The sequence below is a fragment of the Phodopus roborovskii genome, unplaced genomic scaffold (genome assembly GCF_943737965.1).
Source record: "Phodopus roborovskii unplaced genomic scaffold, PHOROB, whole genome shotgun sequence".
NCBI lineage: Eukaryota > Metazoa > Chordata > Mammalia > Rodentia > Cricetidae > Phodopus > Phodopus roborovskii.
Genome location: NW_026126424.1, coordinates 18,974,953 through 19,047,041, shown reverse-complemented (window position 1 = coordinate 19,047,041; position 72,089 = coordinate 18,974,953). Strand labels below are relative to the sequence as shown.

At 35.2% G+C, this 72,089-nt stretch overlaps 1 pseudogene; it reads right to left on the bottom strand.

Moving 5' to 3' along the window:
* Positions 1-16,526: 16,526 nt before the first annotated feature.
* On the bottom strand, positions 16,527-39,924 carry LOC127223008 (protein SET-like; annotated as a pseudogene).
* Between the last annotated feature and the right edge of the window lie 32,165 nt (positions 39,925-72,089).

Genomic DNA, 72,089 nt, shown 5'->3' with positions numbered 1-72,089 from the left:
ATTAAATCAACCTGTATATTTTAAATATATCTTAATTTCAAAATGGATAACAAACTATATGTTATTTTGGGAAAAGATGTTGTTTTTATTTCCACATGTAATGGGAGACTGTGGATCAGGTTTGATCTTGGAAGGCATCCTGAAAATCCTGACCACAAACAAAGAAACAAACCTTGAAAAACTAAAAAAAAAAAAAAAAAAAAATAGCATATATTTTCACTGCTCAAATATAAAATAAAAATCATCTTTAGATAATATGTGTACAATACACAGTCTATACTTATTATCATACAGACATGTGTGCTACATTTAAAAGTTTATGTATTTTCATAACAAAGGGACTAGATCCCATTATATTCCATCTGTACATTTTATGGGTTAAATTTTGATATGCAGAAATACACCTTTTGGTTTCTTTAGCTGTAACAAATGTGATAAAGTAATTTCAGGTAATAAGAACACAATATATCTTCATATTATTAAATAGACATTTTAATATATCATTGAAAATGAAGACATGGATAAGGGTTCCTTCTCATAAGAAAAATTTATGAATTTCAGAATTGAGCCAGAATCTCAAGAGATCACAATGAATAAATAATAGAATTTTTGTTATTTGTTTTCCTTTTAATATTGTATTAGTTTCTTTTGGTTTTGTGTGTATGTTTGCCATATATATGTTATTATTCTGACAGTACAATGAAACATTTAGTCATTTTTATAAATGTGTGTGTATTACCAAGAGTCTGTGACTTACCCATAATCTGACATGCTATTCCTTCATCAGTTACATGCCATCTCTCTGATATATTTTACATGACTTTCTAATTGAAGATATACCAAATCTTTTTGTTAGTGATTTAGGAATATTTAATCTACAAATGAAAAACTATTTACCATGTTCATTTGGACAATACATACACTGTTCTCAGTATTGACACTGTTTATCATCTTTTGAATAAACTTCTTAAAAAACTATCACCATTTGATTAACAGATTGATTTTTTATTTAAATAAAATCAATCTTATTTTATATACCAATCCCATGTCCTACTCCCTCCAGTCCTCCCAATCCCCACACCATCCATCATCCTATTCCACCCACCCCACCATACACTCCTCAGAGAGAGTGAGGCCTCTTATGGGAAATTATCAGTTTGCCACATCCTTTGGGGCAGGATTGAGACTCTCCCCCAGTATGTCGGCTGACCAAGGCATCCTTCATAATGAATGGACTCCAAAATGTCAGTTCATGTACTATGAATAAATATTGGTTCCACTGCCAGGGGCCCCATAGACTGCTCAGTTTCCCCAACTGACACCGACTTTCAAAGGGTTTGGCTTGGTCATATGCAGATTCCCAACTGTCAGGCTAGTGTCCCTGACCTCCCACTTGTTCAAGTCAGCTCTTTCTGTTGGTTTCCCCATCATGGTCTTGACTCCTTTGCTCATCACTCCTCCTGAGTTCATCTCAGTACTTAGCTGTGAATTGCAGCTTCTGTTTCCATTAGCTACTGGTTGAATCACTTTTAAATCAATGTGAACACATTTCCTCAAAGAATGAAAGACTGAACAATAAAAAAATCTTATGAGGATTTAAGATATTTTATATAACAAGTAGCATTCTTTATACACCCATCTCTAGCAAGGAAAAGACCAAAAGTATAAGCTATGACTTCTTCCATACCATCAGTAGATGTAGATTCACAAGGACACTCTATAATCCTAAATTTCATACACGAAGAGCATCTTAAACTCTTTCTGATAACTTTTTTTTTTTTTTTAGATCATGAATATCATCTCACTCTCGTTTTCTTCTAGGTGTTTTTCTGGGCTATTGTATAGTCAAACCTTACTTCTATCACCCAGGTACTCAAAAATATTTGATCAACATTCTCTCCCTGGGATAACTAAGTGAACATAAGGGCCACTCTCAGAAAATTTCAAGTTACTAAATTTTCTTTTATAGGCTACAAACTGAGAATGAACTGTGACATTTTCCCTTTCTTTCTTTTTCTTCCTTCCTTCCTTCCTTCCTTTCTTCCACCTTTATCCCTGTCCCCTTCCTTTCATTTATTACTTTTTATTTGCAATGTCATTGCCAACTTGTTAAGCTGAAAGAGTACCAGGGCATATGCTTGGCCTTGGATGCAGCCTTCCCTTGTGTGGTTTCTATCTGATGTGTAATGGCAACCTGGAGGATTGGCAATGAATGTCTATGATCCTTGGAAATATGAGGAAAATTACATATACTCTGCAACTAATTAAAAATCTGTAGCAGAGACATCTGCTTAATATGTGTAGCAATTCCAGCAGTTGAGAGCAGACCACCTCTAAACAGCAAGGGCTGAAGCAGCCTCTTTAAATAAAGTAATTATAAAGGGTATTGGCACAGACAAATTTGGAGAGCATCCAAATAGAGTCATAAAATGTGCTAATTGGTATTGAGGATTACAACACACTAAAATCAAATGTACAGCACTGGTGTTTTTACAGTTAAACTAACATTTTCTACTCTAGAGACTTAAAATGCAGCAGAATAAGAAAGAAATAAAAACTCCAATTTCCACTGTACTTCACTTTAAAATATGGTAGATATTGGATGACTTGAGTAGAGTTGTAATTGGCTTATATTTCATGGGTTTAGTTGACAAATGAAAACTACGTCATTTGTACAAGTAAATAAAAATAGGAAGAGCTTTACCAAAAATGTAAAATAGTGAATCTGTTATCATATCCAGATTATATGACAGCTTGAGCAATAAACTAAAACATTTGCATTTGAAATATACATAAGAACACATATCATACTTCCTCTAATAAAAATAACATCTTTTATAATTTAATAATAAGTGTATATAATGCTTGTCTTATTAATTCATTTGACTCTCCTAAAGACAAAACAAAAAAAAAATAACCACCTGATCTGAATATTGATGGAAAGCAAACCAGAGAAAAACAAGGATCTACTTACTTGTTTAAAGCTATCTAAAAAGCAGTATGCACACATTTAAGAAAGAACAGCAGGGTTCATGTTTAACTACATACAACAATGAAAATTAAATAAAAAAGAGCACACAATATTCTTTGAGGATTTTCTCACACATTTCACCAAAGACTGAGGAGATTAACACAACTGTAGCTAAGTATAATTTAATCTCATGTTATATCATGAACAAAATTTAAGATTAGACAATTTGTGCTTTTCAGAATTTAAAATAAATAAGATAAATTAAATATACTTACCACAAAAATAACGGTATGATTAATTTGTGAACCATGAATGTAACATTGTAATTTATATTTTTCAGTGTTTTCATATATTTTGTATAAAATTTCACAGTGTATAAAATATGTTTATTAATTCATCATTGATAGAATATATTTTCCCAATTATTAACCACACATCATTTTCTCATAGTATATAAAATATAATGCCAATATTGCACCCAATTCCTTCCAACTTCCTTTCCCATCAAGAACCATTATTTTTCTGGTACTCCATACAAAAGAATAGGTTTCTAGGAGATAATAACAAAACATAACACAATAAAATATAATGAAATTAAAAAAACATGTATGTGTCTCAGAGGGTCCTCTTTGTTACCTAGGTCCTGTGGGGTTGTGGCCTGTAGGTTGGTTGTCATTTGCTTTATGAGTAATGTCTATTATGAATAAATTTATGTCATACTTGTTTTTCTTAGTCTATGGTACCTCACTCTGCATTGCACTCTGTCCATTTGCCTGCAAATTTCAAGATGTTATATTTTTTACTGCAGAGTAGTACTCTATTGTGTAAATGTACCACATTTTCCTTATCAATTATTTGGTTGAGGGACATTTAGTTGTTTCCAGGTTCTGGCTAGTACAAAAAATGCTGGTATGAACAAAGCTAAGCAAATATCCTTGTCATGTGAGTGTATATCTCCTTTGGGTATAAGACCAAAAATGGTATTACTTGGTCTTGAGGTTGATATCTAGAAGAATACTATTAGGTTCATATCTATCACTAAGCACAAATTTCAAATCCAAAACAATCAAAGACCTTAACATAAAACCAAGCATACTGAACTTCATAGAATAAAATGTCAAGGCAGCCTTGGACACATTAGCATAGGAGATCACCTGCTGAGTATAACATAAATATTGAGAGCAATAATTAATAAATGGTACCTGCTGAAACTGAGAAGAGTCTGTAAAGCAAAGGACATTGCCAGCAAGACAAAAAGACAGCCTACTGAATTTGATAGTTCTTTCCCAACCCCACATGTGACCTCCAAAATATACAAAGCACCCAAGGAACTAGACATTAAAAGTCCAAACAATTCAATATAAAGGGAGTATAGATCTAACCAGAGAACTCTCAGAAGAACAATCTCAAATGACAGAAAGACACTTAATAAAATCTCAAATCCTTAGTCATCAGAGAAACACAAATCAAAACAACTCTGAGATACCATGTTATACCTGTCAGAAAGGCCAAGATCAAAAACTCTAATGACAGCTTATACTGGAGTGGATGTGGAGTAAGAAAATTACCATTGCTGGTGGTATGTTAGTTGTAAAATTGCTTTGGTAATGCTTTGCTGCTTTTAATATTCCTTCTTTGTTCCATATGATTAGTGTTTAGTTCTTATATGCTAAGGAGACTTTCTTTTCTGGTCTCTGTTGAGTGTTTTAATACTTGGTTTTTGCATACTCTTTGAAATTTATGTGAGTGTGTTGACTGGTAAGAAATGTTGGTTGGACCTGTTTGCCTGTCCTGCTGTTCTTAGGGTATAACTGTTTGTGTTGGAGGTTGGGATAATGAGATGAATAGGAAAGAAAGTTGGAGGAGGAGATCTTTGTGATCTGATTAAATAGGGTCAAAGAAGAAATGAAGCCCTGTCAGGTTTTCTGCTACAGAGCTGGTGATGAAACTGAGGAGGGCAGGTTGGATTTGGTGTTGAAGAAAGAGAGTTGTACATTTGACATCAGCTATCTTGTTGCCCTGGCAGGAGTGACCCTTGGGTTAGCAGGGGTATCAGACTGTGTTGGTGGCTAAGACAAAACAATGAGTGAGTGGAGAGGATGTTATAATTGAAGATCCATGTGATTGCCCATTGCATGTGGGCCCAAGAGAGAGGGAGATCACTACAGGTGTTCTGTTGCCCAGATACAGGTGAAACTTGGAAATTAGGTTTTCAGAGGAGGGTGTGGTGAAGTTCTTCAGTTTATTGTCCTGTTTCACTGGTTTAATTAGCTGCTGTGTTTCCACTGAATGCTTTCTGGTGTTAAAGTATGGTAATGAGATGAGATGGGAGAAGGAAGATTAAGGTCGAAGGATGAGGTCAGAAATGAAAGGGAGGCCAAAGCAGGTTTTCTGCTTCAGACCTGGAACTGATCCTTGGAGAATTGCAGCTTCAGGATTGGGGATCAGCCTACATGTTGAATTTAGGTGAGTGGGCTTTGGATAGATTTTTCTTATGTAGGTATTATATACACATATTACATATATATATATATATACATATATATACATACATACATAGTAAAAAACATATATTTATTAATCGTAAATAGAATTTCTTAGTGTCCATATTTTGGAAAGAGTAAAGAGAGAAAGGATAATGAAAATACTAAAAGAGGTATCTCAAAAAATGGCTCAGCGGTTATGAGCACAGGATTTTCTTGCAGTGAACCCAGATGCAATTTCCCAGCAGTCACAATGCATTTCACAACCAACCCATTTCCCAGGGGAGCTGATGACATGGTGTGCATACACTATGCATATTTTTAAAAAAAAGAAATATTTTTAGAAAGTGAAAGAAAGAGAAGACATCAAATCTTATTGAAACATCCAATTGAGTTAAAGCTGATTCTTGAGTGTAAAAGTTTAACGCCAGAAGGGTTTTTGCCAATGCACTGCAAAATTGGAAAGAACACAAATAAAAACCCAGAATACTACCCCCGGAAATACAATAACAAACCACAGGAAAAGAACACTTTTCCATTATAAAACCAGGTTGAAGGAATTTATTATAACCAGAGTACCCATTCAAAGAATATTGGAAGGAATACTTTGAATTGAATAAAGGGGCAAGGATTTCCAAAACACAAAAATATTTTTAAAAGATATAATAACTTAGAAAATCAATGCCAATTTCAAATCATTGCCTTTTTTTTTTTCTACTTTGCATTTCTCATAGGGTGTTACTGGGGAAGGACTAAATTTTAAACAAGTTAGTTGATTTGTAATCTCTTTTTTACTGAACTAACTTTGTTGAGTGGGCATTTGAATAACTATTTGCAATTACCAACTTCACAAGTGTTAAAATGGCTAAATGATGCTTGATATTCAGATTTCAGGCTAGTCTTTGTAGATGTATGAATGGGGATGAGAAGTGGTCCTAGGTCCCTGAAGAGTAGATACAGCTAATTCAAACAAGAAAGCCTTTCTCCTGGCAGTTTCTTACTGTACACCTTCAGAAACCTATGAGAAGCAAGCTTCATGCTGAGCTTGGCGTTCAACTGTCATTGGTTGGAGTGCTAACTGTAGGAGGTATAACTGGCTCTTTGTGACATTCCTGTGATGGGGCTCAGCTCATGCCAAGTGTGGGGGTTAGTAATGTTGTATTATTTTCATTTCTCATTTTAGCAATTTGTCAAATTTTGGTCATTCTTCTTTAATGTCCATTTATAAATATGTCAGTGTGTTTTGTTTATATTTAGTGTGTGGTTGTGGGCACACATGTGAAAATCTGATGATTATTTAGAAGGAAAAAATCATTCTTTGGTTGTTTTTCTATCTTCAATATATTTTTTAGTTTTCTAATTTGGATTATTTCAAACACAGTTTCATTGAGTATGCATTCTTCATAGTGTTTCAAACCTTTTAATGCATTGAATTGGTTCTGAGCCAATAACATGGTACATCATTAAGAAAGCCTATCGTTGTCCCAGTTTAATCTGTGTTAGAATGAAATGGATGGACATAAGCGTGCGTACGCACACACACACACACATATGTATGTATATATATATACACATATATATATATATATATTTATGTATATATATATATATACATAAATGTGTATATATATATATATATTTATGGAACTATTAATTTTCTAACTTCATCTGATATCTTTAAGTTGGTGTGATTGCATTCATGTATTTTGTAATAGTTTTATATTTATTATAGTATAAAATGGATTTATTTTCACTGGCAATTTTAATACATTAAAGGTGAATTAACACTTTTTATGATGGGATTCTCCTTTGATTTTCAATATTGGTTTTTCACTTGAAAATTATTTCTATAGAAATTAAGGTGATGCTAGTAAAAATACAATAATTTTTGATTATTTTCCTTAATTTTAAAATTGATACCATATATAAAACATGATAGTTTCTTTTTTTTTTTGTTTTTTTGCTTGTCCAACTGCTTTATATTTTGAAAGGAATTTTTACTCTACTCCTCCTATACTTATAGGCCTGTTTAACTACTTTTTGTTTTTTTGTAACTTTCTCAAAAACCTCATTTTCTTTATAATTTTCTGTCACTCTGTTTTTCTCTCCTTCCTCCCATCCTTCATTTCTTCCCTCCCTCTCTCTCCCCCCCTCCATCCCTAAATTTTTTCTTTCATCTTTTTTTTTTCCTTCTTATTGTTGTTTTCTGTTTTTTATTTTTTTGAGATATGTCACTTACTAACTTCCGTGTAAATGGCTAAACGAGCTCCTTGGTGGTTCAGCAAGTTCCAGGTATCTGCATGCCTTTGAATCAGCTCTGCTGAGATGAAAAGGACTTGTTTCCATGGTGCAATTTTTCTTTTTTAAACTTGGATTCTGAGAATCAAATTCCTTCTTGATACCCAAATACTTTAATGACTGTTACTTTCCCCTCTCCTAGAAAAAGCTTAGCCCTTTGTCACTCCATTCTGTTTCCAACCAATTATTTTCCCATTAATGTATGTATCTATATACATATTAATATATTAATATTATTAATAATTATTTAATTATTTAATATATTAATATATGTTCAGAAAAATCCTCCTTTATTACTTAAACAGTTGTATATCTATTATAAAACTCAAAAATGAAAGAAGGGCAAACATATATTGAGTTAAACTTAACTAGTTTTGTTTTGTTTGTTCTTTACAGACAGTGTCTTCTGCAATCCATATCTGTTATTTATCCAATAAATATCTGTTACGCAGTTAATTTGAAAAGAGATTCTAAAAGGGGTCATGACCCACAGATTGAGAACCAGTGAATCTAGTTGGTAGATTCCTTACCTTTTTCTTTACCTCGTGTTGTTTTTGTGTTTTAAGTCATCTTTGAAGATAAGCTTCCAGGATGAAGTATTCCTATTAAGCACATTTCCTAGTGATGATGTTTTCTCAGAGATCATTAGAATAAGAAGATATTTACATAGGCTACTAAAGTTGCTAGGCACTGTCTGGTATGGCAACTAGGAAAATCAGTTTGGATTTTCACATAGACTAGAACTTGTTATGACTCAGCTAAACCACTACTGGTTATATAATCAAAATAATCTATATTGAATTACTCAGGTAATTATACTTTTTCCTCAATAACTAGAAAAGATGGGGTCATTTGAAAGCCAAGAACTGTGAATAAATGGGACAGAAAAGACTAGAGGAGAAGACTAACTACGAAAAAGGATGCGTGCAAAAGCCTTAATAAAATTGAGTATTTTATAACCTACCTTTTAAAAAGCAATATTTTCAACAGAAATAGAAGATAGAGATCTTGCGTGACAAAATAAGGCTGCTTGCAGAAATATGTGTATTATTTATCCTTATGTTTTTTGTGTTTTGAAATAAAATGGTTGATATAGGTTCATGGAGTTGTAACATTATTAGAAGGTATGAGGCATAATAAATGAGCATATTATCAAACTGTTTTCTACATATTTGCTGTTGAAAATAGATTAATGTTATATATACTCTTGGTCACCCAATTGCAGAATCAGAAAATATAATTTTTGTGTGGTTGAAAAAAATGCACTAGCTTTATGAAGTGAAACTGAGCTGTAAAATATTGGCTTTTAGACATGATTGGGTGTTTTACCTGTAAACTCACAGAAGCAGGTAGTACCTGCAGACATGTAGAAGACTGAGTCTATTAGGTTCTGTCATTTGTGGTGGAGTTTCTCAAACAGGCATCTGCTCCCTGGGGACCCTTGAGTAGCTAACAGCTCTGGATTGGTACTCAGTCATATTCTCCAGTGCTGTAGCCACTGATATATTATTCATTTAAAGAAGAAAACAACACAATACACTTAGACAATCCTAAAGACACATATTGGGCACAATATTTTTATAAAGACATGGCGGTACAGTATGAAGTTAGGAAGAAGACAGGATTCAATGGAAGTGGGAGGAATAAGAGACAAAAATGGGGATGCTATAGCAAACGCATGAAAAAAATAATGCACTGTATTTGTTTACACTTCTGAGCCAAAGAAACTACAAAGCAATAAGGGCACATTTTCTTTTGTGGCCCTTTTGTTGTGCTGATGATCAGATATGAAGTTCAATACAGTAAAGGCTTGCCAAGCATCAGCTTGCCAAGGGTCATACCATGAAAAAAATCTGAAACTCCCTTTCTAGAAGCTATCAAATTCTAATACCTACTTACTACTGGTGGACTGCATGTCCTCTTTTCTCCCTGTAGGTTGAGACTCTATTCAGTGGGATCTTTCATAAGTCTTGTGCATGCTCTCTCTCTCTCTCTCTCACACACACACACACACACACACACACATATATATATATATATATATATATATATATATATATATATGTATAATCTAAACAGCTATATTGTGTCTGGAACATACAGTTCCTTGAAGTTAGACACCACCTTTGGCTCTTACAATATTTCTATACTGCTTTTGCAGCCTTGGATTGAGATGTCACTGTCTTGTTATTTATTTTCTCTTTTACACTTTTATTTTTATGTGTATTAATGTTTTATCTACATCTATCTATCATCTATATCTATCTGTACACAACATTAACGCAGGTCCTATAGGATTCCAGAACCCCTCTTACATGCAGTTACAGATTATTGTTGCCTGTAAATGGACATTCTTAAGGTAAATATCCAGGTTCAAGAAGCTATGGCTGATAGACTTTGCTCATACTGATCAATAATCCATAAACAATTAGACTCAGAAAACAAAGAAACAATTTTGCATATCTCTTGATCCTGGGCCATATGGTTAATGGCTTTGCCTGTGGATCAGTTGATCTCTCTGTCCTCATGAGGTTGTGACCATATCAAAATACCCATTCACTCATGACTTTAGTCACTAAAAGCTTCTTCCACTCCCTGCAAACCACTGTAAGAAAACAGAGCAGATGATGTTTCCTAAGGTTCAGCTTGCTTAATTCATATTTTTCATATCTATGATATTCTGACAAGGGAACAGTCACACCCACACTCAAGGCGGGTCTATATGTGACTATATGCCCATCTCCCAAATGTTAGATTCTTTCAAGTTGATAATAGACAATAATTGTTTCCTTTTAAAAATGAAGACAATGTTCTCATTCACATCATTCATGTGTGGGCACTTATGACACTTTTGTAATTTCTGAAAAATAATAATCTATATGTATTTTATCGCTTTAATGTAACCTTGTATCATTTATTTTGTGTTCAGTCCAGTAAATATATACTGTTTTAGTAAAAACTTTATTAGCTTCACTAGTTATATAATAATAGCTACAAATGTAAGAAATAAAGACAGGAAAATATGTATCTAAAATATAAGAACAATACTGAGAACTAAAAAAAGAAAATGTCTAAGTTATTTTAATATAATATCCCTGTTATAAATACATAGAATACTAAGAAGAGAAAAGTCTAAGTTATTTTAATATAATATCCCTGTTGTAAATACATAGTTTAGTCATATATATTACTGAATATGATTCTCAGTTACTCAGATTCTGAAATGGTTCCTGGAAATTTTAGATTAATAACATGTAAGGATGTAAGAAATTGAGTTATGCTAAAATCAAAGCCCAAATGTCTCTGGATAGCAGGTTTATACCCATACAAAATAAGACTTTTTTTTTCAATATTATTCCTGGTACTGGTGGAGAAATTGTTAGTTATTCTCTTTATAATAAATAATGTCATCTCAAGTTAAATTTCCTGGAGGATTTAAATGGAATAAAATTTGAAAAAGGTATATTTTAAACTTTTTATTAAATTTGTTTTATGAGAATGACATATTTGAAGGAAGAAACCCAAAATGTATTTTCTGCTTGGCTGTGATGTGGCACATGTTGTTTAATAGTGAAATTAGAATGAGCCATCCACTGTGTTTCTATTAAAATGGTGAATGTGAAGCTGGCAGAATGTGAAGTGTCTCTCATATTTTAATTTGTTTCACTTACTTCAATCTAAAGAAAGAGAGAGCCTTTCCTGGCCCCCTCAGACCTCCTTCCACAGGTCACTTCCGCCCATGGCTCCACCCCACAATGGGCGTGGTCAGTGCTACAGAAGGACTATCTCACTACAATTCCCCTTTTAGTCTAAAGAAAAGATTTAGGCTTAATACAAAACTATATACAAAACAGTGAATAACAAGTGTGCTCTAAGAAAAGGAAAATCGAGAACAAAATGACCTACATATCTAGTCCTAGGGTGAGGGCATAATGGAGTTTACAATAGAGTTGTCCTAAGCTGGAAAATGTAAGTCTAGTACCTAATATATCTAACTAGGAAGAGAGAATAATAGTTGTGATAGTTTAATCTTCAACCTCATCAAGACCTAAGAAGGAAATTAACAATACTAGAGTAGACAGGAAATGTGGATGGACAACTTTCAAAAGGTGCAGCAACAGCAAGCCACCTGAACAGTCACCCTAGGTCTCACAGCGACGTTGGTACACCCATATTGGGCTAAGGCCAAGAGAACTTGACAGACCACAACAACAGCAGGGAAATAGAATGGCTGTCTTACCCTGACTTGGCAAGGTCAAGCAGTCTTCTATATTTGTCTCCTGCAAGCACATAGGACTGCATGTCCAAATCAGTGGTCAAGGTGGAGGCAATTCTATGCCCAACAGGCCATTAGCTGAGGCGAGATTGAACTCCAGCAGGAGCAACAACAGTGTCCAACATATTTTCGGGAAAGTGCACGGTGCTGTCAGGAGCAACAGTGTCTCATGTCAATGGAGTACTAATATTAAAACATTTAAATGCCATGTTCTGCATGTCTATGAAGTGATTGAAGATTAAGCATCTATATCTGACTAATCTCATAGGTACAGGATATGTGAGTGAAGATAATCTGTAATACTCGGGAACTTAGCTAAAAAGACTGATTAAAACTTTCCTGAGTAAAGCAGGGAACAAATACTTAAACAATATAACTATTTACATATACCTACATGTAAATCCCTAAAATAGAGGTAGAGTATAAGTGTCAAGACAAGAGGTAGAACTATAAAGGGCAGCAAGATAAATATCCCAAATTGTATCAATATACAAAATATCTTGAACACAAGAAAAGTATACATACATAGAATATGGTAAAAAATAATGTGCATAGAACATTGTAAGTGGAAATATTTAACACAATATAACAAAATATAAACTTAATTTTACATAGCTTACCACATAAGAATACACAACAATGTAAGCTGTAAAATACTATCTCATTCTTACTCAAATTCTCAAGAAAATAGGCTAATCTACCTATATCCCATCTAAACCATACCTTTACCAACCATTCCTTATTCCTGCCTAAAAGATAAACCCGAGTGTAAGCATCACCCAATCCCAAATAACTAAAACCAACCCAAAGACGATGACTATTATCCCAAAATTCCAAGGGTAGGGAAAGGGGCGTAGTCATATTAAGATTACTTCCTGCTGAAATGGGACGATGATTGCTCCAATGGATCCTGTAGGAAGAAAATTTTTAGCAAACAAATTTCTCAACAGAACTGGCTGTGACATATGTAGTTAGTCACTGTGTGGCAGAAAATTCTTGACTGTAGTTCTATTTGAAACTCTGGCCAGGGTTTAATAAAAAGGTGCACCATTACAGCTAGCTAGTCATGAGTTGTCTCGAGCAAAACAGTCTCAAACCGGTTTTAGGGTGATGTTTGTAGTTCCGATGCATCAGGTTGAGTCAAGTGGAAACGATGATGTGGGGCCCCATCTTCTTTTCGGAGAGTTCAAAGACTGCTGTTAGGAATCGTTATTATTCCTTGTGGAAAAGTTACACATCAATATTAAAGTAAAATTTTCAAGTTTTAAGGTATGCATTAGGGAAAGACAACAATAATCATTAAAAGTATGTGAGAAAATTAGGATTTCAGAAAGAAAATTGCATATAAGATATGAGTCCCCAAATTTTGTTTTCTTCTGTCTTACACCAATTGGCTTCTTGATTTAAGGCAGAAACCATGAATTTAATCTTAACAACATGCTTGAATTTAGAGAAGGAAAGACAAATCCAACTCCAAAGCCAGCATTGGTTTACAAAATTTGGGACTTCAGGAATACTAGATAGTAGAGAGAAATAGATTTCTATATAGAAATAGTTTACTACAATTAAATATATATATACTTTTTTTTTAGGCCGAATAGATGTTTATTCATGGAAAAATAACTTACAACCTAGACAGATGAACACCAGCAAATTCAACCCGATCCTCTCCTGTCCGAGTCACGCCAGAAAGAGAGAGCCTTTCCTGGCCCCCTCCGACCTCCTTCCACAGGTCACTTCCACCCATGGCTCCACCCCCCTATGGGCATGGTCAGTGCTACAGAAGGACTATCTCACTAAAGTAATTGTCCTCCTAATAATGATGGTGAATCAATTCCCTTATTTTTATTCATTGCCAATGACTCTATTCCAACCTTTTTATTAATGCTGTTTACTATCATTTGCACAATTACTGTAAGTTTCTACCCACAAATCTTACTTTTTGACAAAGTTTTACCGTTATTATAATCATTACCACCTTAACCAATTTAACCAATTACACTACAGGTTTCCAGTTGATGTTACAAGTACTCTCATTTGGAGTCTCTGGGTATGTGATTAGGGACATAATCTGAGCAGAGACAATTGACATATTCAAATTTAAAGAAAGAAGACTCAATTATTATTCTCTGCTGACAATTGGAAAAATATATACTTGAAGAAATCAATTTCCACTACTCCAATTTAGTACAAAGTCAGGACATAAAAAGCACGAAGGATGTTTGTTTGAAAACCACATAGGAAAGAAACACATTATAGTGAAAAGCATTTAAATTTACATATATAATATGTTAGATTTGGTTGAAATATAATTATGTCACCTGCTGTCTAATGCTCACTCCAAGCACCATAGAACTTTTAACTACAACTTAAGTACCACATAGAGGACCCATCCTTCAAATCAGTGATTAGGTTTCAAGAGATTTTGCAAATAATATAAGCCATCATACTTTATTGCCTTTTGGAAATTGAATATACAACTCTATTGCTGAAGGTACTACATGCTTCAGAAACTGGATTTGAGGGAATCAATCTGTAACTGACTAGGAAGCCTTCTACCTGAGAATTAACTTTTGCGGTACTGAAAAATGTTATGAAGGCTTCCAAGAGAGAAAATAACCAACAATCCAACCCAGATAGAAAGTATGGAAAACAAAACTATGACCTGGCTACCAATATGTCCTGCTGGTCCATCAGTTGCACTTTATTTTAGAGTAAAGCAACTATTGTCTAACTGGACTTAAGACTTTAACAACAAAAGGAAATTGCTGCCTTGTTCCACAGACATTGCCAACTACCTGTAGTTGGAGAAGTCATAGATACTATAGGAGAATCAACTAGTATTATGTTCCTAATACAATATAATATCTAATTGTATTCAAAATACATTACAGATACAGGATTGTGTGGCTTTCAAATATCATGAAAGAACCTTTTAACAACAGTGAAAATGACTGAAATCCACAACTGAATGAAAAAAAGATAATGAATAATCAATTAATATTTGTTGGCCATGGCAAGTTAACACATAAGTAATGCAGTGCCTAGCCTGAATGTTCAGTGGAAATTTTGGAACTGGAGTAAGAGTAAATATTGTAAGAGTCAGAGGATGATAATACATGTTGGGAGATTATATCTTCTGGACATAAGAGGAATCTGTCTGCACCCATGATGCTAACAATATTGTTGCCTAAACAAGACTTAACAATAACTCTCATTGTTATATAGATGAGTGGAATATCACAAGGCCCCACTGGTAGATGAAACATGCAGGCCATCAATAGCTACTAAATAGGGTCAATCAGTTTTCCTTAGGGATATGCTCAGTCATATGCTACCTAATTCCAATCATCAACTATTAAGGCCATGTACATATAAGCAATACTAACCTGTTCAGTAGGTTTTACATATATATGACTGTTTAGGTATTAATATATTTATTCATGTCCACACATATGTAATGATAATAATTATATAATGAGGCATCATAAATTTGAGAGAGTATGGGAAAACCTGGAAATGGTTGGAGACAAGAGAAAGAATGTTATAAGTATTATGCTTGAATATGAAATTATAAAAATAAAGAAATAAGTCTAGTTTAAAAAGGAAGAAGCATAATGTGTTATTCATGGGTAAAAATCAAGAATGTGCCATAGCAGGCATAGGGGAATAGGAATATGAGATTTGAAAATTAAAATTTTGGAGTATGAATATGAAGCAATCTTATATTTAAGATCCACCAATTGATATGTTCTATTTTAAAACACGAATATGTTTTACCTTACAAAGCTATGGAAAATGAACTCAGAAAAGAGACACCAATATTCTTTTTTTTTTTTCCAGTTAGGAGAGAATTTTATTTTAAAAGTGTCACCTTAAACTGCAAGGATGTCTGTTAAACATCACAATTAAACATGCAAAAGGAGATGCCATGTTGTCACAATGCCCCAAGATACCTCTAAACCCTCCCTTGCTGACCTTCTGTACCCCCCTTATTTTCTTTCTTTTTTTCTTTTTATTAAACAAGAGAAAGTAGACAGATACATGTTGGTAAATGCTAACTGTCTGTATTCACATAGAGACACAGTGGAATCTCTGAGCCCAATATACAGAGAAAGGAAAAGAGCTAGAATTCTATGCACTATTACACAGGGGCCTAGCAACCCCCCAGCCTCCAGCAGAGCTCAGGGAGCCAGAGGGATTTTATTTTTCCCCCACAGAGCATGTTGGAGGTGTTGAATCCATAGTTTGAGACAAAGATTTAAAAAAAAATGAATTTAGAACAGAAGGGTGGAGAATCTTTTCTCGTTGTATTTTGTTTAAGTTATCCCCCCCAAATAAGTTGAGAACCATGGTGTTGAGAAGAGACCTCAAAAAAATGGGGTGACTGAGCACAAGAGGGATTGCGGAGGGGAGGGAAACGACTGCAACTTGTTCCCAGGGACTGGAGAAAATTAAAAATAAAAGAAAATTAATTGGAATCCATCAGTCTTCTGTGCTACTCATCCTCGCCTTCATATTCCTCTCCTTTCTCCCCTTCATCATCATCTTCATCCTCTTCACCTTCATCCTCATCCCCTTCTTCAATATCTTCCAAGCCTTCCTCCTTTTCATCACCATCATCATCATCTGCCTCTCCTTCTTCATCATCCATCTCAGGAACCAAATAGTACTACAAGAGGTTTGGCCAAATATCGTCTTTGATGACCTCTCCTAACTCCTCTGCACCTGCATCAAAATGGTCAGTAAACCAGGTAAAGAAGCTCTCTGGCTCGTAGTGCTGCCTCTTCCTACTGGCCGTATTCTGCGTTTGACTTGAACGTTTTGTCAAACCCTTTCCAGATGTCCATTTATTTTAAGTGGACTTTGAAGATGGGTCACCACTCTCATTCAGATGAAATTCTTTGCAGAGAACTTTATTTTCAAAGTAAGGATTTTCATCAAAATAAAAAAGTATTCTGTAACCTGATTTAATGTCTTCAAATTCTGTCACTTCAACTCTAATCAAGTAATGTAGAGCTTCCTAGTTTTCCTCCCCAAGCAGTGCAGACACTTGTGGATGGCTGGCAAATGTTGTTACCCAAAAATTTGGGATTTTGGCGATCAATTCTTACCTCTTCTGGAAAAATGGCTGGCGGAGTTTGTTATATTTTTGTTCTACTTTGAAAATTTCCTCACTGGCTTGTTCATTAAGTCTGTCTATTTCATTTTGTACTTCATTAATGTGTTCAATTGCTTCTTGCTGTTCTTTTTCTGAGGTCTCCTTGGCCCCGTTGTGGTTGGAGTTGAGCTCCTTTTTATTGGTTTTGGCCTTCAGTACCTACATGGTGCCCACCGCGGTCGGGGCGGGGAGATGGGAGGGGGAGAGAAGGGCTTCCCCTCACGCCACAGGCGCGGTGCCCTCTTGCTCTGGCCGCCTCCTCCCAGTGCTTTCTGAATCAGCTAGAGTCCTCGACTTGCGACCTGCACTCAGGCTTGCTTCTCCATTGCCCTGAGCTGCCTCCTCCTCCACCTCCTCCTCCGAGGCACCAATATTCTTAAAACGCTGATGGCACTATGCTTTCTAAATTTGTCTGAAGGTTCAAAATATAATCAGAAAAATATCTGCCGATAATAAGCATAATAGCATCATTAAACAAATGAGAGGAAATACTAGGGGCTACATATATTCTCTATTCCTATAAAGTAATGTGACTTCGGCTCATAGATATTCAATGAGTTAAATAAATGCAAGACACATGTACAAGGAAGAAAACAAGTAATCAGCTTACATAGGTACTACCCAGTTCTGTCAAAAAAAAAAAAAAAAAAAAAAAAAAAAAAAAAGGCACAAGGAGGACCAGCAGGAAGACACTGATCATCATATTCAAAATTTCTAAATTCTTATTCCATTTCTGAACTAAAATTACTTTCAGATTCATGATCCATTGGTGATAGTGCTGAGACCTTTTGAGAGAATTTTGGAATGTGGAAAAAAATAACTTAATGCCTTGCGTGATCATAGAGCTCTTACATAGAAATATCTATTGCAATTTTTCTGGTAACAAAAATGGAAATACATTTTGGGTCAGTTGAACACAGATACCTGGAAAATTGTTGTGACTTGTTAATGTTATGATAATTTTATGCCCATAGTGTAATTTGCTGTAGATATACTAGGCCATAAAATCCACCTCATTTTCTTATTCCTAACTATGTAGTTGCAAATATTTTATGAGTGTTTGATGTAACTCTCATATTGATTGATTTATCATAACTCCTACCTTTGGTCCTTTCTCATCACTCCCTCTTTGATTGATTGAGATCAAGCATAAGATCTCTCATAATGCATATTATCAATGACATAATTAAAAAAATGTGTTCTGGGGCATATGATACAAATTAATAAGATCTGAATAAGGCAGAGAATGTGGTCTCTACTATATCTTTGTGTAATTTACAAGCCCCTCAAGGCAATAGATGAATCATGAGGAATGATCAGAATTTTCACTAACTAAAACAGAGAGTATATCCATTTATAGAGATTGATCTGTACTTTTGGACAGAAGAGATTACAATGACTTGAATGTAAGGGTGTGGCATACATTCATTAAACAATTCCCTAAGTGTTAAAAGATGGTTCCAATTTACAACAGGTAAAACATACATTCCATGTGCAACCCCAGGTATCTATTAACTCTTATGAGTTCCAACACTTTATAGAACTAAAAGATCTGGAATATTTTTGTATCCCACACAATGTCATATAATAATAAGGAGAGGAAAGACCCTAGTAGGAAAATTCATTCCAGAGTTCAGACCAACCATATAAAAATAAGACATTATAATTAGTACAGGAGAAAGCATATCTTATTCACACAATTCTTAATCACAATTATAATGAAATCAGAATACACTGATCTGAGTATAAGAGACAGAACAAAAAATTTGACTTCAGATATAAAATTTAATAAAAATACAAAGTAAATTATTAAAATCACATCATTTTAATTACTTGTTTTTCCAAATAGAAACGTGGACTTTCTATTTCTTCGTTTTTTTTTTTTTAAATGAGTCTCAATTAAATCACATGATTTTTTTACTTAATTCACCTTCTTTTAGCAGCTGATTTTGATTGTTCAAGGTATGAATCAATGAATAAAACTAGCTACAAGTTCCACATAAATTAGAACAGCTTGATGGAATTACATTATTAGAATGAAAAACGCACAAGAAGAAAATATACTGAAACTTTTTGGTAAATTAGTAGAGTTAATTATTCTAACATTGCTGGTGTTAAATAATTTGATTAGAACATTTATATATCACAGATGTGAGAAATAATGACTTTGGAATATCTACTTTTAAAATCCTTAATACTGACTAATAAATTAGGCTAATACTCTTCTGAAAAAAAATATTCACAATTTAAAATAAAAGCAATCCCAAATAATAAATATTTTCAACATAATAACTTTAACAAAAATCTCTAACTTGACAATTATGTTTTCCTATTCCTAAAGAGAATGTAAGAAAAGTTTACAAATCTGTTCAACATTTTGTGTCCCTCTACCTCATTTATTAGAAATATCAACTATCAATTATTCTAAAAATTCTTACATGTAAAAATGTTGCATACTTCACATTTTAGCACACTTAGTAATATAAAACTGCCTAATTCATTAACACATGCACAAGTATCTGATGATGTTGGAGAGAGAATATTTTATTTTCTGTTCAGTTACCAGTGACTGGCAACCATTTTTAAAGTTCATATTTTATGTAAAAATCATGCAAAGATGTAATAGTAAATTGCTGAGATAAAATACACAAACATAAATTCACACTAATTTACTATAGAAACACAAACACATGGTTAATTTCTTTTTTTTAAGTTTTATTTTTTTTATTTTTTTAATTTTATTTAATTTTATATAACAGTCCAATTAAATGAAAACAAACATTTATACAAAATATTTAGGAATTTAGGCGTCGTTCTTTCCAAACTACTTCCTGCTGGTAAGGGGCACTGTCTTGGGGGATTCGAAGAAGATTCAGATATCCTGGCTGTAGTCTGTAGGGCTGTTTTGTCCAGCTGTTTTGAATGTAGGGTCAGCTTGTACTCTGTTTCAGGCCGTCTGGCGTGATCAAACCACATTAGTCTGGAAGGAATCCACATCTTTTCATTTTCTATGGAAACAAAAATAGAAATCCTTTTCCCCAGTAACTTGTCTTTCAACTTAAATTTTGGAGTCAAAGCTTTTTTTTTTTTTTTAGTTTAATATATTATTTTACATGTCGATCCCAGTTGCCTCTCTCTCCTTGCCTCCATCCCTCGCTCCCTCCCCCCCATCCCTCCCTACCTTGTTCCCTCCCTTTTTACCCTCTCTGCCCTCTCACAGGCACTCTAAACACCCTCCCCTCCCATTCTCCCACCCGATTTCCATATGTAGGGGAGTGCCATCCAGTTGAGGTCATGTAGATCTGACAGGTCCTGTGAAGTAGGGACTAGGGCTTCTCTCCTGTCTCTAGATTAAGGCAGTTATCCCTCCATGGGGGAATATGTTCGCAAAGTTCTTTTGTGAACCAGGGATACATCCTGGCTCCACTGTCTGAGGTCTCTTAGACTGCTCAGTCCTTCTGGCTGAGACCCATAATCAGGGGATCCTGAGTCAGTCCCATTCTGACTTCCCAGCTATCAGTCTAGTGGCCCTTAGCTCCTCCTTGTTCAGGTAAGCTATCTTTTTGTGTTTCTGCCGCATGGTCTTGTATTCTCCATCTGCATCTGGGTTCTAGTTTGACTCAGTGTTTATGTATGGGTTTGATCCTGTTTACAACAGGCATTAGTTGAGGGCTCCATGGAGAAGTTAGTTGTTGATCTCACTCTCCGGAAAGGGCATTTATGATAGCCTTTCCAGTAAGCTCAACTTGTTAGTTGGGAGCAGTCTTACCTTACAGTTCTCTCGACCTTTCTTTGTGTTCAATTTTATGTTCAAACCAATATGGGCTCCCTCTTTTATGTTCTCTCTCTGTGTCTCTGTCTCTCTCTCTCTCTTTCCTATCTTCTATACCTAACCAGGCTCAATATTCCTGGTCGCACATGTTTTCCTTTCCTCCCCCTCATTTTCTCCTACTTCTCTCTTCATTTGCTGTCCTTCCCCACTTCACCTGAGCTCTGGGGGACTTGCCCCTTCCCAGTTCTGTGAGGGACTTTATAGGAATCTCTTAGAATACAACTTGTATCCTAGTTCATCTGGTGATGTGAATTATAGGCTGGTGATCATTTGATCTAGGTCTAAAATCCATATATGAGTGAGTACATACTGTGTTCCTCTTTTTGTGACTGGGTTACCTCATTCTGGATGGTCTCTTCAAGTGCCATCCACTTGTCTGCAAATTTCAAGATACCATTATTTTTTTCTGCAGAGTAGTATTCCATTGTGTAGATGTGCCACAACTTCATTATCCTTTATTCAATTGAGGGGCATCTAGATTGCTTCCAGGTTCTTACTAATACAAGTAGTACTGCTATGAACATAGTTGAACAGATGTCTTTGTTGCATGGATGTGAATCCTTTGGGTATATGCCTAAGAATGGGATTGCCGGGTCCTGTGGTAAACTAATTCCCATTTTCCTGAGGAACCGACATACTGATCTCCAAAATGGCTGTATGAGTTTGCACTACAACCAGCAGTGGAGGAGTGTTCCACTTTCTCCACATCCTGTCCAACATAAGTCATCACTAGTGTTTCTAATTTTAGCCATTCTGGCAGGGGTAAGATGGTATCTCAAAGTTGTTTTGATTTGCATTTCCCTGATAGCTATGGATGTGGAGCATTTTCTCAAGTGTCTTTCAGCCTTTTTGATTTCCTCCATTGAGAATTCTTTCTTCAGTTCTGTACCCCATTTTTTAATAGGTTATTTGTTGTTTGTTGACTAGTTTCTTGAGTTCTTTGTATATTTTGGAGATCAGCCCTTTGTCAGATATAGGATTGGTGAAAATCTTTTCCAAGTCTGTGGGCTGCCGTTTGGTCTTGTCGACTGTGTCCTTTGCCTTACAGAAGCTTCTAAGTTTGAAGAGGTCCCATTTATTAATTGTTTCTTTCAGTGTCTGTGCCCCTGGAGTTATATTCAAGAAGCAGTCTCCTATACCAATTTGTTCAAGGGTACCTCCTACTTTCTCTTCTAAGAGGTTCAATGTGGCTGGATTGATGTTGCCAATTGGCTTCATACCTGGAATGCAGTGATGGTTTAACATACAAAAATCTATCAACATGATCCACCATATAAACAAACAGAAAATGAAAAACCATATGATTATCTCCCTAGATGCGGAAAAAGCTTTCGACAAAATTCCACACCCTTTCATGATAAGGTCTTGGAGAGGTCAGGGATTACAGGAACGTACCTAAACATAATAAGGGCAATATACAGCAAACTAACTGCCAACATCAAACTGAATGGAGAGAAACTTAAGCCAATTCCTCTAAAATCAGGAACAAGACAAGGCTTTCCTCTCTCTCCATATGTGTTCAATATCGTACTAGAAGTTCTAGCTAATGCTATAAGACAACAAATGGAGATCAAGGGGATCCAAATTGGAAAGGAAGAAGTCAAACTGTCTCTATTAGCAGATGATATGATAGTTTACATAAGCGACCCAATAAACTCTACCAGGGAACTCCTACAGCTGATAAACACCTTCAGCAAACTAGCAGGATACAAATAAACTCAAAAAAATCAGTAGCCCTACTTTTTTTAGACGACAAAGAGGCAGAGAAAGAAATCAGAGAAACATCACCCTTTACAATAGCCACAAGCAACATAAAGTATCTTGGTGTAACAATTACCAAACAAGTAAAAGACCTATATAATAAGAATTTTGTGACTCTAAAGAAAGAAATTAAAGAAGATACCAGAAAATGGAAAGATCTCCCATGCTCTTGGTTAGATAGGATTAACATAGTAAAAATGGCAATCTTACCAAAAGCAATCTACAGATTCAATGCAATCCCCATTAAAATCCCACCACAATTCTTCTCCCACCTTGAAAGGATAATAATCAACTTTATGTGGCAAAACAAAAGACCCAGGATAGCCAAAACAACCCTATATAATAAAAGAACTTCAGGAGGCATCACCATTCCTGACTTTAAGCTCTACTACAGAGCTATAGTTCTGAAAACAGCCTGGTATTGACATAAAAATTGACAGGTAGACCAATAGAATTGAATTGAAAATCCTGATATTAACCCACACACCTATGAACACCTGATTTTCGCCAAAACAGCTAAAATTATACAATGGGGCGAGAACAGCATCTTCAAAAAATGGTGCTGGCACAATTGGATGAGGGTGTGTAGAAGACTGCAGATAGACCCATGTTTGTCGACATGCACAAAACTCAAGTCCAAATGGTTAATTTCTTTAAACTGAATGCTAAGGGGAGTCCTTCCATATTAAGGCAGTTTTGAGAAAATATTCATCCATATATCTTTCATATTTTTAAAAAAATCACAAGATTTGAAGAACATAAATGCCATTTATAATATGAACTTTTAAATTGTTGAAAGTGTTCATTCTAATAAATATGATAATTTTTCTAAAATAATAATTTTACAGGTTGAAGTTATTCCCATTGTGAATGGTGAGTCATCCTTGATCTGTGATCTTTGAATTCTAAAGCATTTGTTTGAAAAGAGAAGGATCAGATATGATTGGAATAAATTGCTCTGGGAAAACATAATGACCTCTTTAAAAATTTATAATTATTTTAAGTAATTCCACTGAAATAAAATATACGTTCTAAACAACGATAAATTTAATTTCCATACTGTTATACATTTTCTTTCTTCATTTTCATTATTGTAGGGTAATAGAAAGTAATGAATCATATATTGAAGTACGCAGTCAAAAAGGCCATAACTTTGTGAAATTTTAAGTGTCTATATATAAAAATTGTGATTAACAAATATGAATGTATTGCTTCAAAACTATAAGTACTTTTACAATAGTTATGGTATAATTTTATGTTATTTATAATTTTATTCATAAGAATAATAATTTATAAGCATTTATTTTATATATATATACACTTTTACATACTGGACTAGGGGATATACAATAGCAGTCAACTTTTAGAATATAAAGAATATACCCTCAGGAATTTTTTTAAACAGTTTTTGTATTTATTATGTATATAGTGTTCTGCCCACATATATACCTGCATGGCAGAAGAGGGCACCATATTACTTTATAGATTGTTTTGAGCCACCATGTGGTGGGTGGAACTTGAACTCAAGACCTCTGGAATATCACTCAGTGCTCTTAAACTCTAAGCCATGTTTCCAGATCGTACCCTCAGGAATTTTGTTGTAATGTTTTCGTAATTCTTTTTTCTTTTGAATAGGCCCTGATAGACGGGTTGCCATTATGGGAAAAAAGAATGATTTAAACAACAATCCTCTAAGACACTACTGACTCAAAAGTTTATATCTACATGAGGCTCTAACTGGGTAGTGTATTGATAAGCAACCAGTGGAAAAATAATCAGTGATTATAGTTACTTAATTTAATTAAAGTAAAGCTGTAGTAGATTGACTTTATGGTAAAAGAGATTATTTTTAACTATAGTATTTATTCATTTATTTTATATTATTTGATACAGTGTTTTAATAGAATAATTATCTCAACATGTAAAATAAATATGAGAAAATTATATACACACACAATCCAAGTCACATATTACTAATTTTTCTGCTTTGAAAAAGATAATAGTAAAATAGTGAAAAGAACTTTATTGTATATTATTTTTATACATTTTCTGCATATTTGAAATGAGTAGTTAAACTCAAATGGATCATACAAGTCATATATAAAAATTTAGAAACTAAATAAAATATGCTCCAATAGTAAATTAGGTTTACTTTTCTGAAACAGATTCCAAATGAATGACTACAGAGATTCAGAGGATTTGGTTCAGTGGTTGATTTTTCTTCGTATACAATTTGAAAACAGCTTGAAGTCAAATAAATGGGTCACTTGCTGTGTTACTTAGCTTCTAGCCCTTGGCTACTATATCATGCAGCTGCAGCATTCTGTCAAATGTTGCCTTTCTATTGACATGTGTATCGATTTTCTGATTAATGTTCAACTACTTTATTGGCATTTTCTATAGCAGACATCATTTTAATGTTTATATGATCAATAGTTACATCAACAATATGAAACCCTACTGGTGGTCTGAATGGTTCTAACTGTAGGGGATTTTATATTTCTTGATAAATTCATGAAATATTGTGTAAATATTATCAAAGCAAATAAAATGGTTGTTCTATTTTGTGTTCAATTATATTTTTCTCTTTAGTAAGAGAAAACTGTAAATAAATCAAAACACAAAATCTTAGAAGCAGTTCCTTATAAGGGAACAACTGAGTAAGGGCTTTTTGAGATTGAGATGCAGTGCAAACTTCTCATCCAAACCAAGACCAGGTTTCTTGTCCAAAAGTTATGTTCATATACTCATATACTTCTAAGTACGTAGTGTTTTTAAAATAACAATAGAATATTAAAACATCATATTATTCAAAACTATATTTCATTAGTTAGCATTCAAAATAACATGGCATCTAGCTACTATATAACATAGATTACTTTATTACAATAGTGCTATCTTTCTCATAATTGTCTGTTAGTATATTTGTACTCTAGTGTACAAATATATTTTATTTCAATATATCTTTTTGAAATGTTTCTTTATGCCAGAAAGGAGGATGGTTCATAATTCTGAAAATGCCACAAGATCTTATATTCTGTAGAAAATAAGCAGCAAGAAATTGTTGGTTACTAGAGTAATAATTAACTGCCTGAAAACTGAGTAGAACGTGCCATGAATGTGATATATCTGAGCAATGCTTCATGCAGGGATAGACTTTTGAGAGATGCAGCTGATTTTGAGGCATGTAATAAGCACCAGGCCTAACAATATCTCACCAATCCTCCTACTAGTAACCATAATAATCTCACTGTTTTCCTAAAGCTAGACTTTGACAGAATCTTCTTAAGGGCTTTCATCAGATCCATACTTTCTATAAGTAAACATTTGTTTACATCTGTCCAGGAAAAGCTATGTCACACAAAAAACACTTTAATAATTAGCATTAATTAACAAATTAACAAATATAGAATCACTTAGAAGATGAATGTCTGCTTTAGCCTCTGAGATTTATTTTGATTAGAGTAACAGAGATGGGAAAACCATCAACTATGGGTGATACCATTTATCTAGGGAAAGGATCCTGGAATTTATAAATGGTGGAGAAGGAACTAAGCGCAAGCACATATACATTAATTGCTCTCTTCCTGTAGATAGTTTTGGACAAATTGCTTCAAGTCCCTGAATACCTGCCTTCCTAGTCATAATGATTTATAACCTGGAACTGAATTAGATTGAACTCTTTGCCAGCTAAATTGCTTTACTGAGGATATTTTATTATAGTTAAAAGAAAATTAATATATAATGTGAAACAAATAGGAGCCATTGCTGGGGTTATGGTGTTTTGGACCATGTGGTCCTTAGGCCTTTGGATATGTTTTATAGGCAGTATATAAGAATTTGGAACTTTGGTCTGGAAATGAAGTTGAATGCAAAAAGTAGAGCTTGGTGGACCACTATGGAAAATGTTCAGAGTACGACAATGCTTTGAAAATGTGAAGAGTAGAGACTCTGCTCAGATCTCAGTGGAAAGCAGGGTCTCCATCTAGAGATAGGCTGGGGGGTGCATTTAAGTGAGATTTTTGACAAAAATATGTTTTTGTTCTGCCCATGTCCTGAGAGTCTGAATGCAGTTGATTTTACAGATCATTAATTTAGTTGACAGAAAACATTCAGAACAGGCCAGAATTTAATTTGTTACTAAATAAAACAGTTGTGGTGCTTAAAGAGGTGAGCACCACTCAAAGAGAAATCTTCTGAGCTTTATTGGGACAACAGAGATGAATTCTTGAGGGCAAACACTCACCCATCAGAGGGCTTGTAGAAATTCAGCCTCTTTGAGAGGGAAGCCTTGCTGAAAGGATTCACTGTTCCTCAAAACAACTGCTAGGAAAAGTTTTCCCAGGGTCAACTCACAGAAATTGGCATAGTTTTGGTTCAATGTTGCCAAGATATGTTTCAGGTTAGCAGTAGAATTTGGCAAAACTGGAGAAGTTGTACTGTTTTTTACAATCATGAAAAATGTCAGATTTAATAATACATGAAGAGAAACTGAGCCCCGGTAGTGTATAATTAGCAGAGGAGTCCATTTTGAAAGACCCTGAGAGGCTTTGGATGCTGTGAAGACATGACCTCAGTTACACTAGAAACTCCAAGGTGCTTGAAGTCAGGACCCAAGAATGTCTACTGAGAGTAGCTGAAGGTATGAGATTTAGTAGACTTAGAGAAGATGTCATGAATGACTAAAGTTGTATTGCTGAAGAGGTGGGGCTGCCAAAGTCATTTGAATCCAGGAAAATTACATTAAGATTCCTAGATTTAAGACATGGAATTGACATATTTGGAATTTGCTCTGCTGGCTTTTGCTTAAGTATCAATCTAATGGCCTGAATCATCAATTTTGAAATAAAAGCATTTAATGTGTGCCATCATATGTTGGGCATATACAATTTATATTTCGTTTTATAGAAATTTAAGTAATGAAACTTTGGACTTGCATACTATTTCAGTTGTTAAAGGCAATGAAGACATTTTAAAATGTAAGTGAGTGAACATCATTGATGGGAGATGTCATTCTGTATATGTTTCTCATACTGGTTAATAATAAAGCACTGTTAGCCAATAGGAAAGGAAGATAGGAGGGACTAGGAGACAAGGAGGAAATAGGAAGTAGGAAGGAGGAGTCAAGATGGAGAGTCTGGAGAAAGCAGTATGCCGCCGGCTCCCCGGTAAGAGAAATACATAGATCAGCAGAAATGGATTAATAATTAAGGCAGAGCTAGCCGATAAGAAACTAGTAACTGGCCAACAGGATAATATCAAATACAGAGTCTCTGTGTGTTAATTGGTGCTGGCGCGACAGCAAGACAAGACCAGGCGGCAGCAGGCGGGAAAAACCGTACACCTTACAGATGGTGCCCATGTGGCTAGTAAGAACTTCCACTTAAAATTTAACAAAAGCTTAAAAAAGGGTTTTAGAAACTAAAGAACAGAGACAAGCAAGGTTTCTTAGTGCAGCATTTTTCTCAGTTGAACTCTGCTTTGCTAGAGACAAGCAGATATTCGCGCGGCTCCTTTAAGGGAAGATTCCTGACTCAGCTTAAGCGGCAAAAAACCGCACAGCTTTCAAATAACTCTGCTAACAATTTATTGGTGTGTATGAGAGATGGCAATGGCAGTGACCACATCTCCAAGCCGGCAGCATGCGGCTGGATGGCAGCATTGACTAGGGCAGTGACCACAACTTTCATTGCTGGCGGTAAAGTTACCCACCACCATCTTTGCAAACCGCAGCAGAAACAACAAAGACTTTCATTTTAGTAATGTTGTTGTTTACCTGAAAAAAGACTCATGGGCAGAAAAAGATAAAGATTTACAGTAAAGACAGATTCATATGAAGAAAAACCTCTAAAGGTTTACAGTGTTTTAAAATATATGTAGGCTTGGGAGAAAAATAAAATAAAATGGTTTTTAAGAGACAAAGAGGAACTGGGTGTGGTGGCACACACCTTTAATCCCAGCACTTGGGAGACAGAGGCAAGCAGATCTCTGTGATTTCAAAGTAAACCTGGTATGCAGAGTGAATTCCAGGACAGATAAGAGTTACACAGAGAAACTCTGTCTCAAAAAATAAAAAGTAAAAGAAACAGAGTAATAATAAAGCCACATAAAGATGAAAAGCTCAGAGAGAATCTGGTTACTGTATGGCATTATATTGTCTTTATATCATTTGACTGCTGAGGAAACAACAACTGTTGAAGGAAATGCTGCTGGATTAATTCAATTTATATATTTTAAAAATGCTTTGACTCCAAAAGTTAAGTTCAAAGACAAGTTACTGGGGAAAAGGATTTCTATTTTTGTTTCCACAGAAATTGAAAAGCTGTGGATTCCTTCCAGACTAATGTGGTTTGAGCAAGCCAGACCCCCTGAAACAGAGTTCCTGATGATCCAACATTCAAAACAGCTTGGACAAAGCAGCCTCGCAGACTACAGCCAAGATTTCTGCAACTTCTTAGGATCCCCATGACAGCACCCCCTATCAGCAGGAAGTAGTTTGGAAAGAACGACGCCCAAATTCCCAAATATTGTTTATAAATGTTTGTTTTCATTTAAATGGACTTGGTTATAAATGGTTAATGATCACAACCAATATCTTTTTAAAGGTAAAAAAGGGGATTATGGTATAGATATGAATACTTCATTTTGGAATGGATTTTCATTTATTGATACAGTTTAAGGTCAATTTTGTGATATCTATATTTCTTTTGTTTAGGTATTGTGTTTATATAGCTCATTTAGAAATGTAATATATAATGTAGTACAGATAATAGATAATTATCTATGATAGTCAAAGTTTAGAGTTAAGTTAGTTAGGTTTTTCAAGATACACAGAGATGTATTTGAGATAGATAGGAATTCTTCAAACCTTTCAAAGACCTACAGAAAATGGCATTTAAAATGGTTTAGGGTTTTACTTGACAATGAGACATAATTGCTCCTGGTAACACCACCTGCGTCAAAAAGGAAGATGGACATTAAAGAAACACGTTATGGAGTTTACTTCCAATATGGCAAGACTAGCCATTTGGACAAAATACTGCTCTTGTCTGGACTGTTTGACTTTGTGCTATATAAACTGGACATGCAGGGCCCACAGAAAAGTGACTGCTGATTCACGATGGACATTGCTACAGAGTTCCTGCTTCATGGAAGAGTCTGCGAGACAGTATGTAGGACACAGAGAAAAGTGACTGATAAACTGCCAATACAAGAAGACAGTTTAAAGTTTCCTGCATTGCTGAAGAGTCTGCCAGACACACTATGGCCTATGGGCTGAAGATGGAAGATTACAAAAGAACTTCGGGTGACCAGGCAGTGAGTTGTCTCTGTCATTTCTAGAGTTTATACTATCCTTCTGTGGTCTTTGAGGGACTTGAAGACAGAGAGTTATGGTTACAGTTTTCCTTAGTATTAAAGATAAGTTACTTAGACTTTAGATATGATAGATGATGGAATATTTTCTTCAAATCTTGCTAAATGTTAATGGACTAAATAGTGTTAACTGTGATTCTTATTTGATAACTGTTATGTGATATATTTTGCTATGTTAAGGTTAAAACCCTTCTTTTTATTTAGACAGAAAAGAGGAGATGATGGGAGATGCCATTCTGTATATGTTTCTCATACTGGTTAATAATAAAGCACTGTTGGCCAATAGGAAAGGAAGATAGGAGGGACTAGGAGACAAGGAGGAAATAGGAAGTAGGAAGGAGGAGTCAAGATGGAGAGTCTGGAGAGAGCTGGACGCCAGCCGCCAGCCGCCTCCCCAGTAAGAGAAGGCCATGTGAAGATACATAGATCAGCAGAAATGGGTTAATAATTAAAGGCAGAGCTAGCCGATAAGAAACAAGTAACCGGGCCAACAGTATTGTATCAAATACAGAGTCTCTGTGTGTTATTTGGGGCTGGTGGCGTGGTGGCAGGACAAGACCAGCGGTGGCGGGCAGAAAAAACCATACACGTTACACATCATAGTATTATAGCATGCCTGAACTTGTGACATAACAGTTGCAATTTGATGCCTTAAACATGATGCAGTTGAGGGTTAAAGTTGACACAGGGTTGAGGTTGTATAGTATTGCCAACTTAAAATCTAGAGTTACCTATGAAATATTTCACTGGATACTTGTGAGGCTGTCATTTCTGTTGTTTTTGTTTCAGATGCTTTCTAATTATGTAGCCAAGGATAGACTGGAAATAGCCTTTTTTTTTTTTTTTTTTTTTTTTTTTTTTTTGGTTAATGTTTCCTTGAACCCATAGATCTACTTACCACTGATTCTTAGGTGATAGGCTAGCAGGCATTCACACAACACCAGGCTTAGATTTCCTTAATATAACTAATGTGAAAAGACAACTATTATTTGTATCTTAAATCTTTTTCTACGCAGGAATTGGTGAAGATATGCGTGGAGAAAGTGTATTGTAAAATAACATGCATGAATTAATTGTTTCTTTTAAATAATAACTGCTAATATAAAGTGATAATCTGTCTTGAGGTACTACTTGGCTTTCCCTCAGTGCTAGAAACTTAGAGCCTGATAGAGCCACAGGTGGGATGGGGAGAAGATGACACTGGCATCAACCCTGCTAAGTGCAATAAGATATATATCTAAGACTAATATGTCTGGTGTTGAAATTCCTCAGGGATAATTCTGATGTAGATACTTTTCCAGGAAGAATAAAGAAAAATGTGTCCCTTTGTTCCAATTCCCACTTTATGTTTTCCATTGTGTATTAACAAATATAACATATACAGAGTAGATTAGGGATAGAGCAAGTATGGGGATGGAAGAGGTTAAGAGTTGCTGTTGTCCTCTACATGGGATGGGTGACATACATCCTTGATGAAGGTGATCCTCTATATGAGTATGAGAATGTGCCTTAAAGAATGTAATGATTACAAAATATATACATCCCTTAAATTAGGACTTATTGAGTAGGACCATAGGTAGGCTACAGTATAACTTTCTCAACATTTGATATGGGTAATTCAAGTTGAAGCTGAGGCTCATACATCTGGTAATAAAGAAACTCCCAATATCAAAGGATGGATTATAATGGGGAAAAATGTCCATTGTGTGTTTCGAACTAGCATTTGAATTGGCAAAAAACAAAAAAAAAGTGAAAAAAAAAAAAACCTTAAAAACTAGATTATGAAACTGATGGACATAAAAAATGGAAATACAATTTTGTTATCTCTGATAAACAGCTGTTCAGTCATTTCTACAATTTGTAAAGAAAACTCCACCCAACAGGAAGCATCGGTGATGTGAAATATAATGAGGTGCAACATAAAAGAAAGCACTCTTTAGATTCAACTAAGAAAGTGAGAGTCTATGATTCAGCAAGCAAATAGAAGCTGTAACAATAAGTCTAGAATGAAAAATAATGATATTCAAGGAATAGTCTACATCTGAATTACTTCAAATTAGAAAGTAATTTTTAAACAAGAAATGAGTCACATAAATACTGTCTCATGAGGCTATAAGACATGAGACCAATGCAAGAAACATGTCGCTCCCTGATTATTGAAATCTGTCTTTTTTATTATTAGAATATAATTTTTGTGATGACAGTGACTATCACTTATATCATTAATATGTAACATATACCTGAATAGTTGTGATGGGAGAAATTGGTACTCGGTGGACTGGTTCATTTGAGTGATTATCCTATAAATATATCTATACTTATTATAGTGCATATTTAAAATTCATAAGTTAGGTAATTACAATGATATGAATTTTCTTTATGCTATTTTGGCATATATATAAATCTCTCATAGTTGTAAGAACATACACTAAGTCATCTCTTTCCTAAATATTCCCTTAAAATATTCTAAACTCTTAAAAGTTAGATCAAATGTAAACACAGAGAAGATGGATTCTTCACTTCAAATAACTTACATTTCCTTCAATAGTGTGCACACTAATATTAAAGAGACACTTATTTCCTGTCTTCTGTTTATATTTTCTTTTCTTTTACTTTATTTGAGTTAGGAAATTATTTATTCCACTTTGCACATCCCAGATCTCAATCATTAAAGAAAGTCATACCAGGAACTCTAAGTGGAGTCTGAAGGGAGAAACAGAAGCAAGAGCATGGAGAAATATTACTTACTGGCTAGTTTTCTGACCTGATTAGCCTGCTTTCTTTCTGTTTAAAAGTAGTATAGTATATTATTTTTGTATTGTTTTTGAGACAGGGTTTCTCTGTGTAGCCTTGTAGCCCAGGCTGGCCTCAAACTAACAGAGATCTGCCTGCCTCTGCCTCTCAAGTGCTGGGATTAAAGGTGTGTGCCACAGCCTGGCAATTTATAATTGTTTTAACAGAGAAAGAATTGCACAACTTTCCCTCTCTCACTCCCTCCCAGTTGCCCTCCCTTAAGCACCTTCCATTGTCCTCCACTCTCTTAAGTTACTAGCCTTTCTCTGATTGTTTTGCTACACTCATATATACATATATATGTCTGTGTATGCTGAACACCTACACCACACACACACACACACACACACACACACAGGTATATGTTCTGCTCAGTCAATTTTTGCAGTCTGTGCATATTCAAAACAATAAATGGGTTGCTCCCTGGAAGGATATAATTCTTGTTTAAGCAGTGAGTAGTAACACAATTACTGAAAATACCACAGTAGAATCACTCCCCTTTCATGTTAACATGTCCCTTGATGTTGATATTTCTGCTATTTTGTTAATCCAGACATTTCAACAAAGACTATTTAACAACAGAGTTCTTGGTATTCTGGCTTTTAAAATCTTTAAGCACCATCTTTTGTTATGCTCTCTGAGCCACAGAGGAAGGATCTGATATGTATCTCCTGGCTCTTGGCTAACCATGATTATTTGATGTTAGCATTATGTCTAGGTGTATCTTTGGTGATGGTCTACATTTTCGTTAAAGAGGGACTTCTTTAAGACAGGTAATAAGTACACATATCTGTAGGTATAAGATTAAAATTTAGAGTGCAGTAAGGGATTATTCTCATCCAGCAAATTAGTCCATGACCTCACTATTTGCTAAGATTTACCAGAGATAGTTCCCTCATGTTGAATATGTGTTTAGTCCAATTGAACATCTGATGGTTGTCATGGACAGGAGTGTGTATTGCACATATATGCATGTCTTACAGTTCTAGTAATTGGATATTTATAGGTGTTGTAGCTTGGCAACACTACTTATTAACATTCCTCCTTTGTCAGGTTTTATACTTTTGTTTTGTTTTTGTTTTGTTTTGTTTATTGCTTAATTTTCTGGATGAAAATTAGAATGCTGAAAAATAGTTTTAATGTCAGAAATTGAGTCACCTAAAACAGGGTTCACTCTCAATGTAGAGGGTGATACACTATTGCTGAAGAGACAACACACCAAGGAATAACTCTTAGTGCTTGATTATACTAGATATTCAAGTATCTAAACTATTAGTCTCACACTTTATTTCTAGGTAAACTTAGTGGTGATCCCTTTCGCATTTAAAAATATTTAAAATATTCATTTAATAAACCAATATCTAAGACATAGCCAGAAACCTCCAGTCTATTAGGAACAATCTCACTGAGATTAACAAAGTTTGAATTAGTTAGTTTGTAATTAATCAATTTGATAATTCACAAACATATAATTACAAATTGATTTTATTGCTATTTCTTGTAATTATTTTGGGTGAAGGAAAAGTGACCTAAAAATAAGTTCTTTTGCTCCATATGCTAAAAAAAATAAATATGAGAGGTTTATTTAAAATGTTCCAACATTCTGTTTTTAAATACAGTAATAATATTTGATTGTCTTCAAGGAAGGTAGCTTTAAGTTATAGCACTATATTAGAATAAAAACTAGTATCTATGTATTTACTATGCATTTTATAAATTTTGAAATTTTCCTATTTGTCATGTAGGACAATACATTTATCTGGGAATTGGTGGCACATGCCTTTAATCCCAGCACTCGGGAAACAGAATTAGGTGGGTCTCATTGAGTTCGAGTTCAGCCTGATCTATAGAACTAGTGTCAGGTCTGGCTCCAAAGCAATACAGAGAAACCCTGTCTTGAAAATATAAAACAAAACAAAAAAAAAAGAAAGAAAGAAAAAATAAAAAAAAGGAATAAAAAGAAACTTAATATTGTCCTTCAAGAAACCAGTTTTTATTCATGGTAGAATTGTGCTATAAAAATAACACAACTATAAATTCTACTGTTTCTCTAATAATTGTTGGAGAGTATTCCACATGAAGTAATTAAAATGGACATTTTAATTATTTTAAAATCAGAAGATATGTTATTATCATTGGGTCATATGTTACTGTTGTTTTAATATTATTAATAATTTCTGATAACTTATAAATATGATATTTAGTTTGTCCATCTGGAGGCAAAAGGGAGTGTTAAGAAGTCCTTTACTATTAGAATTATATGACTACTCTATTTCAGTGGGATTCTGAATGATTTATGTTGAAGGTCACTGAGTTGTATGGGGTTTATATTTCTACAGAGAATAATGGACAAACCACAAAAACATCAATTTCAGAGTCATTAAAGAATTTATCATTAAAGAGAATACTAATGAGGCTTTAGAGAAGAAAAATTTGCAAATTAAAGTATTAGTTTCTCTTTACAAATAATAAGACCAAATACGAACTTAACCTGGAATTTGCATTAATCTTTCAAAACCAAGCATGGTATGAGAAGATCTATGGAAGTATAGGGAGATGGGGAATGTAGGGATGGTTCAAGTTGGGCAAGTGGCATGGGGTTGCTACAGGCAAAAGTAATATTTTAGCCTCAGGCATTTTGAACTGAGATTGGGTTAGAAAGAAAATCTAAGGTCACGAGGGTATAAAGTTTTGCGAAGGAGACAATAAAAGTTTCTGATTACTTAGAGGTCAGGAAACTCAAAATGAGCACTTTGTACTATAAAAAGTGATGGATATCATAAAGGAAGACATTATCTCAATCTATAATCTCACACAGAATTTGACGATTAGGTGTGACCAGTAAGTGCAAGGAGCACATATTCTTTTAAATGAAATCTTATGTAGATCAAGTTTGACAAAACTTACTGCATATCCAAGGATAACCTTATGGGAATAAATAAACCTGCCTGGTTCAATAAGAAAGCACATTTACCTGTATAAGTGAATTAAATAAGTGTACTTCTAGCAAAATACTACTTAGCATCATTTTGTATTATTTTAAGATTACCTGGGAGCTTCCTTAAAAGGGATTTGTAGATAAGCTATTTTGTGTTATTTTCTTCAGCTTATCCATTTTAATGCTCCCCATAAATGTTAACTCTCTTTCCTAAGATTCACACTAATTCTCTAACAGTAACAAAAAGAACCATTTGGTAGCAAATGTTTAATATTAATGCATGGAATTAAAATCCAAGTAATTTTAGAACAGTCTTTCCACCCAAAGTCATTGTAGTTTGAAAAATGCTAACTTTTCAATTACAAAATACTTTGATAAAAGTTGATTGCTCAAGTGGTTAAGAGCACTTGCTGTTCTTCCAGAGAGTCAGAATTTCTTTTGTTGAACCCCCATTAGGTGGCATACACAACTACTTATAAAAGAGCCCCAAGATATTGGACCTTATCTTCTCATCCCTGTAGCCTCCTGTGCACTTCTCACATTCACACAAACAAGCACAAAACACAAACACATAAACAAAAACAAGAATAAATTATAAAGGAAGACAAATTAGTTTTTCTATTATTAACATAAATAAACTAAACAAATTCATAATACTTACACTTTACTGTATGTCAGCTTGGAATGCTTTGCCTTATTTCATAAGACTTAAGAATATGTGATACTATCCAGGGAATCTACTTACCACTGTCCTCAATCTACTGAACTATAAAGTATGCTTTGCACTTGTGCAATGTAGGGGTTCTGAATAGTGCAATGAATATGAACCAAGAGACACAGAAAACCAGATGTTTATTTTTTCCCAAACAATAAAGTAAGCTGTTTTAAGATCAAGTGATTGAGAAGAGATATGTTAATTACTGTTTTCAGTAATATGACAAACATGTGACTAGAAACATTTCATTGAAAATAGAGGTTACTTTGGTTTACCATTCAAGGGGATACATGTTACAGTAGCATGTTACAGTAGAGAAGACACAAATAAATGCCTTAGCAGGAGGAAGCAGAGGGATGTATGCTTCCAATCACTTAAATCTCTCTTTTTTTTTTCTGAAATAGATTCTTCTCTCATACAGTACATCCTAACCTTAGTTTCCCATTCCTCCATTCCTCCTAATTCCTCTTCACCCACCCCCTCTCACCCACCTCTATTCCCCTGCCATTTACTTTCAGAAAAGAGCAAGCCTGCAAAACAGGACACCATAAGAGAGATCAAAAGGCCTATGTTAATTGAACCATTCACATAGTGGGTGGACTTCTCAACTTAAATTAACATAACTAATCATCTTGCACAGATGTATATATGATGCCCTGTTTAGTAATGCTAGACCTAGTCAAGTTAATAATCAGTATTTTCCTATTAAAGTCTTCTCCTTAGGCTAGTCTATGATGTAAAATGCATCTAATACAACTCCAAAAATCCACACCTTCTTTCGACACTATGAAAAAGATGAGTGTCTTCTGAAAGGGAAGGGAATATATCAACTGAAAACATCTATAAAATTAAAGACATCATATATATTTTTCAAATTTATTTATAGCAACAACCATGAATTAGCATGAATTGTGTCAAGCTTAAAAAGAACAAAACATGACATTTAAAGTACAAAACTGATTGAATTATTAACGTCGATTTTTAAAATGAATAAGTATGTGTTTTAGAATTCCCCAGAATTATTGTTTAATAGTAAAATATCATTATCATCATCATCATCATCATCATCATCATCATCATCACCATCATCATCATTATTATTGTATGTGTATATGGGGGCCTGTGTTAAGACACTAAAAGACAAAGAAGAAATATATTTCACTAATTTTCTCTTATTTATGATTTATTAAAGCTTGGCTGAGGATTCAGAAAACAAAGCCAGCTACAAGATATGGAGATCAGGCAGTTGGTGTTACATACCTTTAATCCCAACAGTCATACTACCTAGCCAGGCAGTGGTGGTACATATCTTTAACACCAGGACTCAGGATTAAGAAATAGGTAGATCTCTGCTAATTCAAGGCCACACTGACTATGCAAAATTGATCCAGTCATAAAATAAATATCTCACACAAAGGTGATTTCAGCAACTGGGATCACATGCATTTAATCCCAGAAGTAGGGAGGAGAAAAGAGAGATATAGCTGGACAGAGAAAGGAAGAAATCGCAGGGGAAGACAAAAATTAGGAGACTTGCCTCTGAGGATTCCTGGAGGCAGGATGGCCGTTTGCTTCTCTTATCTTCAGCATGAAGTTTGAACCCCAACATCAGTATCTGTGTTTTTGTTTTTCATGCTACACTCTTTCACCAACTTTATGTGTGTCCCAGGCATTGAACACAGATTGTTAGATTTGCATTTGAAGTGATTGCACATGCTAAACCATGTCACGACTATACTTTTAATTAAATTAATGTATTTTCTTACCAACTTCTTTTCATAGTACATGCAGTTGCATTTCAATCTCTCCTACTGGTAAGACTCAACAGATTGAGGAAATCTTAGAATTTTAATAAAGAATATTAATTTGTGAGCTAAAACTTATGTGGCTAGATTTTAATATAGAATATGAAATGTTCAGGTGCATCAAAAAGCCTTCGTGTTTCCTCTACATAGTTTTCTTAGCTAGATTTCTGCTGCTGGGGTGAAACAGGACTAATTTGGGGAGAAAGAGCTTTATGTCAGCTCAACAGTGAGAGTCTGTCATCTAAAGGAACCAAGGAAAGAGCTCAATGAAAGTACCTTAGGAAGGAAACAGAAGCAGATACACAGAGGGACACTATTTATGGGCTTGCTTTCAGTATCATCTTCCAAGTTCCTACATAAATCCATTAAGCTCTTAATATCCAGTGGCTTTTGAAGCCCAAAGCTCCCAAATCTTTCACTTTCCTCCCACAAAACATTGCAAAGCATAAATTTTATAGATCAAGTCCATCACAGCATTTCCCACTGCTGGTAAAATTTCCTTTTTCTAATTTTCTTTTTATTGCTAAGAAAAAACATTGATTAAAAGCAAGTGGGAGGAGAAAAATTCATTTCTTTTTACTTTTCATAGACCATCAAAAAGCAGTCTAAGGGGATGTTGTCAGTGGAACCAGTATTCCTAGTATATGAACTGACTTTTGGGGGCCCATTATCTCAGACCTGCCCCAAATGATGTCATAGATTTTGATGAATTCCACTCTCTGGGGAGTAGATGGGCAGTGGAATGGGAAGATCGTGAGGGGAGTTAGAAGGAGACGGAACTGGGATGTGTATGTAAAATAAGATTGTTTTCAAAATAAAATAAAAAATTTGAAAAAAAAAAGTTGAGGCATGAACTCAAGGCAAAAACATAAAGGTAAGGATTGAAAAAAGAAATAAACAAAATATGATGCTCACTGTTTTGTTCCAGGATAATTTCATCTATATTTATTATATACCCAAGATCTGATGCTCACAGATGGTATCACTACACTGGACTAGACAATCCTGCATCTTCTGACCAATAAATAAATAAATAAATAAATAAATAAATAAATAAATAAAAATAAAATGCCCACAGACATTCTCACAGACTAATCTTTTGGAAGAAATTTCTCAACAGAGGTTACCTCAGGTATGGTTGTAATGCCATTTTGACAAACAGGAATGACTTTCACAACAGTCAGTGCTAAAGATGAGAGAGGTATTTTTTGAAAAATATAAATCACCTCACCTCCTCACTTGTAAGGGTACGGGTTTTCTGCCCACCGCTGGTCTTGCCCCGCCTCCACGCCAGTCCCAATTAACACACTGAAACTCTGTATTTGATAAAATTCTGTTGGCCAGTTACTTGTTTCTTATCAGCTACCTCTGTCTTAAGTATTAATCCATTTCTAATAATCTAGTATTTGCAAGTGGTCTTCTCTTACTGTGGAGCCGGCCTGCATTCTGTTTTCTCCTGGCTCTCCGTCTTGACTCTCCTTCCTACTTCCTCCTTCCTCCTCCTCTTGTAGTCCCATCTTTGTTGCTTTCCTATTGGCCAACAGTGATTTATTCATTAAACCAGTATGAGAAACATATATACAGAATGACTTCTCCCATCATCTCCTCTTTTCTGTCTAAATAAAAACGGTTGGGGAAGGCATGGTTTAGATGGGATATAGGTAGATTAGACTATTTTTACATAGCTTACAACATATAAGAATACATAACAATGTAAGCTGTAAACTACTATCTCGTTCTTACTCAAATTCACAAGAAAATGGGCTAATCTACCTATAACCCATCTAAACCATACCTTTCCCAACCATTCCCTATTAATGTCTAAAACATAAACCTGAGTGTAAGCATCACCTTCCATACCCAACCCTAAATAACTAAAAATAACCCAAAGATGATGACTATTATCCCAAAATTACAAGGGAAGGGAAAGGGGGGCATCGTTATCATAAGGTTACTTCCTGCTGAAATGGGACGATGATTGCTCCAATGGATCCTGTAGGAAAAAAATTTATAGCAACCAAATTTCTCAACAGAACTGGCTGTGACATATGTAGCTAGCCACTGTGTGGCAAAAAATACTTGACTATAGTTCGATTTGAAACTTTGGCCAGGGTGTAATAAGAAGTTGCACCATTACAGCTAGCTAGTCATGAGTTGTTTCGAGCAAAACAGTCTCAAACTGGTTTTAAGGTGATGTTTGTAGTTCAGATGCATCAGGTTGAGTCAAGTGGAAATAATGACTTGGGGCCCCATCTTCTTTCCAGAGAGTTCAAAGATTGCTGTTAGGAATTGTTACTATTCCTTGTGGAAAACATAAACATCAATATTAAAGTAAATTTTTCAAGTTTTAAGTTATGCATTAGAGAAAGACAACAATAACCATTAAAAATATGTGACAAAATTAGGATTTCAGAGAGAAAATTGCATATAAGAATTAAGTCCCCAGATATTGTTTTGTTCTGCCTTACACCAATTTGCTTCTTGATTTAAGGCAGAAACCACGAATTTAATCTTAACAACATGCTTGAATTTAGAGAAGGAAAGTCAAATCCAACTCCAAAGCCAGCATTGGTTTACATGAATTGGGACTTCAAGAATAATAGATAGTAGAGAGAAATAGATTTCTGTATAGAAATAGTTTACTACAATTAAATATTTTACCATTTATCAGAATCCGCTTCAGTAAGTGATTGTTTCTGGAGAGCTGTCTTCTCTTCTATAGGTACCTACATGTTCAGTGTCATTTGGCTGATTGATGATAGGTTTTCTCTATTTTCCTGTAAGAACAAGAACAGAACACTTCCCCTACCTTTAAGAGGCCTCCACACACTCATGGGACCTAATTTGTTGGATGACTTCTCATTTCTCTTCATTAAGATGTTTCTCTTGTTCAACTCAGATCTTGATTAACTTAGATGGTATCCATAGTTTTTCTTCTCCTGTAGATACAAATACAAAACCCCTACCCCAACGTAACACATATCCTGCTTTCCATTCTGAGGTCAATACATCCTTGAAGTATACTGGCTGATTTAGTTCAGAAGTTTTTTCTATTGTCAATTTTCTTTCTGCAGCTCTTTTTCCTTTTTCATCAGCATTAAGAAAGTTTAATGTTAATAAATCATTATGTAATCTGTGTTTGGTGTCGGGGTTCCTCCTGCCTTTTTATGGAGCATTTCTTTTAAAGTAAGATTGGATCTCTCTACCGCTGCTTGTCCTGTAGGATTGAGTTATAATACTCAAAAAACTGTTTCAATTTGCTAGAGTCATATGCTGGATCATTGTTTGTTTTTTATTTGTGCAGATATGCCCGTAATGGCCATTACCTCTAATAGGTGTGTGGTAACAGAATCAGCATTTTCAGAGCTCAGAGCAGTAGCCCATTGAATCCCTGAAAATGTGTCTATAATGTGATGTGCATATTTTAATTTTCCAAATTCTGCAAACTGAAACACTTCCATTTGCCATATTTCATTCCTATTTATACCCTTAGGGTTACTGCCTGGTGGTAAAGGAGTTTGATTATAGAATGAGCAACTAGGACATTTCTTTCCTATTTCTGTGGCTTGTTGCCAAGTGATAGAAAAATCCTTTTTTAAACCTTTGCTGTTCACATGGTGTTTCTTATGAAACTCTGAGGACTCTAGCACAGTTCCTATCAATAAACGATCAATTTCATCATTGCCTTGTGCTAGAGGACCTGGCAGACCCGAATGGGATCTGATGTGTGTTATACATATAGGATGAGTCCTATTTCTGATAGTATCTTGTAACTGTATAAACAATGAAGTTAATTCTGTATTGTCAGGAATAAATTCTGCAGTCTTAATGTGTAAAATGACTTTCTCTGCTTATTGAGAGTCAGTAACTAACTATATTGAGGGGTTCTGTAAAATCCATAAGTACCTTGAGAATTGCATACAATTCTGCCTTTTGTGCAGAATTATAAGGGCTTTGAAACACTTTGCTAATTTTTCCTGATTTATATCCTGCCTTACCTTATTTGTTTGCATCAGTGTACAATGTATGAACTCCAGAAATAGGTATTTTTCTGACAAGGCGTGGAAGGATCCAAATCGTTTTCTTTATGAATTTGATTCTCTCAGTTTTGGGATTGTTGTTAATAATCGTTCCCAAAAAGTTACTGCAATCTCTCTGCCAATATTCATTATCTTTCCATAAGGAGGAAATTTCCTCATTAGATAAAGGTACTATAATTTCTGCTTGGTCTGTTCCTGTTAGCTGATGAAGTCTTAATTTACCTTTCATAATCAAGTCAGAGATTTTTTCTATATATGTTTTTAGCTTTTTATTTTGTTTATGTGGTAGGAGTATCCATTCTAATATGATATCTTCTCTTTGCATCAAAATCCCTGAAGGATATTCTCTAGATGGTAATATAACCAGAATAGAGTCTAGGTTTGGATCTATACGGTACACATGTGCTTCTAGTATCCTATTTTCTACCCATAGTAATTCTTTTTCAGCTTCAGCTGATAGCATTCGTGGACTATTCAAGTCCTTATCTCCTTTTAGGGCCATCTTCAAGTTTTTTTCAAATCATGCCCTTCTACTCCAATAATGGTTTACATTTGAAAAATCTCTCCTAGTAATTTTTGAAGATCATTAAGACTATGGTAGCGATCTCTTCTGATCTGTACTTTTTGTGGTCTAATTTTCTGTAGACCTATTTTATATCCTAAGTAGCTGATAGACTCTCCTTTTTGTATTTTTTCAGGCGCAATTTGTAATCCCCAGCGAGGTAAAACTTCCTTTACTTTCTCAAATATTTTTTCTAATATTTCTCCTTTATAGTCAGCTAACAATATATCATCCAACTGTTTACAAATTATTTGTAATGGTTTTTGTATGAAATATTGGCACAGGGTGGGGCTATTTAGCATTCCCTGTGGCAAAACCTTCCATTTATATCTCTTAACCAGTTGAGAATTATTGTAATTATGTACCGTGAAGGCAAATTTCTCTTTATCTTATACTTGTAAAGGTATAGTGAATAAGCTATCCTTTAAATCAGTAACTATAATAGGCCATTCTTTGAGTATCAAAGAAGGCAAGGACATTCCAGGCTATAAGGAGCCCATAGCCTGAATAACTTTATTGATGGCTCTCAGGTCTGTAAGCATTCTCCATTTACCAGATTTCTCTTTGATCACAAATACAGGGGAAATCCAAGGACTGGTTGACTCCTCGATATGTCCAGAATTTAGCTGTTCCTGAACGAGGGTTACTACAGCTTCTAACTTCTCCGAGGTCATAGACCATTATCCTAGCCAGAAAGGTTCCTCTGTTAGCCATATTAAAGGTGGGGCTTTTGTTTCCTCTGTGTGTTCAGCACTTGTATTCTGTTTTTGTACAGCCTGGATATTTGGTATCTATCTTGTATAGTACTTTATAATATATTTTCCACAATCATGAGGTCGTTTATGGTTCCTATCTAATACTGGAGGAATGTTAATCTGTGCATTCCATTGCTGTAATAGATCATGACCCCATAAATTTATCACTAAATTAGCCACATATGGTCTCAACCTTCACCTCTGTCTTTCTGGTCTTATACATTCAATACATCTCGTGTTCTGTTTTACCTGAGACAGGGTTCCAATCCCTAAGAATTGAACATTTACCTCATGCAGGGGCCATCTTCGAGGCCAAGATTTATTTGATATGATAGTTACATCCCCCCTGTGTCCAGGAGACCATCAAACAGTCTTTTATTCATCTTAACTGTCAATCTAGGCCTTTGACTATTTATAGAGGTTTGCCAAAATATACGTTTTTTATTTCCTTCTGTCATGTTTGATTCAACTTCCATTACTAGTTTGTCATCTGGAGCGGTATGAGTTTTTACAATAGGCACAGAATTTTCTAATTGTCCTGTAGTAGATTGTCTTCCACTGTGACTGGGGATGTTTGGACCAACTGTGACATAGGGGCCTTCAAGAGGCCCTCCAAGGAGTTTCCTGATGTTAAAGGGTTACCTTGCTTGTCTCTGGTCGATCTACACTCATTTTTCCAGTGTCTGCCTTTGCCAAACCTTATACATAACCCCGGAGGCTGAGGCCTTCTGTTTGATTCACTCCTGGGAGTGTTATTTCTAGGGAAGCTTTGCCAACAATTTCTTTTTAGATGTGCTATCTTACCACAGTTATAACATCTGACATTTTGATATCTCTTCAAACCTTTGGAGATGGCCTCTCCTACCCAAGCTTCTAAGTCACCATAGTAAGGAACTCTGTTATCTTGATGTCTTCTCTGACCTTTAGATATGGCTTCTCCTACCCATGCTTCAGTCTTATTGTCATTTTACTCAATATTGCCTGTATATAGGACCCATTCATCCAAGGGTGCTGATCGCATTTTTAAAGGCCAAAGCACCTGTTTACATTGAGGATTCACATTTCTCATAAGCTAAAGATTCTATGAGTACTCGTCTAGAATCAATGTCTGCTACCTCTAATTGTACTGCCCTAGATAATCTTTCTAGAAAGACACTAAAGTGTTCTCTAGGTCCTTGCATTTTCTTGTTATAGGATTCTATCCTCTCTCCTAATTCTTGAAACTAATCCCAAGCACTCAGAGCTGCTGTACTGCATAGAGACAAGATATGTTCATCATAGGCAGCTTGGGTTTCTGAGTCAGCATAGAGACCCTCACCAAGAATTTTATCTTGGGGAGTTTATAAGCTTTCTTTAAGCCCTGGAGTTAAAGAGATTTTGCTTCCTCTCTCCATAAAGTGCTCCATTCTAATTGAGAGGAGTTCTCAAGGACAGCTGATATTAATTGATCCCAATCCTTAGGGGTTACCTTGTTATTCCTTGCCCATGATTCTACTAATTGCTTCACATATGATGAGTGCTTGCTATAAGAGACTAATGCTTCATTTACACCTTTTAAATCTTTCATACCTATTGGTTCCCACTGATATCCAATGTCACCTTTTGGGTGTTCTTTCGTTGCTGGTTTTTCATTAATAGATACAGGGAAAACTTCCCTGACCCTAAATGGTGTGGATAATTTTAAGTCTTTTTCATGCCCTGTTACCTGTAGTTCTTCTGATGTATCAGATTGAAGGTCTTCTAAAGCCTGAAATCTATTCACCATGGTTTCTTTGAGTGTCTGAACTTCTTGAATCAAATATCTTACTAGAGACTTCATTGCATCAGTCAGTTTCTTACTTTCTCCAACTACAAATGATTCCATGTTTTTAATCTTTTCATCCTTGGACATTATCTGAATGGCATGTAAACTGCCTTCCAGAAACAATGTTCTATCTTCTAGCTTGCCATTATCCTCAGACATGAAAGAGATTCTATCATCTAGACTTTCTACCTGATTTTCCAGTTTTTAAAACTTATTTGTAGCTTCCTCTGACCAGGAACGAGCTGTTTCTGCTAGCATGTTAATGCATTGCATTGTTTCTGTTCTGGCTATTGAGGTATCAGACATGAAACAAATTCTGTTTTCAATATTCTGAACCTTTCTTTCTATGCTTTCTATGCTTTGAATTCTATCATTTTCAATGGTTCGAATCCTTGTTACTAAGTCTCCTATGGTTTGTATAAGTTCCTTATTGTTTGCTGTAATCTGAAACAATTTCTTTAAGAATATCATATTAATGATAAAACCCATTGCTATTACAAAATAAAAGTACATATTGGTCCAGTCATAATTTTCTTCTGCTAAAATCCCTTCTATATATGAAGTAAAATATTTCCTAAAGTCCTGCATTGTAAAATTATCTGCCATAGTTATGGAACATTTGATTTCAGATATTATATCAGCTTAAATTGCAAAGGATGTTACAATTATCTTAGGTGTAATTCCTCTGTCCTGGAACTTTGATCCTTTTAGTTGTAGATTTCAGGTTGTGGTAGTTATGCCTCGTGGAGTACCACCAAAGAGATTCCAGCCGCAGAGGACCCATCTAATCCTGGTTCTGCCTGGAAGTGTACTGCCATATATTGTATGGCAGCATACCATCCTTCTGATCCTCGTCCCTGTAGAATAGCTCTTAACAAACTATGGGAAGCGAAATTTTGTTAGACAAATGAGTAAAAGGAGTTTGTGGAATTTCTGGGACTGCAGGCCTAATTGCGAGGAAAGTACAAGCAGGCTGGGATCCAAGCAGCTCTGTGGTAATGCAAAGTGCAGTGCAGAAATGGGCAAAAAATGAGAAGCAGTGAGTGCCTTCTCAGGCCCGCTGTAGTGGCAAAGGAGATTTAAGGAAGAGGCCAATGTCCCAGAGCTGTGGTGAGTCCACCTGGTTAGGCAAGGGACCCTGACCATTCGGGATGGTGGGGGAGGGGAGCGGTGTCTGCTGCCTGGGTGAAACCCAGGTCCCATGAAAATCCTAATCCCACTTCTGACACCATATATTGCGGTAAAATAAGGATCAGTATAAACAAATAGGCCGAATAGATGTTGATTCAGGGAGAAATAACTTACAACCTAGACAGATGAACACCAGCAAATTTCACCAGATGCTCTCCTGTCTGAGTCCTGCCAGCAAGAGAGCATACCGGGTACTTCCTCAGACCTCTTCTACAGCTCACTTCTGCCCATGGCTCCACCCCCCAATGGGCGTGGTCAGTGCCACAGAAGGAGACAATGTAACTATCTCACTACAACCAACAGCAAAGCTATTAAGTATTTAAGTCATTGGGGTTAAAAGATTATTATTATTAAGGTACTATGTTTGAAACAGATTATTACTAGGGCAAATTGGCTGTGAAATCAATATATTGTCGATGATGATGTGAACTGGTGGTCCTCCCACCTGACCCTCCTGAGAACAGTGATCATAGGTAGGAGTCACAATGCACAGCCCTGGGATTTGAACTCAAATCCAGTTCATGCATTCAAGGAAATCACTCTGATGACTGACCTACATTTCACTCTGGAAGGCAATTATTTTACTGAAAATAAAATTAATATAATGTTACAGTTATGTGCTTTTATGGGTAGCTTTCATGCAGTGACTTATTTATTATTAAAAATCATCAAAATTAAAAAAAAATACTTTTGATCCCAAATTTTAACTTAAGAAATCAATTTAAATTCAAAACCTGATGTCAACCATAATATTAATACACTAGAAGGAAGTTGAAGCTCTACCCCAAACACAACTCATGTGAAGCTATGTCTTTTTTTTAAAGAATTGCTATTCCTCTAAAGAAATTGATGTAGTCTATAATATTCAACTTAGTTGCAAAATTGAATCTAAAGACCAAGTAGAAACAAATATCAAGATCTTACAAAACTGTTATTTGGAGATTTGAATGACTGATGGATTAGATAACTATATTGATTACATTTAATTCAAGATCCAGTACTTTTCAGTGCATTGGAGGGTACTCCTCTATGACATACCTAATATTGAAACTGTCGTTGTTTATACTTATAGTACCACAAAATGCTTTTCAAGTAAGAGATATTTGTTAAATTACTTGATGTGGCTGTGTGTGTGTGTGTGTGTGTGTGTGTTTGTATTTAAATAAGAGTATACAATATATCTACTTAGCAAGAATAATTCAAATTTGAACACGTTAATATGGATACTCCCTAGCATTTTGCCTGTCCTCTAAGGAAGGAGACTCATCTAACTTTAAAGGACAGTGTATTCATTGAAAATTCAACTCATTTATTATTTATGTTCTCTGTAGAGCCATTTGTATGTCGGTTTATTTGACAAAATAACAGGTTAATATAGCTAGGGTATCATCTTTTACTTAGGCTTGAATGATTCCAAGAAGGTTCTATGGTTGCAGCTGAAATGAGTCTTATGAATTAGTGTCCTCAGGAGATGTGCAAAAGGAATTTATTTCAAAAAAGGATAAAGAGCTAAACATTGTCAACAAAGCAAAATCTTCACTCTTTGCTTGATTATCCATTGAGCATGCTTGTGTTATGGGTCTCATGCTAGATCTATAATGAGAATCTTCAGATACTAAAGTATGCTATTCATTTCTTCATACTAGCTTCATTCTATTTGGCTATTCAAAATTTGGCTATTTGGCTATTAAAAAATAATAAAGAAGACTACATGAATCAAAACTATACAAATATTAAAAAGGGAAATTCTTACAACATAAGAATACGTGTACATGCAAAAAAGAATTAGTTAAACATGTTAAATGCAGCAAATTATGAAATGTTTAAAATCTATTTGCATATTTTATTTTAATGCAGTAACATAACAGAAGCATAGAAAATTGGGACAGGAAATTTACTTCTGTGACAAACGATATAAACACAAAATCACAACATCGTTTGTTTGTTTGTTTGTTTAAAATAAGGTTTCTCTGCATAGTATTGGCTGTACTGGAACACTGTATATTAGGCTGCTCTCAAATTCAGAGAACTACTTGCCTCTATCTTCCCTAGTTCTGGGATTAAACATGAGTGCCACCACTCCTGGCACAAACTCACAGCCTTTTCTTCAAGGGAATGAGAAATAATTTATTCTGAAACTAGTGAGCCAAAGAATATACTATTAGGTAACCCCAAATTTTATACTCCATCATGCAGCCAATTTTTGAAATATTTTAGTAACAGAAGAAAGTCATGAATCAAATATATCTTTCAAGGTATTGATGAAAACATTCAGTAGCCAGGTTAAAACAAAGTATACATACATTAGAAGGGGATCCCTGCTTTTCGAATACAATGCTAAACTGGCTTTTGTTTCATTGAAAATAGCATTTTGCTGGGTTAATTCATTTCATTTGGTTTTATATGTTAGTCATAGAATATCGGATCAAAATTAGAGGTGGGCAATGAATGTCTACATGGGATGCTAAAGATAACAGAAGATAAATTGTAATTAGGCTGTGTACCTACAACATCTCAACTTCTCTACAACCTTTACGTATAACAGTTAATGAGCCTTGCAGAAAGTTAAGTCAAAGCAGTAACATCTCTTTAGGGACATTTGCTTGCAAGGCCTCACAGAGCATATGCATCATTCTTGGTCATATCTTCTATCTTTCCCTATTTGATTATTTGACTTTTTTTCAAATCCAGGTTTAAAATGAACACTAAATATTTTTTGTCATATACTACAGGTGACTGACAAGTCCCTAATAAACTGCTAGAAAACTAAAGAATATTAGATAAATAATGTGCCTTTATCTTGTATCTTCTATAGATGCGTGTGTGTGTGTGTGTGTGTGTGTGTGTGTGTGTGTGTGTGTGTTGTGAATGAATGCATGTGTATGGTTTATATGCTGTTTATATTGCTTGCTCCTCTTATTTCATCTAATTGCAAAGCCTGGAGAATTTACTTCCACTGATGTTTGCATATTTGTCTTAGTTAAGGTTACTGTTACTGGGGTGAAGCACCAGGACCAAAGCAACTTAATTTCAGGAAATTTCAGGCTTACACTTGTACATTGATGTTCATCATTGAAGGATGTCAGATCAAGAATTCAATCAAACATGATAGGAACCATGAGGCAGGAAACTTATTCAGAGACAAAGAAGGTGTATTGCATCCTTGCCTGCTATCATGGCTTACTCAGTCTGCTTTCTTATAAACCCAAAGACTACATTCCCAGGGGTAAAGACACCCACCCTGGAATTGGCACTCATTGACCAATCACTAATTACAAAAACACCCTACAGTCCTGCCTATAGTCTGCTCTTACTGAGGTATTTTCTTCTCAATTAAGGCTCCCTCCTCATAAAACTAGCCAGCATATACATTAACTGATAATTCCCTTATATAAGTCTTGCTTAGGAAACACATTGTTTAAATTCTACAAGTGTAGTTTCCATTGACACACAAGTTTGCCTATGTTTTTTTTTTTCATCTTTAACCCCATGTATGTGATTTGTTACATTTATTGACTTAGCTTTGTTGGTCCATTCATTCATGTCTGAGATAAGACAAGTTGATCATGGTAAATAATCTTGATACATGCTTTTATTTTACATATAAGGATATCATTGGGGATATTTTGCAATTAAGTTCATAAAGGATATTGCCAGTATACTTTCTTGTTAATGTTAACAGTGATCATCATACAGAGGATAAAGTAAGCAGACTGACAGAAATGAATCCAGCCAATAACAACACTATCAACCTATTAAAGAATGAATTCCCCCCCCAAACTGCAATTTCTATATAAACATCAACTGGAAGAAAAAATAAACCTAGGCCAGAAAAGGTTAACTTTTCTATAAGGGAAATAGATTCCCAACCTTACATAGATGAAGTTGCTTTGATGACATGCATTTTGATGACATGCTTCACAGAGACTATTTCTGTATGCATAACACTTGTGCTCTATTTAATAGTCAACCTCACTTCAGGACCCAAAATATGAAAAGAAAATACTCATTACATATTTTTGCCTTTCTAAAATTTTTCTTAAATAAAAAGTTCTCCTACTTTTTGCTTGCAAATTTCTGTTCTAATGGGTTTATTAATGATTTGTCACTAAACCTGGGTTATTGAGAAATATATTTGACACTAATTTGAATTAACAGTACTGAAGTTTTCATATAAAGAAAACTATGACACATAATACAAATACACACACACATACACACACTGTGCCTGCACACACACACACACACACACACACACACACACACGTAGATATTACCTGTTTCCAAATTGTCTCCAGTATGTCTATCCTGGCCATTGATTGTTTGTTAGCCTGAAACTTATCTAATTCTTTCACTTGCCATTTCTTGAAAATGAACACACATTCACAATTATAGTATATTTCATGAAAAATTGTTCAACTATTTTCATTACAGCTGTATTCATAATAGGAGAAACTGTAAATAGCCTACTTGTCTCTCAACTGAAGAACTTTTAAAAATGTGGTAAATTTACACAGTGGAGTATTACTCACCCGTGAAAAAAAAATCATGAAATTTCCAGGCAGTTGTTAGCAACTAGAAAAAAATTCATCCTGAGTGAGATAATGAAGACCCAGAAGAACAAGTTTGATAACTACTCACTTGTAAATGGATATTAGCTTTTAGCTAAATGATAATCAAGCTACAATTCATGGATCTAGAGTTATTTGGTAAAAAGAAATACCCTAAGGGGAACATATGAGTCTCCCTGAGAAGGAAAAATAATATAAATGTTGTGGTTTGACTGACATTTGGTAGGGATAGGGGAGAGAAGGTCAGGATAGAGATGGAGAAAGAGAATTGTGGAGACACAGGTGGAATTAGAGAGCATTGAGGATGATGTTGTGGAAATCTAGTGCAGTGGATACTTTCTGGAATCTATAAGGATGGCCTTAGCTAGTGAGGATGCCTATTAATAGAGGATACAGAGTCTGAACTAACAGCTTGCTGTACCCAGACATGGCTTTCAGTGATTGGACTGGGTTGATTTTGGGTGAGTTGTTGGTCCTATGGTGATTCCTAAACAACTCAGACTCATGCTACAACAGAAGATCACTCTCTGGAAACTGACAGCAGGGCCTCATTTCAAAGGATAATAATCACACAGCTCACTGAAATTAGAATGATCAAACTGGTGTCGGCATAGAGTTATGTTTAACTTGGGGCCCATCTTAGAAGAGGGAACCCATTTACAATACTGTTTGGATGCCAGGAACTGGAGACAGTATAATCTAATGACCTAGGGTAGAACCAAACATAACAGGTCGAAACAGAAACAAAAAGTAATGGAATGATTCCTAATCGTATACTGCTATAATTTCCTCATCCAGTTGTCCTCAGAAAGGATTCCTTTGGCAGAATATGAAAGCAGGTACAGAGACACACCACCAATCAATATGCAGAGTCTGAATTGGAGGTTTCCATTGGGTCACTATCGTTGGAGATCAGTGTACTCCAGGGAAGAATCTATGTATTTGTGTTCATCAAAAATAATAGTCAGTGGTTATTTTATCACATTTTCTTCTACAATGTTTATTACTGTTGTTACCAATTTACTAGACAAATTTGTTACTGTTTCTTATAATGATAAAACACCACGGCCAAGACAACTTATAGAACGGAATTATTTTTGGGTTTAGGAATATGAATCCATGATGGCAAAGCAGAAGAATGGTGGCTAGAAGATAAGAAATACCTTGCATGTTGAAGCCAAAAACAAGAAGAGAACAAAAACTGGGAAAACTGTATGGCTTTGAATCTCAAAGGCAGGCTCTTGTAACATATTTCTTCCAGGAAGATTAAACCTATCCAAATAGCACCACCAGGAATCAAACAACCTGCTTACACTTCAGAAAGGGTGTGTAACAATGGCATTATTGGACTTCATGAAAATGAAAGCTACATTTACACAAGTTCTGAGCCCATACAGACAAAAGGAATACATTTTTAACTACTTAAAGTAGCCCCTTGTACTAAGAAAATGATAGTCTTGAACCTTATGCTTTCAGGACCCCTGTTACCCAGCTTGGAAATCTTATTTTCTTTCTAAGTTGCTTATCTATATTTCTTATTACAGACTTAATCCATTTCAATATGTTGATTATGACTTTAAACAGCATAAGGTTTATTTGGTTATCTGTATAGGCAATGAATTTATATTAAAGTAAACATTGCAATTGAGTACATTGTGTAGAATTATAATCTTTATTTTGTATTGTTTCACATATATTTTAATACAGAAATTTTTATAAATAATAAATATTGTTCTACAATGTCATTAATTACTAACATTTCAAACATTTTAATGTAGACTCTTATTATTTTGTATTATTTATATTTCTTCTGAATCGATTCCATTCTTATATTGTTTTGTTTTTCATTCAGAGAGGGTACCTTATATTGTGATCTAATGCATGGCTTGTTTTTTTTTTATCATGGTTAAAAATGTACTCTTTGGTGATGAAGTGTTCTAAAATGTGTTTTAGATTCACTGGAGACATTGAATTGCTTAAACCTTAAAAATCCTTTGGGAAGCTCTGACAATTTTTATCTCAAGTCACTGATTGAGACTTCAAGAATATTTGCAGTTCTTTAGTATGAGGGATGTGGTTTGTGGATCACAGATATTTGTTTTAAGTGAAGGTACATTTATATAATCCATATCCATACCCTTTTTTATTGGCTGTCTGTTTTGTGACAATCTTATTCATCTTATGAACTCCTTTCCATTCAGGTGTTAAGAGATTATGTTTATAGGATTGTCAGGACAAGTTTCATTGATCCAAGTTTGTCTTGCCAGTTAGTTCCCTAAATGGCCAATTTGTACTAATTTGCTGAATGGTCTATTAGTTCAATAACAGTTTCTCTAACTTCTCTTATTTCATACAGCAATAGGGTTGTTGTATAATTTTAATTCAAGTTTTGTGATGTAATATAAGGTATGGTACAGTTTCCTATCTCAGGATGATACTGCTGCTAATGTTGATGATTTTGGAGCACAGAACAGATAGGAAAATGAATCATAAAATGTTTTATTCTGAAAATATTATTTTACCTATATTTTGAAGAAAAGACAATATTAAACAGAGCATGGTGCCACAAGACTGGACCATCCACAGTATAGGTGGAAAGATCATAATTAAATCTAAAGTAGTCCTTTTCCTCAGAGTGAAACTAATGCTTACCTAGACTACACAAGATGTTGTCTCAAAGAGAGTGGGGGAAAGTAGGAGACAGGGAGGAAAAGAAGCATTAGTTATTTTCTAGTATTTCATATGTGTGTGTTTACATATATGTATATGTACTCACACACACACACACACACAAACCCCACATACAAACATGTATAGCTGTTGTGTGATATTTTGTATGTGTTCTCACAGTTTGGCTGGTGATCTGAGGGCAGAGCTAGTCATTAGTTAGTCAGAAAGCAGGGCACTGGTGGCTCACTCCTTCAATCCCAGACCTTGGGAGGTGAAGACAGGAAATGATGAGGTGGGATGGAGACAGGACAGAAGAATGAAGTGGGAAAGTCATCAACTGGCCAAGGCTCCCAGTTCTCTGAAGTTCCAAATTTTTACCCCTATATGACTACAGATTTTTTACTAATTTTAATTAGATGAGTGGTTCATGTAGCCTTGGGTATGGTTACCATTTTTTATAATGAAACACCATTACCAAAAGTCAAGTTGGGGAGAAAAGGGTTTATTTGGCTTATACTATGGACTATTACTGAAGTAATCTAGGACAGGAATACAAACACTGCAGGTTCTTGGAGAAAAGAGCTGATGAAGCAACCATGGAGAAATACTGCTTACTGACTTGCTCCATGTGGCTTGATCAACCTCCCAGAGATATATATCACCATCCACAATTGGCTGGTCCTGATGAGAGATGTCATTCTGTAAATATGTTTCTTATATTGGTTAATTAATAATGCACTTTTGGCCAATGGGAAAGCATGCTAGGCAGGACTAGGAGACAAGGAGGAAAGAGGAAGTACTAGGGAGGAGTCAGCATGTAGAGACTGGAGTGAACAGAGGTCCGGCCCCCTCTCTCCAGTAAGATGAGACTACGTGGAAATACTTAGATTAATAGAAATGGATTAATAATTAAGACATAGCTAGCTGATAGGAAACAACTGGCCAACAGCATTATATCAAATACAGAGTCTCTGTGTGTGTTAATTGGGGCTGGCACTGTAGGGGTCCAGGCCAGTAGGGAAAACCTCCTGGCAACAATAGGGTGCCTCAACTTGGCTATTAAGAACTTCCATTTGATTCCATTTGAAACTTAACAGAAAATTAAAACGGTTAAAAAAAAAAAAAAAACAAAAACAAAAAAAGAAAAAAAAAAAAAAAAAAAATGCAAGGCTTCTTGGTAGCCGCATTTTTCTCGGTTGGACTCTGTTTTGCTAGATACAAGCAGAGATTTGCACAGATCTTTAAGTGAGGGTTCCTGACTCGGCATAAGCACCAAAAAACTACACGGCTTTTAACAAACTCTGCTAACAATTTATTGGTGTGTACATATGAGTGCTGACAATGTCAGTGACCACATCTGCAAGCCTGCAACATGGTAATGGATGGCAGTGTAGACCAAGGCAGTGAGCACAGCTCTCATCACTGGCAGTAAAATATCCGCCGCCATCTTGGATAGACTGCAGCTAAAAGTAGGGATTTCATTTTAGCAATAATGTGGTTTACAGATAAAAGACTCATGGCCAGAAAAAGATTAAGATTTACAGAAAAGATAGAATCAAATAAAGAAAAAAACTAAATGTTTACAATGTGTTTTCAAATATATGTAGACTTGGGAGAGAAAAAGAATAAAATGGTTTTAAAAAGACAGATATGGGTGTGGTAGCACGCATCTTTAATCCCAGCACTCAGAGACAGAGTCAAGCAGATCTCTGTGATTTCAAATAAAGCTGGTATACAGAGTGAAATCCAGGACAGATAAGTGTTACACAATGAAACCCTGTCTCAAGAAAAAATGAAAAATAGAAGAAGAGAGTAATAATAGAGCCACATAAAGATGGAAAGCTCAGGGAGAATCTAGATACTGTGTAGTGTTATAAAGTCTTTGTATCTTTTGACTACTGAGGAAATAACACAACTGTTAAAAACAAATGCTGCTAGATCAGTCCAATTTATATATATTAAAAATGCTTTGTCAAGCCACATTAGTCTGGAAGGAATCCACAGCTTTTCATATTCTATGGAAACAAAAATAGAAATCCTTTTCCCCAGTAACTTGTCCTTGAACTTAAATTTTTGAGTCAGAGCATTTATTTTTAATTTATTATTATACATGTCGATCCCAGTTCCTTCTCCCTCCCTCCCACCTTCCCTACCTCCCTTCTTCACTCCTTCCCTAGCTTTTATCCTCTCTGCCCTCTCACATGCAACCTAACCACATTCCCCTCACATCCCCCAACTCCAATACCATATGTAGTGGAATGCCATCCAGTTGGGGTCATGTAGATCTCACAGGTCATGTGAAGTAGGGACTAGGGATTCTCTCCTGTCTCTAGGATAAAGCAGTTATCCCTCCATGGGGGATGTGTTAGCAAGTTCCTTTTGTGCACCTGGGATACATCCTAGCTCTATTGTCTGAGGTCCTTAGACTGATCAGTCCTTCTGGCTGAGACCCATATTCAGGGGGTCCTGAGTCAGTCCCATGCTGGCTTCCCAGCCATCAGTCTGGGGGCCCATTAGCTCCTCCTTACTCAGGTAATCTGTCTCTGTGTGTTTCTGCCGCCTGGTCTTGTCATATCCATCTGCATCTGGGTTCTAGTTTGACTCAGTGTTTATGTATGGGTGATTGCTCCTGTTTCCAACAGGCAATAGATGAAGGCTCCATGGATAAGTTAGTTGTTGATCTCATTATCCTGGAAGGGCATTTATGGTAGCCTTTCCATGGATGCTCAAATTGTTATTTGGCAGCAGTCTTGTAGTTCTCTAGACCTTTCTTTGTGTTCAATTTTATCTTGAAACCAATATTGGCTCCCTCTTTTATGCTCTCTCTCTCTCTCTCTCTCTCTCTCTTACTCTCTCTCTCTCCTGTCATCTATTCCTAACAGGGCTCAATCTTCCTGGTCACAAGTGTTTTCCTTTCCTCTCCCTCATTTTCTCCTACTTCTCTCTCCATTTGCTGCCCCCCGACTTCCCCCCACAAATGCTCTGGAGGACTTGTCCCTTCCTGGTTCTGTGAGGAACTGAATATGAATATCTTAGAATACACCTTGTATCCTAGTTCCTCTGGTGGTGTGAATTATAGACTGGTGATCTAGGTCTAAAATTCATATATGAGTGAGTGCATACTATGTTTCTCTTTTTGTGACTGGGTTACCTTATTCAGGATGGTTTCTTCAAGTGCCATCTACTTGCCTGCGAATTTCAAGATACCATATTTTTTTTCTGAACAGTAGTGTTCCATTGTGTAAATGTGCCACATCTTCATTATCCTTTATTCAATTGAGGGACATCTAGGTTGTTTCCAGGTTCATGCTATTACAAATAGTGCTGCTAGGAACATAGTTGGACAGATGTCTTTGTTGCATGAATATGGATCATTTGTGAATATGCCTAAGATTGGGATTGCCAGGTCCTGTGGTAAACTAATTCCCATAGTCCTGAAGAACCACCATACTGATCTCCAAAATGGCTGCACGAGTTTGCACTCCCACCAGCAGTGGAGGAGTGTTCCCCTTTCTCCACATCCTCTCCAACCTGAGTCATAATTGGTGTTTCTAATTTTAGCCATTCTGGCAGGAGTAAAATGGTATCTCAAAGTTGTTTTGATTTGCATTTCCCTGATAGCTATGGATGTGGAACACTTTCTTAAGTGTCTTTCAGCCTTTTTCATTTCCTCTATTGAGAATTCTTTCTTCTGTTCTGTACCCCATTTTTTAATAGAGTTATTTGGTGTTTTGTTGACTAGTTTCTTGAGTTCTTTGTATATTTTGAAGATCAGCCCTTTGTCAGATATAGGATTGGTGAACATCTTTTAACAGTCTTTGGACTGCCATTTGGTCTTGTCAACTGTGTCCTTTGCCTTACAGAAGCTTCTAAGTTTGAAGAGGTCCCATTTACTAATTGTTGCTCTTACTGTCTGATCAGACCCCCTGAAACAGTACCACATGTTCATACATTCAAAAGAGCTAGACAAAACAGCCTTGCAGACTACAGTCTTAGAATGCCTCAAAACAGCACACCATACCAGCAATAAGTAGTTTGGAAAGAACGACGCCCACATTCCCAAATATTATCTATAAATGTTCGTTTTCATTTAAATGGACTTGGTTATAAAAAATAAATAAATAAATAAAATGTGTTGACTTCATAATTTAAGTCTAAGGACAAGTTACTGGGGAAAAGGATTTCTATTTTTGTTTTCACAGAAAATGAAAAGCTGTGGATTCCTTCCAGACTAATGTGGTTTGACCAAGCCCCACCCCCTGAAGCAGAGTTTCTGGTGATCCAACATTCAAAGCAGCTTGAACAAGGCAGACTTGGAGACTACAGCCAGGATATCTGCACCTTCTTAGGATCAACATGACAGCGACCCATACCAGCAGAAAGTAGTTTGGAAAGAACAAAGCCCAAATTCCCAAATATTGTCTATAAATATTTGTTTTCATTTAAATAAGCTTGGTTGAAAAGTTTGATTACCACAGCCAATCTCTTTTTAAGTGTATAGAGGAGATTCTGGTATAGATATAGATATGAATACTTTGTTTTGGAATGGATTTTCATTTATTGATAGAATTTAAGGTCAATTGTGTGATGTATATTTCTCCTTTTGTGTAGGTATTGTGTTTATATAACTCATTTAAAAATGTATAACAGTACAGATTATAGATCCTTACCTATAATAGTCAAAACTTATAGTTGTTACTTAGGATTTCTAGATACACAGAGATGTATTTGAGATAAATAGTCATTCTTCAAAACTTTCAAAGACCTAAAGAATTTGGCATTTAAATTGGTTTAGGGTTTTTCTTACCAATGAGGCACAATTGCTCCTGTCAACACCACTAGCATCAGAAAGGAAGATGAACATCGAAGAAACTCGTTATGAAGTTTACTTCTAATATGCAAGACTAGAAATTCAGACAAGATACTGCTCTTGTCTGGACTGTTTGACTTTATGGTGGATAAACTGGACATGCAGGACCCACAGAAAAGTGACTGATGATTCAAGGTGGACATTGCTACAGAGTTCCTGCTTCATAGAAGAGTCTGCCAGACAGTCTGCAGGACACAGAGAAAAGTGACTGACAAACTGCCAATACAGGTGGACAATTTATACTTTCCTGCTTTGCTGAAATCTCTGCCAGACACATTATGGCCTATGGACTGAAGATGGAAGCTTACAGAAGAACTTCGGGTGACTGACCAGGCAGTGAGTTGTCCCTGTCAATTTTAGAGTATATATATTATCCTTCTGTGGTCTTTGATGGAGTTGAAGACAAATGGTTATGATTATAGTTTTTCTTACTTAGGATTAAAGATAAGGTACATATAGGACTTTAGACTCACAAAGATAGAATAGATGATGGAATATTTTCTTAAATCTTACTAAATGTTAATGGGCCAAATATTGTTAACTGTGATGCTTGTTTGATAAGTGTTGTGTGATATATTTTGCTATGGTAAGGTTAAAACCCTTCTTTTTATTTAGACAAAAAAGGGGAGATGATGGGAGATATCATTCTGTAAATATGTTTCTTTTTGAATTTATTCTTAAGAATAAAGTACTGCTGGCCAATAGGAAAGCAAGATAGGCAGAACTAGGAGACAAGGAAGAAAGAGGAAATAGTAGGGAGTTGTCAGCATATAGAGATTGGAGAGAGCAGTCACTGGCCCCATTCTACGGTTAGATGAGACCACGTGGAAATAGATCAATAGAAATGGGTTAATACTTAAGACAGAGCTAGCTGATAAGAAACTAGTACCTGGCCAACAGCATTATATCATATACAGAGTCTCTGTGTGTTATTTGGGGCCGGTGACATGGTGGGTCCTCCCGGAGGCAGGAAAAACTACTGGTAACATGTTCCTTCCTCATTAATCAATAATTGATTAATGGCTGGCCCAGATCATAATCATATGATGGCATTTTCCCCATGAAGATTTTCTCCTCTCAGAATACTAAGTTTTGTCAAGCTGATATAAATATACCCAGTATATTTACATATAATTAGGAGATATAAATACATGCATGCATACACACACACACATATATATATATATATATACAAACATATATATATATATATATACATATATATATATGTGGGGAACATATTTAGCCTCCTCAGTTCCATGTATTTCTTATCAAAATATGTAATTTACAGTCCTAGAAGCTATGTTACTTACTCATGTATTGACTATACCTTAGTTATAATATTTTCTATACATCAAAAATAATGTTTCAAATAGATCAATATGAAATAGCATGGCTTACAAAGATGGCTAAGAGCTTCAGAGAACTGAGTGCTTTTCCAGAGTACATAGGTTTTATACACAACGACCTTCAGAATCTTTAGGCTTCACAAACTTCTACAACTCTGTTTTTAGGCAATCTCCTATCTGTGTCAAAACCACAACACCTGAATATATGTGCTATAGAGAAACACGTGCATGCAAAATACCTACAAACATTAAAAGAAGAGGGTCCAACTCAACCTTTTAGAATACTTATTGGGTAAAAATTCTTAATTTTGGTATCAGTGTAGTTTTTCTTTGCTTTAATTTTCCAACGTTGTCTGTCGTTATTTGTTTTGGTTAAATTTATCACTTTTGAAAATTGGAGTACAGTTAAATTAAAAGAAAAAACTGTGTAAGTTAAATCTTTGTGAAATAAAAAAAATATTTTGGCACTTATATGCTTCCATTTGCATTTCAATGTATTACAGTTTAATTTGAAAAATAGCTATTAAATAAGTCACAGGATCACAGGATTTGACAGAATTTTTCAAGAAATTTAAGAAAATTTTGCCTTAAATATGTTAGCTTATCATGAGACTAAAAATATTCTGTAAAGTTTCCTGTGAACAAATTAATTTAAAACAATAAATAAAAAACATGTAAGTGTGTGAAAGTAAACATATAGATGATTTTAGATAAAAAATGGTGTATTTTATATAAGAAATATATATACATATTACTATATACTTTTATATGTACATTGCATAATAATTTGTACTGTTGAAATTGATTACATATTATATTGAAATATATTTACATATATTTATTAAATATATAGATTGTAAACTTCTATGTTACCTTCTTAATTATTACATATTATAAAACCTATATGACATATATATATAGTATACAACTATATATACGAATTTAAAATATTGTAAAAATATTAAATTAAACATTTTTCTTCTTAATGTGTATAGTTATGTTTAATTACTGGTACATATTATAATTTTATACATAAATGTGTATTTTAAAATTAATTATTTATTATAAATATTACATATGTGCAAAAAGATTTGAGAGACCTTTAAGTACATTTTTCCTATGGATGGCTTTTATCTGATTTCAATTAAATGACGGCCGTGAAAACTAACATTACTAAAGGAAGGAAAGTCATTTTTCTTTTGAGTTGTGCCTACTGATAATTTAGCCATGTTACAATGGATCGCAGAAAGCCCAAGTCCCCTACCAATAGCATTAGATAGATTAAGTGTTTTATTGAATTCAAAAGAGGTCATAGAGATTGGCCAAGTGGCATTTTGGCAGGGACTCCAGGGAATGTTTGTAGAAAGAGTAGGGATGAGTGAGATTGAAATACACTTCACATGTGTATAAAATTTTCAAAGAAAGGAAACCAATTATCATGCCTAAAAATATACTTTCTGGAATAAAAGGCATGTGCCACTTGCCCAGATGCAATTGAGTCTTAGTGAGTTTGATGCTTGCCTAAACTAAAATGCAAGTTTCAGGCCAACCAGAACGGTCTCCAAGACAAACCATGCTTTGAAAAATCCCAAAACAACAACAAAAAATGTAATTTATCCAAATTTTTTATAAGTTATTTAGACTTATTTTATTCCTATATGAAAATAACCAATTTTTCATTATAAACTTCATGTAAATTATATGGAATTTTTAAACATTTTTAAACAGTGAAAACATTTTTATCACATAAAATTTACAAGTGTTGTTTATACTGAAGTAACCTATATATTTGTGTGACTTGCATATGTGTCAGTTGTAAGTTTGTGTGTCTGCATGTCTCCATCCATGCATGTCTCCATGTCCCAAGACAACATGTATTGAAACAGAAAAATCTAGAAAGGTTTACTTTAACATATCACTCTCAAAACTAGTATGGAAAAATGCCATCATAGAATAAATGAACAAAACCTAAAAGGACCAAATGCACATGTTTTGAATGATCCAGTTTGTGACAGATTTAAAATAATATACAATTAATAATACCCATATCCTCGGCAAGGTCACACGTGAGTGCTCAGTATAGCCTGTCTTTCTTTTCAGCATGCTACTTACAAGTTAATGGACTGCTATTAATTGCAAATATTCACATATTTTTGTCGGAATCTGAGTGACAGTACTGCTGCTCTACAATTCTCAAAGTATTCAGAAAACATTTGAAGGATAAAAGTTGGAACTCTGAGCATTTGCACCCTAAGGCTATGACACAAAGCAGCCACAACACCACCTTGCCTAGGAACCACAAAACAGTTTAAAGTCTCATTGTGGGAATAGGGAAAAAAAGCACTCAAAGGTGTTTGATTTTTTTTTAGTATCTCTGAGTATACAAGAGATAAAAAATATTGAAATGCAACATTACCATATCTGAACCAATTTGGTGTCTATATTTCAAAGCCCCTTTGTCATTTATAAGGGAAACTGGAGTGGAAATATCAAGGGAAATGAACATCAATTTACTTTAAGCATCAGAACATTCTGAGACCCTACAATTGAGGATGTTTCCTCTTTTAATTTAGAGACCCATAGATATAGAGATGAACAAAATTGAATGGCTTGCTTTCAAATTTAATGCCATAGTTAATCAAACACTTTCCAGTAAACCATCCATGAAGTTTGTTTCTCTGGCATTTGGGTTTCGCATTAACCCCTGGGGTTGAGAAGTAATTCTTATTTGTACTTTTAGTTTTTCAATAGTTTCTGGAACCACAGATTCTACCAAGGAAGATATTTTTAAAAATGAATCTTCATTAATATTTCTAAAACTGTACCTAATTAATGATGAGCCCTGAAACTGACTTTAGTGTCTGTCATCCACCCAAATACACAGTTTTTTTTTTATTATCAATTCCTCCATATATTTGATTTCTTTGGGAGACTCAGAATTCAATAATGTACTAAAGAGATGCTAGAGGAATTCTAGACAACACAAATAGTAGTTAAATTTAAGTAGAATCCACTATATCTTTCTGTCAGTAAACTTTAGAAATAATAACAACTACAGGAAAAGAGATCAATCCCCAGCCACCTTGTTCTGATAATGGATTTCATAGGGTATTCTAATCCATAAATGGCAGAACTGACTACATTTTTCAGTGGAAAAAGAATAAATATATGGAAAATGGAAAATTTATAACCGGTCTTGAAAAGAAGACAGAGACAAAGAAGTGAACAAGTGACACTTTGATAACAAATTGAGACGGGTAAGACCTTTCTGCTGTTCCTTCACAGAAGAGGGAATACAGGGGCATCTCAAATTTCAGGTTACTTTTTACTCTATAGGCTCATATCTGAGTTTGTTTCTTGCTTGTAGCATCCCATATGAAATTATACACTGGAAATTTTATTTTTGAACAATCCACATAACTTTCTTCAGAATTATTACATTCCTTTCATTGTCATTTAGAGAGACCAATCTGTATGACTCCAAGTGTTGTTTTTCTTTTTTCTTTTTCTATTGAAAAATCAATTGTAATTTTGATTTCTCTTTTGGAAACAAAATTGGTCATTTTTCTATCTTAATAATGTATTTTTTTTATTTTAACTGAAAGAACATTTTAAAAAATTACATTTCAGTGAGAGTCCAGGTAATATTAAGTATATATATACATGATATGTAATTTGATTAAAATCTTTATCACTGGAAATATTTCCCAATTCTGTATATGAAAACATTAAAAACGTTTTTCTCATAACTATTTTTATTTATTTATGTATTGATTTTTTTATAACCAAGTCCATTTAAATGAAAACAAACATTTATAGACAATATCAGGGAATTTGGGCATCGTTCTTTCCAAACTACTTCCTGCTGGTAAGGAGCACTTCCATGGAGGATTCTAAGAAGATGCAGACATACTTGATGTAGTCAACAAAGCTGCTTGGTCCAGCTGCTTTGAATGTAGGATGACCTGGTACTCTGTTTCAGGCGTTCTGGATTGATCAAACCACATTAGTCTGGAAGGAATCCACAGCTTTTCATTTTCTGTGGAACCAAAAATAGAAATCCTTTTCCCCAGTAACTTGACCTTGAACTTAAATTTTTGAGTCAGAGCATTTTTTTAAAATTTATTATTTTACATGACCATCCCAGTTCCCTCTCTCTCCCTCTCTCCCTCCCTCCACCCTTTTACCCTCTCTGCCCTCTCACATGCAGCCTAACCACCCTCCCATCCCATCCCCCATCCCCAATTCCAAATATAGGGGAATATTATCCAGTTGGGGTCATGTAGATCTGACAGGTCATGTGAAGTACGGACTAGGGTTTCTCTCCTGTCTCTAGGTTAAGGCAGTTATCACTCCATGGGGGATGTTTTAGCAAGTTCCTTTTGTGCACCAGGGATACATGCTGGCTCCACTGTATTAAGTCCTTTAGACTGCTAAGTCCTTTTGGCTGAGATTCATATGGGGGGGGCTGAGTCAGTCCCATGCTGACTTCCCAGCTATCACTCTGGGGGACCATTAGCTCCTCCTTACTCAGGTAATCTGTCTCTATGTGTTTCTGCCGCCTGGTCTTGTCCTATCCATCTGCATCTGTGTTCTAGTTCAACTCAGTGTGTATGTATGGGTGTTTGCTCCTGTTTCCAGCAGGCATCAGCTGAGGGCTCCATGGATAAGTTAGTTGTTGTTCTCACTATCCGGGAAGGGCATTTATGGTAGTCTTTCCATGGATGCTCAACTTGTTAGTTGGTGGCAGTCTTGTAGGTCTCTAGACCATTCTTTGTGTTCAATTTTATCTTGAAACCAATATTGGTTCCATCTTTTATGCTCTCTCTCTCTCTCTCTCTCTCTCTCTCTCTCTCTATTCCTAACAGGGCTCAATCATCCTGATCTCATGTATTTTCCTTTCCCCTCCCTCGTTTTCTCCTACTTCTCTCTCCATTTGCTGCCCCCCCCATGTCCCCTGTGCTCTGGGGGGACTTATCTCTTCCCAGTTTATGAGGGAGTTTATAGAAATCTTGAGAATACAATTTGTATCCTAGTTCCTCTGCTGGTGTGAATTATAGGCGAGTGATCCTTTGATCTAGATCTAAAATCCATATATTAGTGAGTACGTACCATGTTCCTGTTTTTGTGACTGTGTTACCTCAATCAGAATGGTTTCTTCAAGTTCCATCCACTTGCCTGAAAATTTCAAGATACCATTATTGTTTGTTGCAGAGTAGTATTCCACTTTGTAAATGTGCCATATCTTCATTATCCATTATTCAATTAAGTGGCATCTAGGTTGTTTTCAGGTTCTTGCTATTACAAATAGTGCTGCTATGAACATAGTTGACCATATGTCTTTGCTGCATGGTTGTGGAACCTTTGGGTATATGCCTAAGAGGGGGATTGCCAGGTCCTGTGGTAAACTAATTCCCATAGTCCTGAGGAACTGCCATACTGATCTCCAAAATGGTTGCATGAGTTTGCAGTCCCATCAGCAGTGGAGGAGTATCCCGCTTTCCCCATATCCTCCCAAGATGAGTCATCATTGGTGTTTCTAATTTTAGCCATTTAGGTAGGAGTAAAGTAAGATGGTATCTCATAGTTGTTTTGATTTGCATTTCCCTAATAGCTATGGTTGTGGAGCACTTTCTTAAGTGTCTTTCAGCCTTTTTCATTTCCTCTATTGAGAATTCTTTCTTCAGTTCTGTACCCCGTTTTTTAATAGGGTTATTTAGTGTTTTGTTGACTAGTTTCTTGAGTTCTTTGTATATTTTGGATATCAGCCCTTTGCCAGATATAGGATTGGTGAAATTCTTTTCCCATTCTCTGTGCTGCCATTTGGTCTTGTCCACTGTGTCCTTTGCCTTACGGAAGCTTCTAAGTTTGAAGGGGTACCATTTATTAATTGTTGCTATCAGTGTCTGTGCCCCTGGAGTTATATTCAGGAAGCGGGCTCCTATAACAATTTGTTCAATGGTACCTCCTACTTTCTCTTCTAAGAGGTTCAATGTGGCTAGATTGATGATGAGGTTTTTGATCCATTTAGACTTGAGTTTTGTGCATGGCGACAGACAAGGGTCTATCTGCAGTCTCCTACAAACCCTCATCCAATTGTGCCAGCACCATTTGTTGAAGATGCTGTCCATGCCCCATTGTATAATTTTAGCTGTTTTGTGGAAAATCAGGTGTTCATTGGTGTGTTAGTTAATATAAGGATTTTCAATTCTATTGAATTTTTCTACGTATCTATTTTTGTGCCAATACCAGGCTATTTTCAGAACTATAGCTCTGTAGTAGAGCGTAAAGTCAGGAGTGGTGATGCCTCCTGAAGTTCTTTTATTGTATAGGGTTGTTTTGGCTATCCTGGGCCTTTTGTTTTTCCATATAGAGTTGATTGTTATCCTTTCATGGTCAGCGAAGAATTGTGGTGGGATTTTTATGGGAATTGCATTGAATCCATAGATTGCTTTTGCAAGATTGCCATTTTCACTATGTTTATCCTACCTGTCCAAGAGCATGGGAGATCTTTCCACTTTCTGGTATCTTCTTTAATTTCTTTCTTTAGAGCCACAATGTTCTTATTATATACGTCTTTCACTTGTTTTGTAAGCGTTACCACAAGATACTTTACTTTGTTTGTGGATATTGTAAAGGGTGATGTTTCTCTTATTTCTTTCTCAGCCTCTCTGTTGTCTGAATGAAGTAGAGCTAATGATTTTTTTTTTTGAGTTTTTCTTGTATCCTGCTAGTTTGATGAATGTGTTTACAGATGTAAGAGTTCCCTGGTAGAGTTTTTTGGGGTTACTCATGTAAACTATCATATCATCTGCAAACAGAGACAGTTTGACTTCTTCCTTTCCAATTTGGATCCCCTTGATCTCCTTTTGTTGTCTTATAGCTTTAGCTTGAATTTCCAGTACCTTGAAGAGATATGGAGAGAGAGGACAGCCTTGTCTTGTTCCTGATTTTAGATGAATTGGCTTAAGTTTCTCTCCATTCAGTTTGATGTTGGCAGTTGGTTTGGTGTATATTTTCATCTTCTAGTGAGATAATCTTATGGTTTTCTTTTTCTGTTTGTTTATACGGTGGATCATGTTAATAGATTTTCATGTGTTAAAACATCCCTGCATTTCAGGGATGAAGCCTACTTGGTCATGGTGGATGATTTTTGTAATGTATTATTGAATTTGGTTTGCCAGTATTTTATTATTTTTGCATTGATGTTCATCAGGGAATTTGGTCTGTAGTTATCTTTCGTAGTGGTGTCGTTGTGAGGCTTGGGTACAAAGGTTATTGTTGCCTCATAAAAAGAGTTTGGCAATGAACCTTCTGTTTCTATTTTGTGGAACAGTTTGAGGAGTAGTAGTATTATTTCTTACTTAAATGTTTGCTAGAATTCTGCACTGAATCTATCAGGCCCTGGAATTTTTTGTTGGAAGGCTTTCGATGACTGCTTCTATTTCATTGCAGTTATAGGTCTATTTAAGTTGTTTGTCTGTTCTTGATTTAATTTTGGTAAGTTATCTTTATCCAAAAATTTGTCCATTTCCTTTGAATTTTCAATTTTTGTGGAGTACAAGTTTTCAAAGTATGACCTGAAAATTTTCTGGATTTTGTCTGTGTCCGTTGTTATGTTCCCCTTTTCATTTCTGATTTTGTAAATTTTTATGCTCTCTATCTGCTTTTTCTTTAATTTGGATAAAGATTTGTCTATCTTGTTGATTTTCTTAAAAACCCACTCTCCATTGCATTGATTTTTTGTATTGTTTTCCTGGTTTTTATTTTGTTGTTTTCAGCCCTCAAGTTGATTATTTCGTGGTGTCTACTCCTAAGGGGTGAGTTTGCTTCTCTGTGTTCTAAGGCTTTCAGTTGCTCTGTTAATTCTCTAATGTGACTATCCTGTTTTTTTTTGTTTTGTTTTGTTTTTTTATATGAGCACTTAATGCACTAAACTTTTCTTGTAGACTGTTTTCATGGTGTCCCATAAGTTCAGGTATGTTGTGTCCTCATTCTCCTTGAATATTAGAAAGTCCTTAATTTTTTTTTATTTCTTCTTTGACCCAGGTGTGGTGCAATAGCACATTGTTCAGTTTCCATGAGTTTGCAGGTTTTCTGCTATTTATGTTGTTGTTGAGTTCCAATTTTATAGCATGGTAGTCTGATAAGATACAGGGGACTATTCATATTCTCTTGAATCTTTGAAGGTTTGTTATCCCACTTAGTATGTGGTCAATTTTAGAGAAGGTTCCATGTGGAGCAGAGAAGAATGTATATTATTTTGTGTTTAGAGGGAATGTTCTTTAGGTGTCTGTTAACCCCAGTTGAGACCTAAATTCTGTTAGTTCTTTTGTTTCTTTGTTGAGTTTCTGATTTGTGGTCCTGTCTAGTGTTGAGAGTGGTGTATTGAAGTCTACCACTATAAGTATGTGAGGTTTTTTATGAGCTTTGAGTTTTAGTAACATTTCTTTTATGAATGTGGGTACCTTTGTATTAGGGGTATAGCTGTTCAGAACTGAGACTTTGTATTGATGGATTTTTCCTATGATGAATATGAAATGACCATCTTCATCACTTTTGATTAATTTTGGTTGAAATCTAACTTGTTAGATGTTAGGATAGCCATGCCTACTTGCTTCTTGGTTCCATTTGGGACCAAATATTTTCCCAACCTTCCTGAGGTAATGTCGATCTTTGAAGCTTTAATGTGTTTCTTGTATGCTGCAGAAGGTTGGATTCTGTCTTCGTATATATTCTGTTAGCCTGTGTCTTTTTATAGGTGAGATAAGACCATTAATGTTGATGGTGAGAAAGGAGCATTGATTGTTGATGCATGATTGTTTTTGGTTTGCTGTTGTCAGTGGTATTGTGAATATATTTGTTCTGCTTTACCCTTGGTTTCTGGTTTAGTTAGATTATCTGTTGCCTACATTTTGTGGGTGTAGTTACCATCCTTGGGTTGGAGTTTTCCTTCCAATATTTTCGATAGGGTTGGATTTGTAGATATGTATTGGGAAAATCTGTCTTTCTCATTAAATATCTTGTTTTTTCCATCTCTAGTGATTGAGAGTTTTGCTGGGTATAGTAGCCTAGGCTGGCATCTGTTGTCTTTTAATAATTCTAGAACATCTATCCAGGACCTTCTGGCCTTGAGTGTTTCCATTTAGAAGTCGTGTAATTTTGATAGGTCTGCCTTTATATACCAGTCCTTTTTCCTTTGCTGCTCTTAATATTCTTTCTTTATTCTGTATGTTAGGTGTTTTGATTATTATATGTCGAGGGGTATTTTGTCTTTGGTCTAGCCTAATTGGTGTTTGGTATGCTTCTTGTACTTTAATGGGTATGTCCTTCTTCAGAAGGGAAAGTTTTCCTCAATGAGTTTGTTGAATATGTTGTCGGCATCTTTGGGCTGGGCTTCCTCATCTTCCTCTATGCCTATTATTCTTAGGTTTGGCCTTTTCACTGTGTCCCTCATTTCCTGGATATTTTGTGTTAAGGATTTGTTGGATTTATGATTTTCTTTGGTCGATGAATCTATTTCTTCTATTTTATCTTCTGAACCTGAGATTATCTCTTCAATCTCTTGATTTCTGTTGGTTATGCTTGCATCTGTAGTTCCCAATTTTTTGCCCAGTTTTTCTATTTCCAGCATTCCTTCGGTTTGTGTTACCTTTATTTTCTCTATTTCAGTTTTCAAATCTTGAACCGTTACCTTCACCTGCTTAATTGTTTTCTCTTGGCTTTCTGTTCTTTCTTTACTTTCCTTAAGGAATTTGTTCATTTCTTCCACTTTTTTTGTTTGTTTTTTCCTCCACTTCTTTAAGGGATTTTCTCACATCTTTGAGGGCCTCTGTCATTTTTATGATGGTATTTTTTAAGTCGTTCCCTTGTGATTCCTCTGCTTTTTTGTGTTCCATTCTAGTTGGTGTAGATTCCCTAGATTCTGGTGGTGTCTCACTTGTCTTTCTTTTGCTAGGGCTTTTCTTGTATTGCCTTCTTCCCATAGCTTCTTCCAGTAGGTGTTGGTGGGGTCTCCCCCTCTTTCTATGGTACTTCCTTGGTGGGATCATGTGGATCAGGGGTTCCTGATATCTGTAGCTCTGGTTGGTCCAACAGTCCACCCTACTTCAGGGACATCTCGGGACGGCTCTGAACAAAAGAGACCTGCCTATCCACACAGGACCTCCTCCTGCAATTTCCACCTACTTGGTCTCTGACCCCACCTCCAGTCCTCTGCTGGAGTCCTGGGCACCTCCCAGAGACCCTCCTATCTCCCCGGGTCCACTCTAAGTTTCTGCATGCATCTTCTACTGGATCCTCAGCCCTGACCCTATCCCTGGGTCCCTGTCTCCAGAGAGACCTCCTATAGAGCTTGGACAGAAAATAAAATAAACTCTTCCATAGATGTTATTCCTTCCATTATTCTTTATGATTATTTCAGCAAGTTTAGACTCATGTCTGTGTCAAGCATATATTATATTCAGTGACAAGGTACTTTCAGTCTAGTTGGGTATAGTAGAATTATATAGGATTCTGTATTCTAGCTTAAGAAGGTGATATGTGGAAATACGGTGAGCTGATTATAGGAGGCTGACTTGAATGGGGCTGTCATGAAAAAATGGATGAAAGGGACTGTTTTGGACTCCAACAACCTGATGAACATTCAGGTAGAAATAGGTGAAGCAAGTATATCTTACATGGAGGGTCATAATCTACAATTTTATATTACTCATAGAAAGTAAAATAAAAAGATGTTTATAATTATTAGAATGAAATCTAAAAATGTCTTAGTATTCTCAGAGGAAGTCAATATTTACTTCACAGTATGTTCTAATGATTACCTATATTTATATATTAACAATAAATATTGTATAATTATTGGTACGTACTTGTAGATGTGTGTGCATTTCATTATTTATAATACATTGATAATGGATAGCTAGCTACAAGGTTTACAAGATCTACTCAAAATAGCAATATTGTTGTGGTACCTTGATTACTGACTTATAAGGCAAAATCTCTAAATAGAGTCACACTTTTGAGTGACATACCATCTCAGGATATTGTAGTTAAAGAAAGTTTTCTAAAATTTTTTCTTTGGGTGCTTAGATCTCCAACATTTTTATTCCTGGTTACAGATGCGTATCCCTAGCTCCTCCTCAGCCACAACGTCAAAGTAATGAATGACACACAGAACTTCTAAAATAGACATCTCTATGTTTGTAACAAAATATGAAACCTCAACTTTGCATCTGTCATTGGGAGTAAATGTCTATGGGAGGAGTTTGATTTGACAGGAACCATCTTCCCGATTATCCACTCCAAATCCAAAAACTCAAAGGCCATTCTACTGAATATATATAAATTTTGTTTATTCTATATTAACTCTATAGTATGTCAATTAATTAAATAGTCAATGCAGCTTTAAATAATAGTGAGACTTGTATGAAGATTTTCAAAGACATACTTTGGCTGTTAATATAAATCACAAGGGCATATTATTTTAATATTTCAGATTCTTACTGTCAATAAATAAATTTTCAAATGAATTCTATATAAAATATTTAAGCTGAAGCAGATGTGGTTTATTTCCCATTAAAAACGGGTTAGAACATCCCCTTCAATTACACATTGATACTATCAGTTTTCTTTTTGGTTTCTATTTCAAGGAAGGACAATGTCTGCTATGTCCCCATTTTATTTTATAATGTTGATAATTTGCATGTTCTCTCTGCCTTTTGATTAATTTGGGTAATAGTTTGTGTATCTTGATGATTTCCTCAAAGAACCAACTCTTTGTTTCTTACACGCATTCCAGATTCTTGATCACTGTCTCTTTATACAGTCATAAATTCTTTGTAATATAACAAAGGCAGATGGGAAAAATT